This window comes from Panthera pardus, unplaced genomic scaffold, assembly GCF_024362965.1.
Source record: "Panthera pardus isolate Hobbes unplaced genomic scaffold, ASM2436296v1 HiC_scaffold_10, whole genome shotgun sequence".
In the NCBI taxonomy this organism is placed as follows: Eukaryota; Metazoa; Chordata; class Mammalia; order Carnivora; family Felidae; genus Panthera; species Panthera pardus.
This window is the reverse complement of record NW_026526655.1, coordinates 40,374,358-40,446,446: the sequence shown is the minus strand read 5'-3', so window position 1 is coordinate 40,446,446 and position 72,089 is coordinate 40,374,358. Positions and strand designations below refer to the sequence as shown.

The following is a 72,089-nucleotide window of genomic DNA, read 5'->3' as shown; positions in this document are numbered from 1 at the left end:
TCTATAAAAGAAGCTGTAAGATCCTTGCTCGGGACCTCTTAGCATCACCGGCAACGATGTGCGCGGAGGTCCGGGTTCGAACCTGCAATAAACGACCCTTGCCACTTGGCTTTGACTCTGGACTCTGGTGGTTTGTTCTTGGGGGTCTTTCGAATTTGGGCATATCACAACATGCAGAAGAATGATAGTGGACCACTCTCTTACACCATACATAAAAATAAATTCAAAATGAATGAAAGACCTAAAAGTGAGATGGAAACCATCAAAACGCTAGAAGAGAAAACAGGCAACAACCTCTGATCTCGGCCACAGCAACTTCTTCCTTGACATGTCTCTGAAGGCAAGGGAAATAAAAGCAAAATGAACTATTGGGACCTCATCAAGGTTAAACCCTTCTTCACAGCAAAGGAAACAATCAACAAAACTAAAAGGCAACCAAAGAAATTGGAGAAAATATTTGTAAATGGCATATTGGGTTAGTATCCACAATCTATAAAGAACTTACTAAACTCAACACCCAAAAACCAAATAATCCAGTGAAGAAATGGGCAGAAGACATGGAGAGACATTTTTCCAAAGAAGACATCCAGATGGCAAACAGACACATGGAAATATGCTCAACATCACTCATCATCAGGGAAATACAAATCAAAGCTACATTCATATACCACCTCACACGGTCAGAGTGACTAAAATTAACAACTGAGGAAACAACAGATGTTGGTGGGGATGTGGAGAAAGGGAAACCCTCTTGCATTGTTGGTGGGAATGCAAACTGGTGCAGCCACTCTGGAAAACAGTGTGGAGGTTCCTCAAAAAATTAAAAATAGAACTACCCTATGATCCAGCAATAGCATTATTAGGAATTTATCCAATAGATATAAAGATGCTGATTCATAGGGGCACATGCATCCCAATGTTTATAGCAGTGCTATCAACAATAGCCAAATTATGGAAAGAGCCCAAATGTCCATCAACTGATGAATGGATAAAGAACATGTGGTTTATTTAGAATTTTTTTAAATGTTTTTATTTTAGAAAGAGAGAGAGAGACCGAGTGTGAGTTGGGGAGGGAAAGAGAGAGAGGGAGACATCTGAGGCAGGCTCCAGCCTCTGAGCTGTCAGCACAGAGCCCAACGTGGGGCTAGAACTCACAAGCCATGAGATCTGATCTGAGCTCAAGTTGGATGCCTAACTAACTGAGCCACCCATGTGCCCCAAAGATGTGGTAAATATATACAATGGAATACTCTTCGGCAATGAAAAAATGAAATCTTGCCATTTGCAACAATGTGGATGGAATTAGAGGGTATTATGTGAAGTGAAATAAGTCAGTCAAAGGAAAGATAGATATCATATGTTTTCACTCACATGTGGAAGTTGAGAAACATAACAGAAGACCATGGGGGAAGGGAAAGAAAAATAAGTTACAGAGAGGGATGCATAAGAGACTCTATATACAGAGAACAATCTGAGAGTGCAAAGACTGAGTGGGGAGGGGCAGGGAATATGGATGATGGGCTTTGAGGAGGGCACTTGTTGGGATGAGCATTGGGTGTTTTATGTAAGTGATGAATCATGGGAATCTACTCCCGAAGCCAAGAGCACACTGTATATGCTGTATGTTAGCTAACGTGAAAATAATTTATATAAAAATAAATCAATAAAAATAAAATTGTTCCAGAACTTCAAAGAGAAAAAAAAAAAAAAGACATATTCTCCCTATTCTTGACTCTTCCCCAATATAGTATTCAGTACTTACTATGTTGGACCAGACTAGAGATCTGCTTCTAACACATGGCCTGGACGTATTAATTTTTAAAGAGTATGATTACATTTTTGTTTTAACAATGAGAACAATAATTTTCCAATGACTTGCATTCTCCCCTCTACTTAGCACACTACTTTCCCTAGTATCAAAGTTCTGATATATCAATTATCACAAACATGGTTGGGCATCATGATCTATTGGGATTTTTACTAGATATGGCTGAGACCCATAAAGCTCTACATAGACTACCTAAAATTATCAGTAGTCAACTTGTAGAGATATTGCCGTATATTATTTGTAAAGCAAAAACAACAAATTTGCTATTGGCCCACATGTTCCCAACACACAGCATAAACTATTGCAGTGCTCTTGAGCTGAAATTTCTGCAATGACAGAATTGTTCTATCATTGCTGTGGTAGCCACTAACTACATGTGGCTATTGAATACTTGATATGTGGCTAGTACAGCTAAACTGAATTTTTTATTTTATTTAATTTTAACTAATTTTATTAAAAATAGAAAAAGCCGCATGTGGCTAGTGGCTATCAAAGTAAACAGCAGAGTCTACAGATTCAACTACAGCTAATAATATGGTATAATAAGTTAATCCCACATATCATGTTGTCTCAAAAATATAAGATATTTTATAAGATACCTTCAGTAAATGTGTAAGAGAAGGAATTTAAGTGAAAATATAAGCCATAATGTTTACAAAAGGAATAAGAGTGCAAATCATTTAGGAACTATTGTCAATTTTATATTAATCACCATATGGAGTAAAACATATTAAACAAATATTAAAATATATACATAAATAGCAATAGCATCTTTTACTTGAGGAGTTCACAATCTAAAAGAGAAGCATTTTTTTAGAAACAAATACTGATTTTGAGGTCTTCTATATATTTAAATACACTATCCCCAATTACTCTCAGAGCACTTTCTTAATTTCTGCCCCAATTTTTTCTAAAAGGAGACTCTCTTCATCAAATCGTCATTAAAAAACATTATTTGGAAAAGAAAACTCAGATTATTCACTAGTATACTGATAAATTATTCAATGAGGGATGTTCTGAACTGTGTCATAAATGCTAACAAAAGAAGAAAAATGATTGTTCTCTTGCTAGTGTTACTACATCTGAACATTTAGACTGAATCATCTATTTTGATATATCAGAGATCACGTAGAATAACTTAGTGGTGAATTTTCTAACAGTTAATCTAAACATTTAATTTTTTAAGAAATTTTCTCTGGAATGTAAACATGTAAACATATTTGAGTATGGGTATTTTCTAAAATATGTAACAATAACTTAAACAAAATGTAATTTATTAATATTTTAATTTATGCATAATAGAATCATGCATAACATTTTCAATGAATACAGTTTTTTTAACTTAAAAATCCAGAGTAAATACTTTTCTATATAATTACACACTTCTAAGCTTCCTTTGATGAAAGTGTATTCATTTGGTATTTGGATTTTTTTTTCCCAAATCTATTTTATAGTCTGCTAGATAAATCCTCTTATTCATTTGTTTCAATGGAGCTTAAATAAAGGTCATTTAAACTGGCTCACCTTTCTTATCCCCTTGTGCTTTCCTATAATCTCTACATCCATTGTAAAAGGATCACAGCTTCCTTCTCAATATACCTTTTCGGTATGAGGAGAAATATTAACATTTCATTAAATAAACCTGAGCCTATTAGACTTTAAATCCACACTCTTGTGTGGTTTTTTTTTTTGCGTGTGAAAATTATTGAGTGCCTTTGTATACTCTAAGCAATCTTACTGAACTTGCTTCCTATCGATTATTTTGCAATTTTTATATGCAGTTAATACAGTACATAAATGTTTAAGTTCAATATTATGAAGGAAAATTCTTCCAAAGGTAATGCTTTTAATATCATAAACTGAGATCTTCAAGTCATGTCCCCAACCCCTGTTGAGTTCCCTGACTTCCTCCTTTACAAGGATAATTCTTGGTTATATTATTGTTTCCCAAAATACAAGGCTGAGTTGTTAATAATTAAATGTAATGTCACTGGGACACAATAAATAACGAAATCCATTTTTTTCACTTTAGTACAAGAAAGCAATATAATGCTTTTACTTGTGATACTTATAATGAAATTCTAACTTGCTATTATAGGAACCAATATATGCTCTTACTCAGTGTTATAAGAACCAATATAGGTACAACCCAATTAGTACAGAAAATTTATTGATCAACCATAGTGTGTGCAATACTGCAATAAACTTTAATGAGGAATTTAAGCAGGACCAGAACAAGTCATTTAGTCCCATCTCCTCACATGCAATTTCTGAGACTTGTGGGGAATAGGCTTAGGAATTCCCTGAGTTTCCACAGATGGCTTAACAAGTCTTAAAGAAAAAGAAGGCCACAGGATGAATGCATCCAAGATTAGGTAAACAAGATTAGGTAAACAGGGCAAAGTCCCCCAGTATAGGACAAAGGTATTGGAAGAGGAAATCTCAGGATGAAAACATCCAAGATTAGGTAAACAAAATTAGGTGTTCAGGGTGGAAGCACCCCCAAACTTAGGACAATAGCAGAAAGCTACTTACCCTGGTAGGAAGGACAAAAACAGGAAAACAGGACTTTAGACCACAGCAGGGCAAAGTTGCCCAGAGTGGAGTTAATTAGCAAGAGAAAGGTGCCTTGTTGACCCAGAGGTAGCTTGCTCTGTCTTTCTTATCCCCTAGGCAAGTTTAGGTAAACAGAGGTGGGGCCTCGCATCTGCTGTAAACAACCATCTACCTGGCACCAGGACTTTGTTTTGTATTGACCCAAATCCTTAACAACTCATGTCTTCAAAACCCCCTTTCCCTCATGTCCATGAGTTAATGTTCACGATTTCATTGTCTTTGTGCAGGTCCATTATGCTTGTAAGCCTTCTGATCCTAATAAAAGCGGAGGGAGGACCCTTACTCGGGGCTCTTGTCTCCTCCAGGACATTAGCCTCTCTCACATTTCAATCCTGTGTCTGCTCTCTTACTGGACAAGAGAGAACTACAGACCTAGAGTGCATGACAAGACTGGCCTACAAATTCTGTGCTGCTTTTGCCAAAAGAAAAACTCGCCTTTTAGCTGAACTGTATATAAAATTCCCATGATATTTGAACCTTAATCAAAACTATCAGTGTCAGCTCACTTGTTATCCCCCAGTCTTTGAATGCTGTCTAGTTACAAGTTTTCTGAATACAAAATCTTGTTCAAATGTCTTGTTCTTAGCTATGCTAATTGATATCAGATAATCCATTGTCACCTACTCAATAGTCATCTCACTCCTCATCTATGCTAACAAAAGCTCTGTTTGTTCACTCTCCTCTGAATAGACATGTCCCTCAAGGATGAATATTATCCCCAGAGAATGAAATGTGAATGGTCTAAGCTAAGGTAGTTGGTTTTATAACTCTTATCAAGTTCAGGCATATGGAATAGTTCTGGCCAATGATACACACAGAAAAGATGTTCGGGCAGCTTCCTCTTTAACTGTCTTTGTTAATTACTGTCAGAATGTGGGATCTTCAGAGTTACGGAAGCATCTTTTGATCCTGAGTAACTAAAACTAACATGATAAGAATGGCAGAACAGAAAGATGGAAAGAAATAAACTGTCATTTATGACTTTGTTAAGTTTATGAATCATGTAAAATAGTACATATCCTTTATGTTTAAGGCATAGTTAATTGGCTTTAGTTTTATGCAGTCAACTGATATGCCCCGATTCGAGAGACCCCCCCGAAAACAAACCACCAGAGTCCAGAGTCAAAGCCAAAGCCAAGCGGCAAGGGTCGTTTATTGCAGGTTCGAACACGGTCCTCCGCGCACTCGTTGCCGGTGACGCTAAGAGGCCCCGAGCGAGGATCTTACGGCTTCTTTTATAGACAGGCACAAACAAGTTAGGGATTTTTTTGCAGTTACAGAGCTGTTATTGGTTGACATTTAAATCTGAACACTCAGCAGAACTTGATTGGTTCCCTCCTTTTTTTTCAGACCACTCAGCAGAAGTTGATTGGTTCCCGCCTTTAGGTCAGACCACAACCGGGCACGCCCTGGCTGGTTCTGGGAACGGGGGCGGGGGCGGGGGCGGGGGGGGGGGGGTCTTTTCTTTGCAGTTGTGAGTACACCTGGTAATTTTTCTCTTAGTCTCTCACAACAACATTCTGATTTATACAAGTACCTGTCTGTTGTCCAGGGTCTGTATGCTCTGGACAGCTGGTCTAGTAACTCATCCACTTTCTAACATAGAATGTTGATCATTTGAACCAAATACCTTTGAATTTGGTTTGTTTACCAGAAATTATACCCTACTAGAAAATGGCTACCACAGTATTAAAATACCGACTAAGTAACTGTCCATTTTTAAAGACATTTTAGGAGTACCTGGGTGGCTTAGTGGTTTAAGTGTCCGACTTCAGCTCAGGACATGATCTCACGGTTCCTAAATTCAAGCCCTGTGTCAGGCTCTGTGCTGACAGCTCAGAGCCTGGAGCCCGCTTCAGATTCTGTGTCTCTGTCTCTCTTTTCCCCTCCCTTGCTTGCATGCTATCTCTCTCAAAAAAAAAAAAAAAAAAAAAAAAAAAAAAAAAAAAAAATCAATCAATAAACATTACAAAATAAAGACATGTTAAAATATTTTCAGATAGGATAAGACTTTTATCTGTAATGCTAGCACTGTCTTGAGCACCTGGTAACAGTGCACAACCAACTTTAAATTCAGCTAAATTTCTCTTTACCCACACCTTGTACACTCTAACATTGTGTGCATTTTATTTCAGTCTTAACATAAATGGCTACTCTTTATCCCACATACATTAGTTACTATAGATCTAATGTATTATAATGAAAGGTATAAAATAAAATCTACTTTTATACATCAATTTATATATTTTTAGGAAGAAAATTAAGAAAGTCAGTGAGTCTAAAAATGATTTCTTAAGTATACTTAAAAGCACAAAGAAATTTCAGGCAGAAAACATTTAATAGCTAAAGCATCCCAATGGATGCAACATCTGGCATGGTGATTCCCCTTCATGACTTGTGGCAAAAATTTTTCTGTTGTATTTATCATACATGTATGAATTGGAAATTCCAATTAAGAAAATTTAGCTTTGGTATCTGGATTATAAAATGTTACTTAGGTAATTTTGATGTAAATTTCATTTGAAAACTACCTAATGAGCCCTTGTGAACATTGAGGGATACTCTGTAAGCCAGAAGTACCGAATATCAAAAATAATTATTCAAAATAAACAAAAAGGGAATGATGACATTCTCTGAATAGGTCCCTGAAACTAAATTCAGGGAGGCCAGCTGTGTTATTTTGCTGCTTATTTGTCTTTTGTTTTGTTTTGTTTCTTTTATCAATAGTATATACATTTCCATTTTGTTGGATATAGTACTTCTGTCTCATTATTCTTGTTCTTTGCTTCTTGGGAGAGAAATGATTGAAAATATCCACGAATAAAATCCATAGTGTCCCAAGACCAAATATATATATTTTCACTGATAGCTCTATTGACTGCAGGTTTGTTTTGTTTTATTTTGTTTTGTCTTACTTTGTTTTTGGTGAGAGATAACAAATAAAGATGTAATTTACATTTTGGGTTTAAGTAAAATGACAAAAGTGTTTAGATTCGAGCCACACTTTTAGAAAAAGACACATTAAAGGAGCTCCTGGGTGTCTCAGTTGGTTAAGCATCCGACTTTGGCTCAGGTCATGATCTCGCAGTTTGTGAGTTCAAACCCCGCGTTGGGCTCTGTGCTGACAGCTCAGAGCATGGAGCCTGCTTTGGATTGGGTCGCCTTCTCTCTCTCTGCCCCTCCCCAGCTCACACTCTGTCTCTCTCTCTCAAAAATAAACGTTAAAAAAGTAAAAAAAAAAAAGAAAAGAAAAAAGAAAAGGAAACATTATCTTGGAAAATAGATCTTACAGAGGGTCCAGCCAACATCCTGTCTTAGAATAATCTTTGTTGCTGAGTGGACAAGTAGCCCCATGCTGTTTCCAGATTGCTGATAGGGCTTGCCAAAAGAAGAGAGACATTCAGTTGTTTTTAAAATATACCAAAATCTGTAACTAATCACTTAATTCCAAAAATACGTCCTCAAAATAGTGAGAAATAGAAAATAAATCCAATGTCTAAGCTTCCAATTGCAATGAGAAATGCAATGAAGGAAAAACACTAAGTGCCATGAGCAAATGTTCTAGAAACAATTAATACAATTGAAGGAAGGCATTGTTAGTGAGTATTCTATCAGGAACTGATATTTCAGCTGAGATCTGAAGGATGAACAACAAATAAGGTAAAGAAAGGGGGTGGGAGTGGGAAGAGCTTCTCAAGGCAACAGAAAGTATAAAGGCTCTGAGTTAGCAAAAATCATTATTTATTTGAGAATATGAAAAGTTGGAAAAAAACATAAATATGATATAAATATATGGGATAGAGCAATGGGGATGGATTTCAAAAAGTAAATTTTGAAAACTGTTTATTCCGACAGTTTTTGGAATTCATATTGGCTGAGAGAACCATTTGGACAGGGAGAGTAGATGTGAGAAGACCAGATTGTAAGCTATTGAACAGTATGAACTATGGTATTAGCAATGGAGAGAGAAGAACATACAACTTAAAATCAACAACAGTGTATTTAGATTGGATGTGAAGTGCGGGAGAAGATTTCCTCCTTCTGTAATTAGACAAATGTGTGTGCCTTTCACTGAAACAGTGAATACAGTAAAAGGACATATTTAGAAGCAAATTTTTTTGGACACATTTGCTTCTGAGAGTCCTTTGAAACATCCAAGTGGAAATGTCAGGCCAACTTTTGGATATATATGTTTAGAATTCAGAAAAGACAAAGATCTGTCTAGGACTGGCATATCAATAGGAAGTGAGGAAATGGCATTAGTGAAATTGATAGAGTGCCTAGAAGAGGTCAAGGATCAAGGCTTGATGCAAGACTTAAACTTATTAAGGAAAATTTGTAAAGGCAAGAAATGGGGTGCCTGGGTGGCTCAGTCGGTTGAGCGTCTGACTCGTTATTTGGGCTCAGGTCATGATTTCAGGGTTTATGAGATCAAGCCCCTTGTCAGGCTCTGTGCTGAGATTCTCTCTCTCCTTCTCTGCCCCTCCACTGCTTGCATGCTCTCTCTCTCTTTCAAAATAAATATATATACATTAAAAAAAAATAAAGCCAAAAGTTATTATTTAAGAAGACTCACTTATTTTACATGCCAAATTCAAAGTAGATTACTGTATGGTTAAACTAAACAAAATTACCAACCAATTGTCAAAATATCTGTTCATAAATAAAAGGTGGATATAGTATTAAATACCAATATTTTCTTATTGCATTATTGGTAACTACTGAGCAAGAAGTAGGCTACAAACTATTTTCATCATTTTTATCAGATCCACTAATTTTTCCCAAATTTAACATACCTAATCTGTTTCTTTGCCGTATATGCAGTTATGTCTGCCTCTGTCAAAAAGGTAACTTCACTTTACAGGAGATGGTATGCTGTTGGAAGATACATATCATTCTAACGGTTATCAAATGCTCTACATTCAAGTTTTTAACTGAATGATATTCTTATTGCTTTAGCTATTTCTTTAAAAAAAATTAATTTTTATTTTTGAAAGAGAGAGAGACAGAGCACAAGTTGGGGAGGAGCAGAGGGAGAGGGAGACAGAGAATCAAAAGCAGGTTCCAGGCTCTGAGCTGTCAGCACAGAGCCTGATGCAGGGCTCAAACCAACAAACTGTGAGATCGCGACCTGAGCCGAAGTCAGGTGCTTAACTGACTGAGCCACCCAGGCAGCCCTAGCTATTTCTATTTCAATGTGCAAATTCATAAATTTATGAACTACTGTACATTTTGGAGGTGTGATTCTCCATCTATGTCTTCTACTTGAAAGTGACTATGAATATCACTTTAAGAATATCTTGAACCCAGTGCTACCAAAGTTTCACTGATTTTAGGTGGGTATGAGTTTATTATTTAGATTAAAAATTATGAAAAAGACTTCCTCATTATTCAGAAACTTATCTCTCTATCCAAATATCATAATGTTGTATGTCTGAAACTAATATAATGCTATATGTTGATGACATTTCAATAACAAAAGGAAATAACCTATCTCTCAGATGGCTTCCTTTCTCATACACCAAATGACCCTCAAGTTAACTGCAATCTTCTGTTTGCTTATAGCAAACCGACTGTGGGGATGTTTTCCTACATGAGTAGAACAATATGTGTGACTTGTGCTAAGTGCTGGATAACGGTTGGAGAAGTAAGTGAATAAATACTTTTCAGGCATTTTGGAATTAGCTGTTGCATCACGGCCATCACTGTTAGATATAGATAAAATACAAAAACTGCACTGTGCCACGAGAGCAGGATTTTTCTGTACACATGCCAATCAGCATATTGACTTCTTAGGCAACATACATCTTAATGTCCAAAATGAGTCATAAAACTTTGAGTCTGATTTTGGTTACTGTGATTCCTAAGAGAAGGCATTAGAGATTTTATAACAAATTGAAAACTACTCGTACCCACTGCCTCTTCACAAATATGTGGATATTTATCTATCACCTCCAATTGTCTAGTTGTTAAACTATCTTTTCATCCTAGCACAGTTGAATCATTCTATAAAATCGTCATGAACACTGAATTAGCAAATACCGATCCATTGCTCCTAGGACATCCATAGGGTTAGGTTTTGTGATCCTCTGGTCACAATATTTTGCTCATCGATCAATATATAACCTTGTTTTAGGTATATTTCTTATTACATGTGTAGTGTTGATTCATTCACGTTGAACTCATAGCTATCAACACCAGTAATGCATGTCTAAATGAAGCTTACAGAACACATGAACTTTCTCTGCAGGCACAACACAGTCTTCTTACACTTAGGAATACTAGTCAGGACTTCGGCACTACACTTGGAGGATATCTTAAACAGTGAATTATCGAAAAAAAGCACAGAAAAGGTTTAAACATCACACTGAAAAACCACCAGAAAGAAACTCATTTATAGTATAAAAGCTAAAACAAGAAGTCATGCTTGTCTGACCTCAACTGGGAACGTACACGTGAGGCAACTCAACTTTTTCATTGCCTTGCACATGTCCACACATGTCTGCAAATGACCTCAAAAGTATTATGAGTATTGACTTTGGGGTTGCAAATTAATTTCATGTCACTTTCTGTTTTAAAGTTTATTATTTATTTTGAGAGAGAGAGACAGAATGTGAGCAGGGGAAGGGCAGAGGGAGGGGAAGAGAGAGAGAATCCTAAGCGGGCTCCACACTGTCAGTGCAGAGCTTGATGTGGGGCTTGAAACCACAAACTGTGAGATCATGATCGTAGCTGAAAGCAGGAGTGGAACCTTTCCCCGGCTGAGACACCAAGGTTCCCCGCAAATAAATTTCAGCAAGCAGGCTAATTCCCAAATATGGAAACCACAAGTGATGGGATGCAACATATTTCAGTGGATCACAAAAGGTGTAACCTTCTCAAAAATATTCATTGGTGGCCACATTATTCAAAGACAGGAAAGTAGTGACTAACGATGCGTTTCTCATGTAACAGTGAAAAAAGATATTTATTAAAAATGGCAGAGTTGGGGCGCCTGGTGGCTCAGTCAGTTAAGCATCTGCTTCGGCTCAGGTCATGATCTCACAGTTCGTGAGTTCGAGCCCTGCATCAGGCTCTTGCTGACAGCTCGGAGCCTAGAGACTTCTTCGGATTCTGTGTCTCCCTCTTTCTCTGAGCCTTCCCTGCTCACACCCTGTGTCTCTCTCTCCCTCAAAATAAATAAACATTAAAATTTTTTTTTTTAATGGCAGAGTAAAACCCCCATGAAATTTAATTGTATGTTGACTCTGCGTAGCTTTATATCAAATTGAGTAAAAATCAATTACAACTTTAAGGTTTTTTCTGAAATAGCAAATACATGGCAAAGAAAATTGCTGATTCCCTCCCAGTAGGCTTTCTACCAACTAAATGACTTCAGATTTCTGCCTTTGTACCTGGATTTACTTTCCAGTCTTTTAATATTAAATTATAATGTTTCTAATATTTTAGGAGATTCGTCTGCTATGTTCCTAGAAAACAGGGATTATGTACCTTACATTATCCCTTTTGTGTATATTTAAACATCAGGCATAATATTGCATCCAGAAGGGGGTTGACAGGTCAACTAATCCTACTCTACAATTACATCTGAGAAAACTGAGGTCAAGAAAAGTTAAGTGATGAACATTTCCACACAGAACTTTAAAACTTCCTGACTAGATTAAATATGTGGTAACTTGACAATAATACATCTTATCTTACACTGAATTTTTGGAAGTTTTGTTTCTAGAATAGACTCAATTACCCTTGGTTTAGAAGCAACACCCAAATAATTAAGAAACCAGAAATAACTAAACCTATTATTTGGCTTTTGAGGATACACTATGATTCAAATAATTCCCATGATATTTGTTCTTGTTTCCAGGTTCTCCACCTGACATTTCTGGGTTTTTTGTTTTTTGTTTTTTTTCCTTTTCAATGCACATTTCTCTCAGTCGTGTATTTTTAATGCTGAGCTTTTGCTTTGAAAAAGCACAAACTGGAACAAAGCAAGTTCATACTCCCTAAAAGATTGGATGTGAAAAATAATCATGGGTGACTGCTTGGTTTACCTTGAAAATATACTGAGAATAGAGTTCTACTTTCTGTTCATTATTAGTTGCAAGGTGACTCTGAAATAAATACAGGTCTGTTACTTTCTCATACGGTCTGGTGGTGTTGCAAAGAAGTTTTTTTGACCTTCTGATGAATAATAGTAAGTTGCAGACACATAGGAGTTATTAAAAAAAGTTATAAAAAATGTTTGCTAAATGATTGTTAAATGGCTGAATGGTGGCATTGATTTAAATAAGACCTTGAAATACTTTTATAGGCACATCTGGTTTTCCTTCTCCATCAGCTTTTTAATTCAAATTAATCACTTGAGCCACAACCTGCCCATATTAGCAGCACATCTAGTTTCCCATTCTTGAGACCTAAAATTAACAAATAGTGTTGAAGTTTTAATCAACCCAAAGCCAATTTTGTTTCCAAACACCAGGAAGAGATCTGCTTTGAGAACCTTAATAATCCAAATGCATATACCAATGTTTAGTTGTTCTTGTATCTTTCACTGCCACAGAGGTCACATTTAATACTAGTACTACTCCTTTTGATATGTATCTATTCCTCAATAAAGCTCTTACTAAGCCATATCCCCTGGGAGGCACAGTAGTTACTGAATAATGTGATCCTACTCTCTTGTTTGTCTGAATCTTCTTTGATGGGAGTTAAAGTAAGAATAATCCAGTGGATAGTTCAACATCCTGCCATTGCTCCTAGATATGGCCTCACAGTGAGGATGTCTAAACCAGCCAAGAGGAACACTCAGATGTCAGGCACAGTCTGGGACAAACCCAGCTCTCCAGTGCTGCCTATCAGACCTTGATATTAAGCTGAGGACACCATGCAGATTCCCCTTTCCTTCACGACGAGTTCCCTATCACAGAACTGGGTATACTTACAGTCAGCCAACTGAAGTTAGGATCATCTCTGTTTGTCAGAGAGATCATAAAAACACTGAGCCTCATAAGGTACTAGGCAGATTCTATCTCCTTTCCTTCCAAGGAAGTTCCTTTGCACCAATACAAAAATAACTAAAAAGACCATCACAAATCATAAAAGGTCTATCACTAAGGACCCCTAGGGCAACAGGATTGATTGTCCTGAGACTTACACAACAAATGGGAACATTCAAAATTGTTCTTCACTGAACCAGAGATCTGTCCTCTGGATGATTTCTTGCATCCAGCTGATAGAAAACAATGCAGAAAAAATTTGTGACAATCTCTTGAAGCCCTGTCTACCTCAGTGCCCTTCTTCATAAATATTATGACACAGGTACTCAGTTGTTCCAAATCTGACTTTTCTTTATAATATTCTCTTTTGTTCTCCTCCTCTATTTTTCCCCTATCTTCACCCTAAACTAAGTCCTTATTAGCCTGCATCAAAATGTGTTCCTCATATTTGCAATACGATTCATGGTTAACAAAGCATTTTCAAATATCTTATCTCACCATAGTCTTCACCACTAAATTGAGAAAATAGAAACAATGACACTAACAATGTTTCTACTTCCATAGAAAACCTGCACTCCTACCTATACCTGCAGACACATTTTCTAAGTTCCTTATATGTAAAATATATAAAACCAAATGTCTAATGAAGTTCGCCTAGAAATTGAGAAATATAAGTAAATTATGCATTAACCATAACCTGGAATGGAAGGTGACACAGATTACTCTGATGATGAAGGAAAAAGCTAGATTTTAATTAAAAAATAAATAACATTTGAATATTTATAATGCTATATTATTCTCTCATTTGATACTCACAAGTAACACTAAGAGGTGTATGTTATTATATCTATATACAAATCAGAAAACACAGATTTAAGAGTCAAGCCTAAAATAAGGCTTTCCTTAAGGTCAGAGAGATTTGCCTGCTCTCCTTGAAAAAGTAAGCACCAATGAAATCTACCCAGCAAGGAAATGAATTTTGCCAGTAAGCATGTGAGCTAATAAAAGATCCTGAGCACAGCAGGAATGAATCCCCAACCCTACAGCATCCTTGAGACCTGAACAGGGGACCAAGATAGGCTGTGTCTGTACACCTGATATAATATATATCTATGTATATAATATATATGTTTTTTTAAACTGTTAAATTTGTAGCAATTTGCTTTGCAACAATAGAATTAATACATCTTCCAAAGTTCACGGAGTTAGATGGTGTGGAAATCAGAACTTGAAGCCAGGCCTGTCAGATCCCAAAAACCAACTAAATGAATAATTTCTATCATTTATGTTTGTAGAAGAATAAAAACATATAGATAGATAGATAGATAGATAGATAGATAGATAGACACAAAAAACAGTTGGATAGATAGAGAAGATAGATATTTTTTATCAAACTGTAAAAATATGGGGATTCAGGGGTGTCTGGGTTGCTCAGTAGTTAAGCATCTGGCTTCAGCTCAGGCCATGATCTCATGGTAAGTGGGTTCCAGCCCTGCATCAGGCTCTGTGCTGACAGCTTGGGGCCTGGAGCCTACTTTGTATTCTGTGTCTTTTGTGCTCTGTCTCTCTCTCTCTCAAAAATGAATAAACATTAAAAAAATTAAAAAAATACGGGGCTTCCTGTAGTATACAAAAAAAAAAAAAAAAATGTCTTAAGTCACTAAAGCCAGAGATGTAAAAGCAACCAAGGATGTTTTTATTACTGACATAAGTTCTAAAGGGGGCATTTAAACTCTAGGATATAAAAAAGAATGCAGAATTACAAGTAATGGATAATGCCTGTGAGAACATTATATAATAAAGTTTAAAAATGAAGTAAAAGATAAGCGAGAATCCCTTTCATTTGGCATTCTTAAAGTAATGCTTTGAAATCCTAAGCTAATTTTCCTCTAAACAAACCTGACTTGACATTTTAATTTTGAAAGTTTTATTTTTCCTAGGCTGCTCTGATATACTGCTCCTCTTTCCCTGAAAAGCCATTAATTCTTGGCTAGTGGCCCTACCACAGTGCTTATGGATGTGGGTATGGAATTTGGAATCAGACAATACAGGTTCAAGAAATGCTAACACTTATTGGCATAGGAACTTAGAGTACCCTTTAACTACCAAAGTCTAACTTTCTTATTCATACAGTGCAAATGAGTGTAACAGTTCCCACCTGTCAATGTTGCTATAATTATCAAATGCCATGACGTGTTTCAATTGTTTAGGATACTTCTATTGAATGCTCATAAAGAAGATTCCTTTTGGTATTATTTTTACCATTGGTGGCTAATGTTCAGGCACAAGGACTGAGAGCCATTGGCATGTGCAAAAAGCTGTTATAACGATAACAGCTTAAGTCATAATGATTTCAGTATCAGAAATTATCACACTCCTTAGGTAGATTTTAAAGATCTCAAGAGCAGATTTATGTTTAACAAACATCTGCTATGTGCTAGGAACAGTGGCAGACATTCATATCTTACGAGTCATTTTCTTAATCTCCAACCAAACTCTAAAGGGTGTGTATTAATACTTCATTTTCGCATGTGGGAAACACCTCATGATAAAGAGCTCCCAAAGATCTAGGACAGAAAAAGTACAAAAGTAGATTTTTATTTGTTTCTGTTGTTTGCACACAGTGAACAGCAAAGCCCTAAACTAAAATTAAGATTTCTTTTCAGCAACACTGCTAAAGCAGTGCTTCTCAAACTTGTAACACAAGCAAAGCAATTGAAGCTATTGGTAGGTTGCTGTGAAAAATGTGTCGGATCACTCCTCTGCTGGCAAAGCTGAGGTAGAGCTGCTAAGCACTCAGTTTGCACAAAGGTGCAAACTAGAACGTGCTGAATCAGGGCGAGGTTCCCAGGGCCTTTAGGTGGGTCCCACAGTAGTGTGTTTGGAAAAATATGCAAATCAGCCAAAAAGATGGCATGGACAGTTGGTATAAAAGAAAGGCAACTTGAGATACAGAATTACCCAAATGAGTGGTATATAATACCCTCACCCATCAAGCAAGAATGAAAAATTGAAATTCAAGTTCATGTCACTGGTGGTTAGAATGTCCAAATTTATATTACCAATATGTCCATAAATGCAAAGGTAGACAATGAATGGTTCAAGACTAATGGAATAACTGGAACCAGTGAACAATAATGGAATGAGTGAATAAGAAAGTGTTTTAGGAACATATTTGAACCGATCTTTATTATCACTGAGAACGACAGATAAAAATGTTTATACCTGATTATACCAGGTACCATACCTTAGTAATAGTGTGTTTCATATAATTCTGAAATTGGTGGGACTCATGCAAAATGGCCTATAACACATACCCAGGCAAAACTACATGCCAGTTTATCCAAGACATATATAAAAACAGTTATATTCATTTCAAAATGCCTGATAAGACCCTCACTCAGAAGTCACCATTTGGAACTGTGTTCCCACTGCTGAGGCCTATGGGCTAGAAATATCTTATGTCCCAGACACAACGTTCATTCTCTCTCTATATCTTGATTATAGATAGTAACCTACTTCAACATTTGGATGAGCAAATATTATTTGATGTATTCAAATACTGCCTATGTCTGCTCTTTCTATCCATATATCCATACTATTGACATTTGTCAAGAGAATCTTTGTTCAGACATAATCACCATTGAAGTGGTTAATATTCTAATATCTCCTGTTAATCTACAAGGGAGAATCACTGCATACTTTCATACATAAATATATTAATATTTAATACACACAGATACATATATATATATGTATATATATATATATATATATATACACACATGCATTTTATATACATAAATTTACAAAGATACAGATACACAGAAATTTATTTTTCATCGAGTATCTTAAGGAGCTTCAGTTTCAGAGAAGAAATGTACATAACATTGGCTTAAGCTAATGATGTTCCAACTCTAGCTGAACTCCATTCAGCTCAGTGTCAATTATAATTACCTTTTTTCCCCCCAAATGTTAGGATTTTATTTTCAAAGTTCCTTTGTTGTACAGAAAGTAAAAATGCTGTTACAGTCTTGGTGTAACTGGTAGCCACAGATGACTCACCAATCACCACTATCCATGCTACAGCAAGAGTCTTAACACAAAGCTAACAATGCTTACAATTTTGTTGGAATGAAGACCCCAGGTTCAGTGGTCAACTTCCAAGAGGGACTAAATGGAGGAAGGTGTAATGTCACAAGAACTATTCTTTGCCTCTTTGGGTGGGTGGGTGTCCTGGGTTTGTTATCACAGCTACCTTTTTCTTAAAACAGCTACCAAATCCATATGAGCAGTTCAACCAATAATGAATAGTTGTTCATTTGTTTTGGGGTTTTTCAGAGGTTATTTGGGGTCTTAACCGTCTTCTCCTTCACCATCTTTTTTCTTCCCTCCTCTTCTCAACTTTCCCACTTTCTTCCTCATCTTATCTTCATCTTCATCCTCATCGTCTTCATCCAACAACTTCTCCAGCATGTCCAAATTCTTCTTCCTCCCTGACTTCTTCCTACTCATCCTCTTCATCATCTAACTCCTCTTCTTCACCATCCTCATCCTCCGCATCTTCTCCTTCTTCTTCCTCCTCTTCTTCAACCACACCATCCACTTTGGCATCTGAGTCACGGACCTGCCGATCCTCTTGGTCATGGTCAAGAGCTATTTCAATTTCAGTAGTTTGGGGAGATTTGAAATTGAAACCAAGCCTCCAATTATTAAACCAAGGAACTCTAAGTTCACACTTTCATCAGTTAAGACCTCAATTCTCCTATCATTTGATTTGCAATTGTTCAAGACAAGTTCGCAAACAGCTGCCCAGGTTTGGTTCCTCAGCTCCAGCTAGATTCTCCTCTTCATGTCCACGTTTCCTTCTTTTCTTCTGCAAAGTTAACTTTCTTTGGCAAAGGCCAGAACAGGGAGAGGCATCCTGGCCTGCACAGCAAAGGCCTTTTTAAGGGTTCGGCTGGCAGCAGAGGCCAGCTGCATAGTCACAGGTGGTGGGTGGCATGTAGGCAGGTGAGAGGAGCCCCAGGAACCCCAATTCACTTTTTTATGTGGATTTTCTATCATATTATATTGTGGGAATTACATTGTGGTTGTCTCAAAAATGGCATATTTAATTTTTTCAAATGCTAATAGATTGGATATATGTATCTTTTTTGTTTTTGCTTTTAAAGTTTTTAATTAAATTCATGAGTTAATATACAGGTATAATACTAGTTTCAGGTGTAGAATTTAGTGATTCATCACTTACATACATCACCCTGTGCTCATCACAAGTGCCCTCCTTAATCCCCATTGCTTATTTCACCCATCCACCCCACCCACCTCCCCTCTGGTAACCATTGGTTTGCTCTTTATAGTTAAGAGTCTGTTTTTTGGTTTGCCTCTCTCTCTCTCTTCTCTCTTTCCTTGTTTGTTTCTTAAATTCTACATATAAATGAAATCATAAGATATTTGCCTTTTTATGACTGACTTATTTCACTTAACATATTATTCTCTATCTTCCTCCATGTCTTTGTAAATAGCAAGATTTCATTCCTTTTTATGGATGAATATTATTCCATATATATATATACATATATGTGTGTATATATATATATATTTATTCCATATATATATTCATTCCATATATATATATATTCATTCCATATATATATTCATTCCATATGTGTGTATATATATATATATATATATATATATATACACACATATGTGTATATATATATGCGTATATATATATGTGTGTGTGTATATATGTGTATATATATGTGTATATATATACACACATATGCACACATACACACACCATTTCTTCTCTATCCATTCATGGATAGTCAATGGACACTTGAGCTGTTTCCATAATTTGGCTATTATAGATAATGTTGCTATAAACAATGGTATGTATGTGCCTCTTTGAATAAGTATTTTTGTATTCTTAAGTATACTGTAGTGCAATTGCTGGATGATGGAGTAGTTATATTTATAACTTTTTGAGGAACATCCATACTGTTTTCCAGAGTTGGATGCATCAGTTTGCATTCCCACCAACAGTGTGAGAGGGTTCTCCTTTCTCCACATCCTTGCCAACACCTGTTCTTTCTTGTGTTGTTAGTTTTAGCTATCCTGTTAATACAAAACTAGTGTAGTTTTAATTTGCATTTCCCTGATGATGAGTGATGTTGGACATCGTTTCATGCGTCTATTGGTCATCTATATGTCTTCTTTGGAAAAATGTCTATTTATGTCTCTGCCCATTTTTTAAAATATAGTTTATTGTGAAGTTAACTAACATACAGTGTATACAGTGTGCTCTTGCCTTCAGGAGTAGATTCCTATGATTCATCACTTACATACAGCATCCAGTGCTCATCCCAACAAATGCCCTTCTCAAAGCCCATCACCCATTTTCCTCACCCCCCTAGCCCCCCACCCCCTTCCACCCTCATTTTGTTGTCTGTATTTAAAAGTCCCTTATGGTTTTCCTCCCTCTCTGTAACTAATTTTTTTCTTTCCCTTCCCTCATGGTCTTCTGTTAAGTTTCTCAACTTCTACACATGAGTGAAAACATATGATATCTTTCTCTGACTGACTTATTTCACTTGGCATAATATCATCTACTTCCATTCAGGTTGTTGCAAATGGCAAGATTCCATTCTTCTTCATTGCCAAGTAGCATTCCATTACACACACACACACACACACACACACACACACACACACACACACACACATTTATACATATACCACATCTTCTTTATCCATTCATCAGTTGATGGACATTTTGGCTCTTTCAATAATTGGGCTATTGTTGATAGCGCTGCTATAAACATTGGCGTACATGTGCCCCTACGAATCAGCACTCCTGTCTTGTTTTTCAAATTTACATCTAAAAAAGTATGTGAAATTCTTAATTTTAACTGGGTATTTCAGATATTTCTTTTGGTATTTAATATTTTCTGCTAAACAAATGGATTTGAGATCATAAGGAGTTGAGCACTATTTTTTTAACGTTTAGTTTTGAAAGAGAGAGAGCACACACGAGCAGGGGAGGAGCATAGAGAGAGGGAGGCAGAGGATCCCAAGTGGGCTCCGTGCTGCCAGCAGAGAGCCCAACAGGGTTTCAAACCATGACCTGTGAGATCATGTCCTGAGTCGAAGTCCAAGGCTTTAACCAATTGAGCCACCCAGGCACCACAGTACTATTATTTAACAAAATTGAGAACTACTTTAATGATGAATACTACTAAAATGAATGAATACATATCATCTTCAGTATAAGGCAAAATAAATTTAAAATAGTTAACATGCAAAACTTGTAGAGTACCAAGCAAATACCTAATTCATTTTCTAACATAATAAATATTTTTATCTTTGGGAAAAAAATGGTGACAAATCTTTAAACATTATGTATAAAAATTAAAAAATCAATTTAAGTATGATAAAACCATTATCAATAAAAGAAAAAATATATGCTCAGCGTTACTGTCGGGTTTTATGAAATTTAAATTTGCTTTCGAATTAGACTGGATTTAAGACTATGCCAAATGGATCACTACGATACAGTTGTAATGAACATTACCTTGTCCTGTACAGTAAGGAAATAGAGCTTAGCTCACCAAAATAGCATTCTTGGAAGCTCTGCCATTGCAAAAAATGGCTTCCTTCCCTGGGTATAATATTCAGAGGTTTTAAAATTCTTCAGAGAATTATTAGAAGTTACTTGACAAAAGAAGCAAGCAATTGTGAGTTTAAAACTGCATCACGCTGCTTGTTCTCCATCTCAGAACCCTTCTGCTGATGGCTGTTTGTCACTTTGCATGGTCATTCAGGAACTATATTGTGACCATCTGCCACTTATCTCTTTGGCCACAATCTTCTCTTCTCTGATCACTATTGATTTTCCAAATGGACCCACCATAAACTAAATGTAGCAATTATGACATTTAGGTTAGAAACAGCCTTTGCCTCTGTAGGTTGTATCTGGATTACTAAAGAATCAGTCATAAAAACCAACAAAATATAAGCATTTGCTGAAGGCAGAGATTTTTAAATTGCTACAATTAAGTTTAAGTTGATATTATCATCATTAGTCCATATTTTCTATTTTTTAAATAAATTAGCCGCACAAATTCCTACATTTAACTCCTAAGCAAATGCTAACACAGCTGGTCCTCCCAAATGCACTCATCATATACTTTTTGAACTATGTGCCATTTCTATTCAAAACTGAAATATCCTTCAGGAAAAAGAACCATTTAACATAAAAAGGTATTTGAATTAGAATCTTTTCTCTGGAAAGGAAAAATTGTTGAGGCAATAAAATTATCTGTGGTTGCCAGGAGCTGGGGGTCATGGAGAAGGGATGAATAGATGGAGGACAATGGATTTTTAGTGCAGTGAAACTTTTCTGTAGGATAACATAATGGGAGATATATAACTTTATACATTTGGCAAAATCCCTAAATATGTACAACACAAAGAGTGAACCCTAGTGCAAACAATAGACTTTGGTAGTAATATATCAGAATAATAATTCATCAACTATAACAAAGGTACCGCACCAATGCAAGATGTCAATAATAGAGGAAATTAGATGGGGGTAGTGAGGGGATGTGGCAGAGTAAGGAGAGGCTATAAATGGAAACTCTGTACTTTCTATTCCATTTTTGTCCAAACCTAAAGTGTTCTAATAAATAAAGTCTAATTATTTAAAAACAAAATAAAATCCTCTCACTTGCCTCTTTGTACTTCATTATGATTTTGTGTATCTGTCCTTAAATTAATGTAGATGTATGTGGAGAAGAAAGTTTTGAAAGTCTGTTGTGAAATAAAATGACCCAAACTAAAATCTCATGAGAAACTCAAGCATAATTTCTGTCAACACATATTGTAACATATATTGTGTTGGCCTGCCTGTTTAATTTCACTGGGGGTAAAGCAGGGACGGTGGAGCAGAAATTCCCATTTATAATTCCCTGAGGGAAACCAATCAATTGATGACCAGACAGGTGTTTAAAAGCCATCTTGCACTTGATTGATACAGTTGATGTTTACAGACTACCAGTCCTCCAACATGTCCCCAGGCTGTATACGACCAGGGACCCATTATGGATTTTTTTTTTTTGCTTTTGGTAATTTTTGTTGTTGTTGTTTTTAGTTCTTTTGTATGTCGAATCTGTATGTTTCAACTTTCAATACACATCATGGTGTTAGCCCTGTCTTTTGGGGTTATTAGAAGGAAAAGGATAAGGGTCCATGAATGAATGTATCGATAAAGGAGACATGGTACACACAGACACACATACAGACACACACAGTACAATACTATTCAGCCACAAAACAGGACTGAATCTTGCCATTGTGACAACCTAGACATACCTTGAGGATATTATGTTAAGTAGGTCAGACAGAAAAAATACCACATGATCTCACTTATATGTGGCAGCTAAAACAAAGAAACAAAACAAGCTCATACAGAAAAAAGACTGCTGGCTGCCAGAAGCAAGATGGGAGCGGGCAAAATGACTGAAGGGTATCAAGAGATACAAACTTCCAGTTACAAAATAAATAAATCATGCAGATGTAATACATAGCTTGGCGACTTGTAATGATAATGTATTGCATATGTGAAAGTTGCTGAGAGTAAATCTTAAAAGTCCTCATCAGAAGGAAAAGAAAAGAAAAAAAGGAGAGGTGATATAAAAAAGAGAATAAAGGAAGGAGTGAAGTGGAAATGGTGATTAGGGCTTCCTAATGCTGGTAGGCTATGTTGCTACTGATAGCACCTGTATGAGCCCTCAGTTATTGTTCTTAAGTAAATGTGTAAATCGAGAAAATCCACTAGTAGTATTTTTTCCTGCCCATTGACATCTAAGTGAGTATAATTCAGTTGGTATCATACAATGCAAATAACACATATTTAATAATCTAATCAAATAGCATGTTTACAAATAGTGATCAGTAGAAGAAAAAATTCTTCTACTCTTAAATACTCAGATATTTGTTTTTTTTTAATTTTTTTTTAACATTTATTTATTTTTGAGACAGAGAGAGACAGAGCATGAACGGGGGAGGGTCAGAGAGAGGGGGAGACACAGAATCGGAAGCAGGCTCCAGGCTCTGAGCTGTCAGCACAGAGCCCGACGCGGGGCTCGAACCCACAGACCCTGAGATCATGACCCAAGCCGAAGTCGGCCGCTTAACCGACTGAGCCACCCAGGCGCCCCTAAATACTCAGATATTTGAAGGGAGTTTGCTAACAATTTAGTTCACTGTGCTTTAAATGGTGAAAGCAAGACTAGGAGGTAAATGAGAAAAAAAGGTGAAAAAAATCAATCCATATCCACCGACACTTCTAGGCTAACATGTACTATGCTGACATTTGAAAGAGACTTACTTACAACACATTCATGAGAGATGCTACCGAACATTGGAAATCACAGAAATGTGCCCTATATATGTTCCTAACTCAAACCAAAATCCCCCCATATTTGGAATAGCTACATTAACTCAAGGTTCACACTATTATCTCATTTTCCAAATCTTATTATTTTCTCTGATAAAGAATGTCTCCATTAAATAAGTGGTAGAGAATAATTTAATGTTTCCTTAACATTAAATTTTTGGAATGAAAGAAAAATACGTTTAGTTTAACTAGGGACATGATGTGCAAATAGGAATGAACAAATCTATTATCTCTAACCCAAGGACATTAAAAAATCCTGCTATAGTAAGAGTCTCCCACATATTCATCATTCTCAAGTTGAACTGTGAAACTTGCTAAAGAATAGATAAGAAAAGCATTGCCAATATGTCAACCACCTTAATACCATCCAAACTCCTTGCAATTGCTGCATTTTCTTCTGTAAGAAATGTCAAGATTTCATCAAAAAGTCTTTTAATTTGGATAGTCTCCATACAGTTGTCTGGCTATTTTCACTCTCTGGTTTGTAACTTCTCTTATACCAGTTGTCATTTCTGTAACCTTTCCAACAGCAACTGTGCAGTCTTGGGACCACGATGCAGAATATCTCACTCAACAATCCTCCCACAAACCATCTGTTTCTAGAGACATCAACAACTGTTGGCATTGACTCTATGCAAAATGGGGAAGAAATTGTTCAAAATGATAAAGTGGAACTTTCTCAGAGATCTTAAATCCCTAACATAATAGGCAAATAATTGACATATAAAAAACAATATTATTTGAGTAAAAGATTTCAAGTCTGGAAAAAGAAAATAAAACAAATCCAAAAAGACCGAAGCCCCTCACTTACCGTTCCATCACGTTTTATAAAAAGTTGCATATCAAAAATTTTTAATTATAGTAATGAATCTCAATAAAATTATGTAATATGCAAACAAAACATCTACCAAAGATGTGAAAACATTCACAAGACATTCACCGGACTGACTTCACCAAACATGGCTACATATACATCTATTCTTTCTTTATAAAATGACACACATCAATCCTTATTCAAAAGCATAAATGGAACTTTATTACCTTCCTGCATCTTGATTTGGAAATTCTACCGTCCTTGAGATGTGAATGATCACCAATAATTACTTTTAATTCACTTTCATGGGGCAAATAAACTGTTCTGGACAGATTCTGTAAGAAGTAAATGTCCTAAAGAGATGAATTAGTTTTATAGTTGGCAATGTGATTTCTTATACATCTAGTGTGATTTCCAAAATAACCTTATGAAATAGTGGGACAAGTATTATCACTGATTTACAGAAAAGTACTTGGTGAGTCATTCAAAGTCACATACCTTAACAGTAACAGAGGCATAACTTAGAAGCTATTTTTACAATTCATAGTTAAATTCTATTCAAAAATTATTGTTTGGATTGAATTTTTAAAATCAAATGTGCTTGGGGCTCCTGAGTGGCTCAGTCAGTTAAGCGACTCATTCTTGATCTCACCTCAGGTCATGATCTCGGCTCACGTCATGATCTCATGGTTTGCATGGTCAAGTTTTGTGTCGGGCTCTGTGCTGACAGTGTGGAACCTGCTTAGGATATTCTCTCTCCCTCTCTCTCTCTCTCTCAAAATAAATAAATAAATAAATAAATAAATAAATAAATAACTTTTAAAAATAAAATAAAATGTACTTTTATTCCTTAATTTTCTAAGATTACTTACCATCATACCATCTGGGTACAGAGATGATAACTGATTTGAATATAGCATATTATTTTTAAAAAGATTTCAAATGTCTACTACAAATACCAAGATCTTAAAAACTACAGGGTTTTACAGGTTAGGAACCACATCTGTTTAGTCTTACATAGAATTTAATAACATAATATTATAATGTTTGTCTTATTTTAAAGACTGTTCCTAAAGATCTAAGTTGCCACACAATATAAATTAATTCTGAAAAATAACTCATAGGCAACATGCCTTTCATATTCACTGCCCTCTTTTTTAATGGATTATTTTGTTACTTTTTGTTAGCTCCCAGGCTGTTAACTTTCATGTCATTAATGCCTAATAGTTAATGTTTTGGTCTATTTAAGGCCTAAAGCTTAAATGATTTGAGTTTGATTATTAGCAAGTCTGTAATAGGGCTCTGCCTCATTTTGGATCTCAGGTCTGTGAACCAGAGTCAGACCATGTTTCATCTTGTATGTATTATTCATCACTCTCATACTCAGAGGGAATTTTCCCAGACATGAAAGCACTTTAATTTTTCTTTTTCTGAGGACATATTCATGTCCAATTGGACCAATTACCACAGCCAGTTAACTCTCAATTATGTGGGCAAAACAAATTGTATCATTTAAAAAGGTGTTACTGTCACAACAAGTGATCTTTTTGTAAATGGGTGACTATGTCAGACTTAAAGAGTTTCTGTCAAAAGGCTGAGTAATTACAAATCTCCCAGATGTTAGCAAACAAACGTCACCAGACTGATGTCAAATATGGGCATTCCATTCCAGTATTTAAAAAAAATTTTTTTTAATGTTTATTTATTTTTGACAGAGAGAGAGAGAGAGAGAGAGAGAGCGAGCATGAGTGGGGGAGGGGCAGAGAGAGAGGGAGACACAGAATCCGAAGCAGGCTCTAGGCTCTGAGCTGTCAGCACAGAGTCCGACAGGGGGCTGGAACTCACAGGCTGCAAGATAATGACCTGAGCCAAAGTTGGATGCTCAACCGACTGAGCCACCCAGGCGCCCCAACTGTTCCAGTATTTTAGATCATTGGTTCTCAGAGGCAATTTTGCCTCTTCATGTAATACTCAGCAATGTCTGAAGACATTTTTGGATGTCACATTGGGGAAGAATAGCTATTGGTGTGAAAATGTCAATAATGTCATGGTTGAGAAACCCTGGCCTAGATGGGATCGCACATGTAATGGCTATTAAAAATAAAATTTGGCTAATCATAATCCTGATCAGTTTGTTTTAAATTTAAAAACTGAAGAAATTAGCTCAAGTCAGTACCTCTCTTCCTGTAATATCTGATTATTTTAATTCTATTTTCCCTATTGATTTCCGTATTACATATGGTTCTAAACTTTAACTTGAGTTCCTCTTCTGCAGTTTCCAGTGCACAATGAATTAGAGAAATGACAGATTGTCATTTCTTTCTTTCACATTGGGAGAGGAGATCCATAAAGACCTAGTTCTAAATTCGGGTTATGAGAATTTCAGCAAACTGTTCTACCACTGCTCTCCACTTAAGTCGGTTTGCATGAAGAAAGAAAGACAGAGATGTGGATAAGGGTGGGGTAGATACATGATACATGGATGAATGGAAGGATGGAAAGATGGATAGATAGATAGAAATAATAGAATAGATATGAGCTTGAACCCTAGAGAAAGACTCCTTATGTGTACATCTTGACTTCACTACTTACTAGCTGTGGGTCCTTTGACAAATAATATATTAGGAGCCTATGATTTTAATCTATAAAATTGGCACAATATAACATTGCCTACTTCATTAGGGTTGTCCATAGGATGAAACAACAAAGCCCTTAGAACAGTTCCTTACATCTAATAAATGTTTGAAATTATCAGCCCTCCATATATTTATTTATACAGATGCTTTTAAACCTCCAATAATAGTGCTTTAAAAATAATAAAGAATTGTATTACTTAAAATAATTTTACTTCTTCTGAAACAGTAAAACTTCTGAAAATTATGCAAGTGCTTTCAAGAGCTTCAAATGAGAAACAGATGTATACAACCCTGCTCCTCGGTAAAATTAATCTCATGCTCAATGTATTTTTGATCACTGGAAATGAGGAATAAAAATGAAATTACTGTGGCACTAGAAAATAAATAGATTTACCAATTCTGCTTTTTTATTGATATTGATTAAAGTACTTTTTGATCACCATTTCAAATGTAGAGTGAAGATAAAATGTTTGCATCATCAGAAAATAACTGGATTGACCAATGCTGCTTTTTCATTTATATCTATTAATACTTTCATGCCTTCAGATTCGAATTGCCCAGGCTTCAGTAATTTATTTTTCCAGGCTTATAAAGTGCTTTGGGTGTTTTTGATTGAAGTTACTCATTTTTCATCACTATCATTGATCAAAGTCTTCCTACACTTTTCTTTTTCTCCACAGTGACTTAAATATGTATCCTTGTCTTCGACTTTCTGCTTTAATCTTTATCTTACAATGTCTTATCTCACCATGTTTGTGCTGGTTTGTTCCAAATGACTCTTACTTGAGGATTGCCTTCTGTTATACACTCCTAAGTGATTCAATTCAACAGGTACAGAGAAATTACAGATAGATTGATTGATTGATTGATAGATTGATAGATGATAGATTGATTTTATATATTTGCATGTATAATATATAGCTATAACAATATATATTTATGTATGTATATATGTATAATTGTATTTTATTTTTAGCAGTATTTTTTAATGTTTATATATTTACTTTGAGAGAGAGAGAGAGAAAGAGCACAAGCAGAGGAGGGGTAAAGAGAGAGGAAAGAGACAGAATCCTAAGTAGGATCCATGCTGTCAGCACAAAGCCCAATGCAGATGCAGGGCTTGAACCCACAGACCATGAGATCATGACCTGAACCAAAATCAAGAGTCAGACACTTAACCAAATAAGTCACCTAGGCACCCTAGTATAGTTGCATTTTAAATATATAGCTGTGAATGGTGAAAGAAATGGTTGGGTAAATCTTTAGTTTTGCCTTATATCAATTTTGGTGTTTAACACAAAGGATATGAAATCCACATTGTAGGTTTATACAAAGGAAGATTTGGAGTTGTCCTCCATTTAAAGGACATATCCTCCTGGGGTGCCTGGGTGGCTATCAGTTAAGCCTCTGACTTTGGCTCAGGTCATGATCTCATGGTTTGCTCGTGATTTTAAGCCCCTCATCGGGCTCTGTGCTGACAGCTCAGAGCCTGGAGCCTGCTTTGGATTCTGTGTCTCCCTCTGTCTCTGCCCCTCCCCCACTCATGCTCTATCTCCATCTCTGTCAAAAATAAATAAACATTAAACAAGATAGTCTCCAAACCATGTTGGTGATTTAGTTCAATGGTGAAATCATCAATTATCTGGATATTGCCTTCAATAACCTCAGCCTCTAAAATGGGATTAACTTTAAGTTGGAAGCTGGGGACAAAAAAAGTCCTTGGTGTCCCAGAGAAGGCATCTGGAGTAGTGAGAACTGGTAGTTCTATCCTATGTGAATTTACAATCATACAATTAATTTTGCTGGGCTTCATGATGTCAGTTTTTCAACATAATATCTACAAGGAAATAGAACAGTATTTCTCAAATGCTCAGATTTGCAGGGAAATAACCAGACACAAGAGAGATAATATAGCCAGTAAGCAAGGGAATATGAGACATATTGATATTTTTATATATCAGTACCAAAACAATATGTTTTTTGGAAAGCTTTCTAAAAACAGAACTTTCTATACCACATGCTAAGTAAATAAGGAAGTTTCATAAACCTTTCTTGAAATACCAGATGCAATATTTTACAAAATAAGAAGGCTGATCTTGACCCTGTTTAATCACACACCTAGTTCTAAAGTGACAGAACCTTATAATAATATTGAATATCAATTCAGAGCTGAAAAATGTGCGAAACATTTTGCTTAATTAATGTGAACTTCTCTCCTCTCCTCTCTCCTCTCCTCTCCTCTCCTCTCCTCTCCCCTCCCCTCCCCTCCCCTCCCCTCCCTTCCTCTCCTCTCTTCTCTTTTCTCCTGGTTACTATCACTTCTGCTAGATGCCCCATATTCTTAAGCAATGGCTACTCCTAGGCTCTGGATTAACTTTAAATGGTTTAACTACACGTCTGAAAAAGAGCAGCCTGGCGCTTCTGGAAAAAGTGTCATTGGACCTTGAAATGAAAACTTGCTTTTTTTCTTCATTTTCCTGTCCTGCTATTTCCATAGAATCAGCTCAAGTGAATACAGCACAGGAAACAGATCAAGGTAGTCTTTTCTTCTCCAACATTAATACATTAGTTGGCCTTAAGTAAGTAAATCACTTAGCTGTGTGTTTGTCCTTTTCTTCTCCAAATTGTATACTACTTGGAAAGTAACACTATTCTCTCTCAGACTTAAGTTTTTCAGGATCCATAAATTGATGGTTTTTTTAAATACTTTGAGATATTTTTTAGGAGACTAAACAAACCACATTCATGACAGCTTCCTTAAGGTTCACCTTGTGTGGGAGATGCAGGAGAGAAGCATCAAAGAAAAAGTCTTCAAAAGGGAAGGGCTGGAGAAGGTGCAAGGCCTTAGGACATGTTTATACAGCTGAACATGGCTGTGGCAGTAAGGAACCCCTAGAGCCATTAACATTGTCCAGGGCGGATCCTCCTTCACACCTGACCCTTCCTAGTGTTATAGAAACCAATTAACTCAAAATTCAACCTTGTAAAGCTAAACAATCAGATTGATGAACACACTTGCTTAGCTGACTTTATGCACATAGTCTTTAGCAATTATCCTAATAAAAAGAATCTTCATCCTGGAGTCAAGGCCTCATCCGACTGGATTATGAGGACCTTCACTTAACTGCACTTTGCGGACTCATCTTTTGAGACTCTGGCCATACTCCCTGCAACAACCTTGGTCAGGCATATGCAAAATTTTGAATCGGAACATGCACACCTAGGATTGTGTATGGGTTTTTTCCTGCATTTTCAGCAGCAACAACTATAACAAATGTCCAGTGACTCACACAGATAATATTTCTGCTAAATTATTGAATCAATAATATAAATGCTATGAGAAGTATTATTTGAATACCCAATTAAATTAATAGCAAACTATTCTAAATTTAAGAGCATGGATTAATATTCATTTGACATATCTTACACAAGGGGTGTAGGACATTATGATTTTTGTGAGGCCAACAGAGACCAAAGTAAGAACTACATCAAGAATCTCAACACTAACCTTGTTGGGAGATGAACGTCATTGCTCTTAAGAAGTTTCCAGTTTTTTTCTCTTCCTTTGGTGTTTGAGCTCTAACATGATTTTGGTACCATACAAACACAAAATATTCTAAATATTTAAAATATTTAATGTATATAACAAATTCAAATTTTACATAGAAAATTAATCTTATTTATATAGAAAGTTTATTTTTTAACGTAGCGCCAAAAGCTATTATATTACAGGTATTTCAGACTGTGAAGTTTACCTGAAAATGAATACAAGTGATTCTACTATGTAAAGCTTTTATATCTCACCACAGTGCCAAGAACTTAGTTTTTCACACCTGACTAAATGCTCCATCTTGCCCATACCTGTCTATTTTTTCTCAGTCTATTTTCTTTCTTCAGCTCATTCCATGCCTTTCCATCTCTACTTTTCCAAGTTACATTTGAGGGGATCCTAAAAATGACACTTCTCTGCCCATTTCAGAATCTATTTAGAAACAAATGTAAAAGTGTGATAGAGGGATTTCAGATTAAATATCAGGGAATTATAGAGAAAGTTTTGCAAATTATCCTTTTCACAATATCAAGCAAAAACAAAATCTGAGCAAAATATAGACCAACAAATAAGCAAATTTATTTGAAGCCATCAGAGAGATACCAAGGAAGGCAGGACTTGATGAGCCTGTATCCTGAGGAGAAAGAAGCTCTTTTAGGTAGGTCCAACACTACTTTTCCCTTGTAGGATAATTCTTAAGAGGCAACAGGTGGGAGGATAAGAAAATGGAGTAGAGAATGGCAGCTGAACCGGAGGTGCTCTGAGTTTAACATTAGGCACCATCAGGGGGCTCCATCTCAAGAGTTATGACTCTGAATCACAGAATATATGATGTCTTCCTTCCTCTTGTATATAAATATTGATGGTATACAAAACTTTAGTTGGGTTTTAGATCTTCCTCTTTATGCTAGATGCCTCTAGGGTCATCCATGTACCAATTCTTTTGACTTCCACCTTCTGACCCACATACGTCTGGACACTCCAACTAAAACCTCAACATAGGTATAAAATTGAGTAAATGTCAAAACCTTAGGCTTACTTACTTTTCTTAGTTTTCTAATTTATAGCACATAAGAGATGGATGTTTTGCCACACTCTTCTCCACTTTATTCAGATTATAATAAACTCAAAATAAACAATAGAAATGATCCCTGAAAGTATAGTCTTTAATAAACTGAAAATAAAAAGAGAATTCTGTTCAGGTATTTTTCATTTTTATTAATATATTTAATCCAAGGGAATTTACTTTTATGTCAATATAAACCTCTTTCTCCTATGCAGATTCCATGAGTATAAATCTCCTTAAATGCTAAAAGTTTTTCCCATATCTTCTAAGCTATCTCCAAATCTTATCACTTCTAACTGCAGAATTCAGGTCAGCTTAGTATTTATGTAGGGTGACTAATTTGTCAACTTGTGCAGATAATGTCAGTCAAAATTACTGAAAAATAGCAAAACTGAGTTCTAGGAGCAAGAAATTGTTTATTAAAAGGCCCAGGCTTCTTATAGGCACATTCATATATATTATGGCTTTAGACATTTTCTTGTATTGAACCCTTTAATAATAAATATAAGTTTTGTAATGGAACCTTTCACTTACAGTTTTTATTTTTCAAGTTTTATTTATGGAAATAATATAATTATCTTCTATTTTATAAGCAATTTCTATATGAACTAAGTAGAATACTAAATAGGATACTAAAACTTATATTTACATTTATTTTCACCGAAAAGTGAATAAAGAAATTTAGATTTGCTAATATTTAACATGTAAACAAACATCAGGGTTCTTAGTCAAAAATAATATGCTAAATGGAATAATATCAAAATAATTTAAAAAGTCATAATTGCTAAAGGATTCATACTGCCAGAGAAATGTACAGTAAGTACACTTAGAGTTAAAGTTTGAAAAAGACTAAGAATTTAAAATAAATCCAGGTGTAATCTTCAAAAATTTGAGTATTTTTCCTCACTTGATCAGCCTTTGCAGAAATGAAGTGCATAGTTTCTGTATACATACATAAATACCTGCATTACTATTTCAGTTTCCAGAAATGGGATGAAACCAGAGAAATCTGCAGAGCGTCTGATTAGTGCTTAACACAATTAATTGGATGGCTAGTAGATTGGAATTTAGTCATTTCAGGAATTAAATCCTGTGGGACACAGCTGCCAAAAGTGTCCTATATTTCACAGATTAGACAATGTTTAATTAATAGATTAAAGGTAAGCCAAGCAAATCATAAGCAATAATCAGATTTATATTTTGACTAGTCAGATATAATATATAGCAGAAACTTATTATGCTTATTTAACAGGGAATCACTCAATTTCAAGCTAAAAAGCATTCACTGGTTTGGGTCATAAATCATTCTATTTGAGTCACAATCAGCTTGTTGTTTTTTTTTTCCATTATTTATTTAGCTCATTATGTAATACTATTCATGATACATAACAGAGGCCATTACTTTGTGCAAAAGTATTCTGCCATGGGATTTCTAGAATATTCATTCAAAAATATTTCCCAAATGAAAATTGCAGAAGGTATATTTATGGGTATTTGCAAAGAAACACGTACAAAATTATACCTTTTTCCTGTCTTAGCTAATAAATGATTCCTTTTTGACAGGCAAATGCTACAGTTTCATATGCTTGCATCCTATTTATTGGAGAATACTGAGAAGTTCTGAAGATGAAAATTACATTGTAGAAGGAACCATATATATGCATCCCTAGTCTAATGAATCATAAATGTGTCACTGTCAACTCTTTATATACTAGTCAAAACTTGCTGTGCCCCACAATGAGTCAGTTCTGTTACTTACACTTAAGGGTAGTGACCAAGCACAGTATGTAAAAAAGCCTTAAAATGGGGGGATTTAGTGCTAAAAGCCACAATCTCAAAGTCACAGTTAATATTCATTACTTTTCTTTTCCACCGCCTTTTCTAGATTTCCCCTTACCTCAGCTAACATTTCCACAGGTCTACATCTCTTTCTGGGGAGTGTCATCAAAACATTATCAGTGAGGGGCTCCTGGATGGCTCATCTGGTTAAGCGTCCAACTTCAGCTCAGGCCATGATCTCACGGTCAGCGGGTTGGAGCCTGTATTGGGCTCTGTGCTGACAGCTCAGAGCCTGGAGTCTGCTTCAGATTCTGGGTCTCCCTCTCTCTCTGCCCCTACACCACTCATGCTCTGTCTCTCTCTCTCTCTCCCTTTCTCTCTCTCTCTTTCAAAAATAAATAAACATTTAAAAAAAATTATCAGGGAGGTGTGAGTCCCTAAATACTTTACCCTTACTAGGATATAGCTGATGCAATAGCTTACGTATCTTTATTAACACATATGGGAGCACCAAGAATTCCCTTCATAAATCTCTTGAGTTTCAGGCATATTCTTTTTGGACCCCATTATGTCACAAGAACTCTAGCTTCTCAGGATGATTATTTTCCCACCCTACTATAGTAACTCCTTTTTTGCCTGTTTGTCTATTAGAATGAAGAACCAAAAATTACAAGGTGAAAATTATAGCTCTAAGTTCATCAGAATTTTACTGAGGCCCTGATGGAATCGTGCCCCCTTGAAGACCAGAATTTTAATCCTTTAAACCCCAAATTCTGGGGATAAGAACTACACAAATTACATAGTTCCCAAGAGGGTGACTTGGCTAAGCAAGGAGAAGTTCTACTTCTCTTTCTACCTCTTGTTTCCTAGACTCACCTAATCTGTCAGAAACATAGCATATACAACAGTTAATGGTTCAAAGTATATAAGATATCTTAAATAATAGGACACCGACCTTGCAAAGTGTCATTCTCAAGATAGTGCCTTAGGTGTGTTTTAAAAAAGAAATTGCCATTCTTTCAGGAGAGCAGCTACTCAGTGATACATGATAGAATCCAAAGATCCTACAGTCATGTGCTCATTTTCAAACTCTCTTTGATTTAAAAGCATCCCTTGTCTCTACCAGATACTCTTACCTGCTTTGTCAAAGATTAGTTGGCCACACCTTTGTGGGTCCAATTCTGGGGTCTCTATTCTATTCTATTGGTCTATGTGTCTGTTTTGTGCCAATACCATACTGTCTTGATGACTACAACTTTGTAGTAGAGGCTAAAGTCCGGGATTGTGATGCCTCCCACTTTGGTTTTTTTTTTTTTTCAATATTACTTTGGCTATGCAGGGTCTTTTCTGGTTCCATACAAATTTTAGGATCGCTTTTTCTAGCTTTGAGAATGCTGGTGCAACTTTGATTGGGATTGCATTGAATGTGTCGATTGCTTTGGGTAGTTTGACATTTTAACAATATTTATTCTTCCAATCCATAAGCATGGAATGTTTTTCCATTTCTTTGTATCTCCTTCAATTTCCTTCATAAACTTTCTTTGGTTAGGTTTATTCCTAGGTATTTTATGCTTCTTGGTATAATTGTGAATGGGATCAGATTCTTTATTTCTCTTTCTGTTGCTTCATTCTTGGTATGTAAAAATGCAACCGATTTCTGTACATTAATTTTGTATACTGCGACTTTGCTGAATTCATGTATCAATTCTAGCAGACTTTTGGTGGAGTCTGTCGAGTTTTCCACGTAGAGTATCATGTCATCTGCAAAAAGTGAAAGTTTGACTTCATCTTTGCCAATTTTGATGCCTTTGATTTCATCTGCTGTCTGATTGCTGAAGCTAGGACATCCAACACTATGTTAAACAACAGCAGTGAGAGTGGATATCCCTGTCCTGTTCATGATCTCAGGGGGAAATTTCTCATTTTTTCCCCATTGAGGATGATATTAGCTGTGGGCTTTTTGTAAATGGTTTTTATGATGTTTAAGTATGTTCCTTCTATCCAAGACAATCTCTTTAACAAATGGTGCTGGGAGAACTGGACAGCAACATGCAGAAGAATGAACCTGGACCACTTTATTACACCATTCACAAAAATAAACTCAAAATGGATGAAGGACCTGAATGTGAGACAGGAAACCATCAAAACCCTAGAGGAGAAAGTAGGAAAAGACCTCTCTGACCTCAGCCACAGCAATTTCTTACTTGACACATCCCCAAAGGCAAGAGAATTAAAAGCAAAAATGAACTATTGGGACCTCATCAAGATAAAAGCCTTCTGCACTGAAAAGGAAACAATCAACAAAACTAAAAGGCAACCAATGGAACGGGAAAAGATATTTGCAAATGGCATATCACATAAAGGGCTAGTATCCAAAATCTCTAAAGAACTCACCAAACTCCACACCTGAAAAAATAAATAATCCAGTGAAGAAATGGGCAGAAGACATGTCTTCTTTCTAAAGAAGACATTCAGATGGCCAACAGACACATGAAATGATGCTCAACGTCACTCCTCATCAGGGAAATACAAATCAAAACCACACTGAGATACCACCTCACGCCGGTCAGAGTGGCTAAAATGAACAAATCAGGAGACTATAGATGCTGGAGAAGACGTGGAGAAATGGAACCCTCTTGCATTGTTGGTGGGAATGAAAAATGGTGCAACCTCTCTGGAAAACAGTGTGGAGGTTCCTCAAAAAAAAAAAAAAAAAAAAAATAGGTCTACCCTATGACCCAGCAATAGCACTGCTAGGAATTTACCTAAGGGATACAGGAGTGCTGATGCATAGGGGCACTTGTACCCCAATGTTTATAGCAGCACTTTTGACAAGAGCCAAATTATGGAAAGAGCCTAAATGTCCGTCAACTGACAAATGGATAAAGACGATGTGGTTTATATATACAATGGAATACTACTTGGCAATGAGAAAGAATGAAATGTGGCCATTTGTAGCAATGTGGATGGAACTGGAGGATATTATGCTAAGTGAAGTAAGTCAGACAGAGAAAGACAGATACCATATGTTTTCATTCACATGTGGATCCTGAGAAACTTAACAGAGAACCATGGGGGAGGGGAAGGCGGAAAAAAAAAGTTACAGAGAGGGAGGGAGGCAAACCATAAGAGACTCTTGGATACAGAGAACAAACTGAGGGTTGATGGGGGGGTGGGGCAGACAGGAAAGTGGATGATGAGCATTGAGGAGGGCACCTATTGGGATGAGCACTGGGTGTTGTAGGGAAAACAATTTGACACTAAATTATATTTAATATAAAAAAATAGAAGCATCCCTTGATCCAATACAATTCTAGCAGGAACCCACGTAAGTAAATCAGAAACTATGAAAGTCCTAGGATAGAGATGCCAAAAAGGCACCAAGGGCACAGATAACAAACACACAGCTAGAATACAATTCAAATCTTGGGGGTGACATATCATTGTTCCCTCCATGGGAGAGGAACTTAGGCAATCAACTTGCTACTGACTGATACCATATTAAAAACTCAACTTCCATCAGGCATTGAGCAATGGCAGTAGATAAACCAGTCTCAGTAAAAGGGGCTGCATGTTATTGGGATCATGCTTAGACTCTACTTGGCTATCACCATGTCTACTCCATTCATGGCCCCATTGTACAAGTACTGGGATGGCTGAGGACAGAGTTTGTCTGACCTATCTGAGTCATCTTGTTAACCTAGTCATGAAGTGTCTCTTTTGATTAAGTTTTTAATATATTAAAACAACAACAAAAAGAATCTGCATGTGTGCCCACTAACCACTATCCGTCCATCAATACACCTCCAGATGTTTTAGTTTCTGATCTTTCCTACTCCTTCCAGACTTCTGACCAATAAACCAATTTACCACTTCTCAAGATTTGAGTATACCCTTATGTCTAATAACTTCTCTCGTGATATTAAGGGGACAAACACGTGTACTACTCACAGTTTAGCCTGTTGGGAAGATTCCCCAACTATCCTTATGGCTATACATGAATGTAGCTATGGTTCATTGGCAGTCCATTTTCAACTTGCATCAATATATAGAGCTGACCCATCTGTGAGCCAGATTCTAATCTTTTCCCAAAACATAGCTATAGGAAATATTTTCCCTTACCCACAAAGACATAGATATGAACCTTTCTGTTCTGTTGGAACAGAAACAAGGTGACCTGTTCATAAAACTTAATTGTTCTCTGGACTTAATCCAATCAGTTTCTGAATAACCCATTTCCATGGTATGTGGGATCAGTGCCATGCCTGCCCAACTTTGTGACTTAGTAGATCTAATAATACCCATGCCTTGATAATTAGGACCACTTACCTAGCCTTATTGTCCCATGATTGGTCAAATAAGCTCTACTAAAGTCCAATGTAGGTTTAGAAGTTACTTTTGACAAAGAGTGATTTTCTGCTGCAGAAGACACTGCCTTCCTCCAGAATATTAAGGATCTATTATGTCTCAGGGGGTCTAAATAGTGCATGTGACTATTTTATTGAAAGATTTCAAGAGACTTCAAAGCATTGTATCTACTGGGTCATATAGCCTGAACAGAAAAGAAAAAGTAATATGCAAAAACTTGATATGCAGAACTGTCTACTACAACTGTATATGCGCTCAGAAGACCAAAAGGATATGGAATGGGTCAGCGACAGTTAGCATTTATCTATGTATGCATTGTTCTAGCATTTATCTACGTATGCATTGATTTATTGTGCATATGTTTTTTTCTTACATAAAATACAGCCAAATAAAATATAATTTGAATGAAATGTAGAACATAGAGTAAAAGAAAAAAAATAGCCAAAAGTAAAGGCCAGGAATAAAATTTTATGCATAAAATCACAATGTGAAGTTTGCTGTGATGAAAAAATATAGAAATTGAATTTTACTGCTGGGTTGATGGAACACATTTCATGGATCTTCTTTGTAAAATATGGATTATCGTCAGTAACAATAATCTTGTGAAACATCCCTTAGCTTTCATTATATAATCAAAAGATACAACAAGAAAAGAGTGAAAGATAGAAAATTAAAGATAATAAAAAAGCTAGTAGAAGTTTGTGAAAAATGAAAGTAAGAGCAAGCACTAAAGCTGGTCCTTCGCAGAGACATAGAAAATTCATAAAACACTAGCCAGGCTAACAAACAAACTTAATGGGCATACTTAAATGGGCAGAGATTTAATGCTTTCCCACTAAGATCCTTGGAAAGTGGAAAAGACAAGGATGTCTTATTGTGCCCCTCCTATTCAACTATCCAACAGTGTACCAGTAGACAAACCTAAGTACAATAAGATAGCTTGACAGTTTTTTTACAAAGCTAAACATAGTCTTACCAGATGATCCAGCAATCATGCTCTAATAGATTTGTATGTATAGATATATACATCTATATATATATGTGTATAGATAGATAGATAGATATAGATGTACACACACACACACACACACAAACAAGTACATATATTTACTTTCTCAACTCAGACAACCTAGAAGTAATGGCAGACCATTGGCAACAACTATACCCAAAATCCAGATTTTAGTTTCTAATGTTCTCAATAAAAGGATTCAAGGTTCCTTGGGAAAATGACCCTTTATCGGGCTCTGGCAGGAAACATGCAAGATGTTCTTGAAGCATCGAACAGTGCCAGAAAGGAGCCAAGTAATAAAACAAACAAACAGAAACACCAACAAAAAACCAGTATTGGAAGTGTGTCATAAGGGACACAGGAACCAACTGAAAAAACTACTAATGCCCATATCTGAAACAATTTGAGCAACAGAAAAGTGGCATTGGATTATAATACAAAGGATAAAATAATAAATATCCAATATTGATATCCATATTAATAAAAATAAATGTCCATATTAATGCAAATTATTGAATAAAAATATGTTTAAGAAAACAGATAAATATCCTATGTAGTTAAATTTCAAATAATTTATGTAGATAAGAACGGAAAGAAAAACTCTCCAGGTCTTTGGTGTGGACTGACATAGCGACTTCCTTCTGAAGTGTACAGTACAGGATGGGGCTAGGGGAAGAGTAGCTGTACAGTGAAGAAACTTAAAAACCACTACCTCAGCCAGGTGATCAAGGTCAACATCAATAATGATAAACAGTGTTGACATCATGTACCCTTGATATGATGTGATGAGGACAGCAATTTACCTGCGTGGCTTCCTCCCAAAAACCTTAACAAAGTCTAATAATAAGAAAAATATTAGATAAATCCCAGTTGAAGGATGTTCTACAAACTAGCCCACCAGTAATACTCACAACTGTTAAGGTTATCAAAATCAAGCATCGTCTAAGTGTCACAGTCAAGAGGAGCCTAAGGAGACACGACAAAGTATTATCCTGAATGTGCTCTTGGAATAGAAAAAGGATATTAGATAAAAACTAACGAATTCTGAATAAAGAAAGGACTTTAGTTAATAACTATGTGTCAATACTACTTCATTAATTGTGACAACTGTACCATTCTAGTGGAAGCTGTCAATAATAGGGTAAACAGGGGCGCATGGGTGGCTCAGTTGGTTACGTGTCTGACTTTGGCTCAGGTCATGATCTCATAGTTCGTGAGTTTGAGCCCCCCATTGGGCTCCGTGCTGACACTTTAGAGCCTGGAGCCTACTTCAAAGTCTACGTCTCCCCTTCTCTCTGCTCCTCCCCCACTCATGCTCTGTCTCCCTCTCCTTCAAAAATAAATAAAAATATTTTTAAAAAATTTAAAAAAATAACAGGGAAAATAAGGCACAAAGTCTTTGCAAATTCTTTGTACTAGTTTCACAATCCTCTAAATCCAAAACTATTTCAAAATAAACAGTATTAAAAATTAAGCATCTTAGTTCAAAGATTAAAAGGTACATTAAAAATCCATTAAAGATAAGGTAAAATTTCAGAATAATGAGGGATAACACAAGATATTAAGAATGAGTAAAGAAGTAATTGACCTATGTAAAGTATGAGGGAAAAGCTTGAAAATAAAAAGCTACAAGATAAAAGCAAGAAAATAATAGAAACTCTAGAGAGACAAGATCTATGTGGGAAGCTCAGAAGCGGGAAGCTAAAGCTTAATGAGGTAGAGGCTATACTTAAGGAGACACAGAAATTAAATGAAAGAGAGGGTTGGATGAATGGAGAAGCGAAACAATCCATGTAGAAACAAACCATTTTCCAGTAATATCCTCTATGTAAGAAGATTGCTGTGGATTATGCATTATGTGGATATGGATTATGTGGATATAAACACCACCCTGGGTAAGAACCCTAGAACAAAGGACTGTCTTTATATTTTTCTCTCTGCCTTTTTGTTTATGCCTGTTCTCAAATCTCTAGAAATGAGCTAACCTTTCCAAAGTCCTATGCATTTATACCTCAGATAAAGTTGAATGGTAACAAGGGTTGTGTGTCCAAAGAATTTATGCATTTGCTTGTGCTGTTAAACTTAAAAGTAAACTTGAAAAAGGAAAGGAAAGAATAAGAACCTTAATGTGTGAATATATATTTAAAAGTTTAGATTTGGCATTTCTTGAAAACAATATTATATAAAAAAGTAGAAGACCATATATCGTTTTCAATCACAGATGTTATATACCATCTTGAAGATAATTAACTAGAAACATTAAAGGTATACCTATCTTTATTTATTCTAAATAATATTCTAAATGAGTATGTATCAGTTCACACACATTTCTGCATGGTCTTACAATTAAAAATAGTCAGAGAGACGTCTTTATCATTTTGTATAATTTGATTTACTTCTCAGAAATGCTTTTTTTTGGTCTTTATGTTTCTTCTATACTATCTTCAACATGTTCTAATAAACTTGTAGAAAGGCCAAATTTTTATGAAATATGTACATCTCTTTCTGAGCTTACCGTCAATATACCCCTTTTCTCAGCAAATGCTTTCAAGTCATTATACCCCCAGAGGCAAAGGTCTAAAAAAGGCAAATGGGAATCAGGGTATCTGTTACATATCTAAGTACTTTAATAATTCATTAACTTAGAATTCTTTTACCCTTTTCTTCATCATGTAAAATAGCATTTGTTTGGGGGAGAGAAAGAACTAAATATTTTATGTAATAATATTTTAAAATAAATGTGATATTTGTTAATATAAAAATACAGTCAAGAGTGAATAATGGAAATTCTTGAAAGCAAATTATTCATTTGTGCGTATTTCAAAAAGCATACAAATACTGTCACTTGGCCAACTTAAATTGCCCCAATCTTTTTCACATATACCACTTTTTATTGATATTGACTACAGTTAGCATTTCAGGTAGAACTTATGACTGAGAATAGTTTGAGAAATTAAGTAAATTAAAATTTATAAAGAAATATGTCAGGCATTTTTATATATGAGAAATTTCTTCATTATAGTTACATTAAAATTTGCAATAATTGACTAACAGAAATAACCACAAAAATTGTCTTGAAGTGAACATTTTTGTTATTGAACACACTTAAAAGAACTGTGGTTTTCTACAACCATCTTATAATTCCTTTTACTACCACATACATAGAGAATTTTTTCACTTTTAACTAGATTCTATTTGAATCTGATGGCATATTAAAGAATGTATTAAGTCACAAATTTGTACTATTTTGGAGCTGTAAGAAAGACTCCAGTGTTCATATAAATTCCTCTTTGTACAGAAGAAAATAAGTTCAGTTCAACAAAGTTAGCTATTAGCAGAATTAGAACCACATTATCTACACGAGCTATCTTTTAATGACATCAAAAGAGATATATATCTATATGCCATCTGATGGATGAATATTCTAGCTTATAAAGGTGCACACTCCACTAGAATTTTTAAATAACTACAAAGAATTTCTATTTATGACTTATGTAGAAAATATAATTTTGTTTCTTGATGGTTTTCTAATGCGGCACATAAAAAGGAAAGACAATTATTGCCTATGTCACTAGTTGGCATCATCCTAGACCCCTCAAGTAGGAAGTGGCATTTTTTTATACAAAAAATTATTTTAAGTTTATTTACTTATTTTGAGAAGAAAGAGAGAGAGAGAGAGAGAGGCAAAGAGAGGGAGAGAGAGAACGTGATGCAGTCTCTGTGGTGTCAGTGCAGAGCCTGATGCACGGCTCAAACCCAGGAACCATGAGATTTTGACCAGAGCCAGAATCAAGACAGAAGTCAGAAGCCTAAATGACTGAGCCATCCAAGTGCCCTTCAATGACCACATTTATTACCCAAAGATTTAAAACATTAAGTGCACACACATACAGACATCCACAAGTACATAAAATGTACATATAAAGTACATTAAAAATTTAAAGTATAATTTTTTATATAAATAGATACTAAAGGTATACAGAAAATAGGAAATAGAAATATGTGGATGAAATGGTTAAATGTTTATTAAAAGAAAATGTGTAGTTTTAAGCTCCTTTTCGTTTTTCCTTAAACTTATCTATATTTTCTAATTTTTCTACAATAAACATGTTTACCTAGTGAAACCTTTTAAAAACAAAAAAATATTAAAAAAAAATGAACCCATGTTTATAAGCATATTTAAATATTTCTTTATGAAAGTAAATTTAATTCATATATTTTTCAAAAGTAAAGTGTGCTAATAGCTAATGGTATATTTTATATATGTATTTTTCAGAATAATAGAAAAAACAGTAAAGGATTATTTATAAGTACCTAGGTTTCAATTTGTAGTGTTTAGTTTATCAAACTCTAAATATAAAGTTTCATGGAAACCAATTTGACAATAAATTTCATATATTGGAAAAAAACCAAAAATAAACATAAAACAATAAATATAAAGTGTCAAAGCATAGTTCCTTCCAAAATGCTTTCTTAAACTTCTATGACATACATTTTTTATTATATACATATGTCTTTTTAATTCCAGTATAGTTAAAATGCAGAGTTATCTTGGTTTCGGGTGTACAATATAGCGATTCGACAGTTCCATACATTACTCTGTGCTCACCACAACAAATGCACTCCTTAATCCCCTTTACCTGCTTCACCCATCCCCCCACCCCTCTCCTCTCTGTTTATTTTTTTTCTATAATTCATTAGCAGCTAGATACTTGAAAATTGGAATAGGTTAAAACAAACAAACAAAAAACTATTTCCCAAATGAAAACAACTCATCACATGATTGTAATTTCTATTTAGAATCTTTCCAACTTCAGATGCTTTTAAAATCAGTTCACAAAATTCCTTGACCAAGAAAATATTTAGTCATGTGGAGATAAATAGCTTTTTTCTTGTTTTTAATTAAAATCACACCAACAATAAGAAAATGGAGGAATAAGGGAGTGGGAGAAAATAAAGAAGATCTCGTAAGAGGGTTACAGGATATTGCAAAATAGTATATGAAAAATACATGGAGGGTGTTGGGGCGCCTGGGTGGCCCAGTCAGTTGAGCATCTGACTTCAGCTAAGGTCATGATCTCCCAGTTGTGAGTTTGAGACCCACTTCGGGCTCTGTGCTGACAGCATAGAGCCTGGAGCCTGCTTCGGATTCTGTGTCTCCCTCTCTCTGTCCCTTACCTGCTCATGCTCTGTCTCTCTCTGTCTCTTGAAAATGAATAAACGTTAAAAAATTTAAAAAAATACATGGAGGGTGTAAATTGTATGATAAATCATATAGAAATGGCTAATTGCCATTTTTATGCCTCACATGTCTGTTCAAGTGAGTTTCTCATTTGTCATGGTGTTAAAATTAAAGGAAAAAAATTCAATCATCATTTTTGGTTTTATCCCATGTGACTTTGGTTCAGTTTTTGAGCATCTCCAAACCACATTTTCTCTAAGTCTAGAATAAGGGAAAGAAGAAATAATAAGTCCATTCTGAAGGCTGGTCACAAGGATCAACTCTTTGAGCTTATTACTTGAATCTTTGAGGGCAGGCACTCCACCCTCTTTGCCTATCTATTCCCAGCACCTAGCCCAGAGCTGGTGCATAGTACAAAATAATTGATAAATACCATTTCCTTTCTATATGAATAAAGTTTTTCCAAGCAGATCCTTGATTTTTAGGCGTATTAGAGTGAACATATTTTAGAATCCTACAGACAGAAGTCTGAATTCCCGCTATACACTTTCAAGTTATATAACATTAAGCACATCATTTGATCCTCATTTTCATCACTTATCAGATGAAAAAAAAAAAAAAACAGAGACAAAAGATCTGTCTACCTTACAGCACTGTTGGACAGATGAATAATGTTTATTGTGTGCCCGGCTTTTCCTTTTTACTTGATCATGTCAGATTTTGATATGTGTTCTTTTGAATCTGATTCCCATGCTGACCAGGTTCCAGTGAAAAAGCAGCCCATTCCCTCCCCTGGCAGACCATGGAAGGTACTTTGGTTAAAATAAGTGAATAGAGCTAACACACAATTCACACCTCTCTAAATCCTCTCCTGGCTTTTGAAATAGGCCACAGACTCAAAGTTAGAAGAAGCAAAGCCTGTGGTTTAAGAAAAAGTAAAATAGCCACAACAAAACTGTTCATTTCCTCCTACAAGAGCTATATCACGGGATGTGGCTGTGCTCTCCATCTAAAATTAGTCTTCGTATAGCTTCTTGCACCTTTAAAAAACTGACCTCAAAAAATGGCTTTCTTCCTCCTTCTCCCTAAATTCTTTGATATGGAATAGAAGCTTAAAAGTTGAATTTCTTGTCTCTGGTTTCTTCACTGCTTATGACAAATCTGTGTCAGTCTTTCAGACAGCCCTACCAAAATGTACTGGAAAACAGAGACTCATTGAAAGTTACTTGGCAATTTTAGTTTGATCAAATCCAAGTCACCTAACACTTTCCTTCTCATTTGAGCAAGTCTGTCCTGCTAGGAACAAAGGGAACCATGTGCTCAGGTTTGTGAGCCTTGAAATGCTAGCTGGCTATTTGTATGAGCCCAAAAGATGTATTTATGAGTGGGATTTTCTTTTCCTTTTAATTTATAGCTTTACTGCTTTTGCATATTTGATCCAAAGGGGAAGATACATTCATCCTCCTAATGCCCCTGTCTGGGGAATAGAGTGGGAATGATAAATGCTGAATGGTTCTGCCATCTAGTGTAGAGAGGAAACAGAGACAATGTGATAAAGAAAAGAGGTCCTGCACTGAATGTCCTATTTGAATGCCTTGTAGTCACTTGTCCATTAGCTCATAGCAAGGATCAAATGTAAGGGATTTGGAGATGTTTACCAAAAAAAGTAGGAAATAAAGCCACGAAACAAGGCAAATTAATGTAGGAAAATACTATGCTAAATCCATTCTCAGAGTAGGAAAGCAGATTAAAATTAGTGGGTAAGATAAATGTATATAAGAAAATATGATTCCATAAAATTTCAGAATAAGCATATGAGCAGAAACCATATTAGTAGCTGTGATGTTTCCAATATTATTACCATGATCACATTATGGCCATAAAGTGGACCATAATATGACTTCTTATTATTACCATGTCCTTCTAACAATGAATTTTATAGTATTACCTTTTTATAGTGGCAATCTTGCTTATTATCCAGATGGGATAAATATTTCTGTTTCTCTCCTGTGTTTGAGGTAAAAGAAAATGACAGCACATTCCCTACTAAGTGTCAAAGTTAGCTATGCACTTATTGCCTTTCAATCTCAAAGTATACACAACATATTGAGGTAGAAAACATTACAGCCTTTAAAAGAAACACAGAGATTTCTTAAGTAAGAAAGAAATTAAGATTAATGAGGTAATAATGCTTGGTTTAGTGTGTAGAAAATAGTTCCCTATGGGCACGTATGCCTCATTTTTGTAGTTTATTTTAAGAATAAATATTACTTACCATAGAATCATTTTCCACACTGTTATTGTCACCTACAGACGACTGGTAGCCTATCACCATGTGTTTTGTTTTGTTTTTTACTCAAATAAATGAACCTAATATGTATATGATCCTACTTTCTTCCTCTGGTTTAGTCTTAAATCAAGGGAAGTAAACACAAATGTACTCAACATAAAAAAAAAAAAAAAAAAAGAATACTAGATATACAGGCTTTTTAAATTCTACCCAATCTCAGGTTTAAAATGTTATTTGGAACAGTCACAATTCTAGATAAGATTATGGAAAAATAATCAGATTTAAGAAACAATAGTTAATGGTGTTGGGAAAACTGTACAGCGACATGCAGAAAAATGAACCTGGATCACTTTCTTACACAATATACAAAAAGAAACTCAAAATGGATGAAAGACCTAAACATGAAACAGGAAGCCATCAAAATCTTAGAGGAGAAAACAGACAACAACCTCTTTGACTTCTTACTTGACACATCTCCAGACACAAGGGAAACAAAAGCAAAAATGAACTATTGGGACCTCATTGAGATAAAAAGCTTCTGCATAGAGAAGGAAACAATCAGCAAAACTAAAAGGCAATTGATGGAGTGGGAAAAGATATTTGCAAATGTCATATCAGATAAAGGGTTAGTATCCAAGATCTATAAAGAACTTATCAAACTCAACACCCAAGAACCAAATAATCCACTGAAGAAATGGGCAAAGACATGAATAGACCCTTTTCCAAAGAAGACATCCAGATGGCTAAGAGACACATGAAAAGATACTCAACATCACTCAACGGAAATACAAATCAAACATGATGAGATACCACCTCACACCTGTCAGGATGGCTAAAATTAACAACTGTGGCAACAACAAATATCAACAAGAATGCAGAGAAAGAGGAACCTTTTTGCATTTCTGGTAGGAAAGAAAACTTGTGTAGCCACTCTGGAACAGTATGGAGGTTCCTCAAAAAATTAAAAATAGAACTACCCTATGGCCCAGCATACACTACTAAGTATTTTTCCAAAGTATACAAAAATGCTAATTCGAAGGGGCACATGCACTCCAATGTTTACAGAAGCACTATATACAATAGCCAAAGTATGGAAAGAGCCCAACTGTTCATCAATTGATGAATGGATGAAGATGTCATATATATAAACAATGGAATATTACTCAGATATCAAAAAGAATGAAATCTTGCCATTTGCAACAACGTGGATGGAACTAGAGGGTATTATGCTAAGTGAAATAAGCCAGAGAAAGACAAATATCATATGATTTCACTCATATGCAGAATTTAAGAAACAAAACTGATGAACATAAGGAAAGGGAAGAAAAAATAAGATAAAAACAGAGAAGGAGACAAACCATAAGAGACTCTTAAATACAGAGAACAAACTGAGGGTTGCTGGAAGGGTGTTGGGTGGGGGGGTGTTGGGTGGGTGGGGCTAAATAGGTGATGGGCATTAAGGAGGGCACTTGTTGGGAGAGCACTGGGTGTTACATGTGAGCGACGAATCACTAAATGCTATCCCTGAAATCATTAAAAAGAAAAAAAAAGAAATAATGGCTTTCCTAGAATATGGCTATATAATCATGGCTTGGTCATTCTTAGCTGCATTGTTGAAATTGTTTTATTTTTAAAGAATGAAGCAAGTGGGGTAAAATGTACTAAATGTTTGCATGCTGGAAAGAGTGGAGGAGTCAGTGATTCTCAAAAATATGTCAAAACTGAGAATATTTGCAGTTGGAGATTTTACTGAAAAATGAATCTGTTTCACTTCTTTATGCCATTTGGGCTTAGGAAATGAAGGAATTCTCAAAATTTCAGGGCATTGATATCATGCTTTCATAAGTTGGCTAAAATTACAGGTGTATACATAAATCTGATACAAGTTTCAAGTATATTTTTTCCTTAAAACTTTAGATGTCTGCAGTAAATTAGAATGAATCATTTCAAAACTAACTAGCATGATATAAAAAGTATCATGAGTACATGATTCAAAGTGGTGACTCTTACCGTAAAATACTAAAGAAGAGAGTCCTTAATTTCATGGAGCGGTAGGAAGGCACTGTTTTTCTTGGGCTAGTGCACTCAAAAGTGAAAATACATCTTTATTGTTGTTTTATGATTATTTTGCAGTGGTAGAAGTGTGTTTGGAAAGCAAGAGGAGACCACAAATGACCACCATTTCCTTCCTCAGTCTCTCAAATATTTACTTATATATAATTATATAATGTATATGTTTATATTTTTCTAGATATATACACATATATCTTGTTGGTTTACACCATACCCTCCCATCCAATCTCTATTACAGGTATAAAGGGTGATGAATGTGCATGTGTCTTCCTTTCTTTCCACTTCGGGAAAATCAACTAGCTCTTGTGTGTGTGTGTGTGTAAGTCTGTGTGTGTTTGTATTTTGTTAGCTTATGTTTAGAAATTAGAAAAGTAATCAAATGCATGTCTTCTACAGAAGTATTACCATTCATGTTATTTTCTCTCCGTTCACAATTCAAATGGATTGCTGAAGCTCAAGTACAGTCTAATCACTATTGCACATCTACACTTTGTTATTCCACCTTTTCTCCCTTTACTCCCCAAAGTAACTTCTTCCCATTCCAGGTTAATGTCTCTCTCAAAGTTGTATGAAAACCCATGCATACTACTTCTTTTGTCCATTTTCACATTCTATTCACTAGCAGTTCTATCACTCTTGTTCTACTCTGATCACTATTTAATTCACTTTTGTTTTTCCTTCCTTCAAGATGTCACACAAGTCTAACTTTCTTACCATTCTACTGATATGTCCAGCATTAATTACTGAATTCCCACAGGTCATTTATTTAACATACTACTTTGCATTTTTCTCCTTCTTTTTGTGAACATGCTAATCTCTACAAAATTTATTTGAATATGCATTAGAAGTGGACATCATGTCTTCAACAAATAAACTCCTGAGTCGGAAGACACTTGGATTTAAACCTGGCTCTGCTGCTTAATGGTTGAGATAGACAGCAATTACATTCTCTTAGCTTCAGTTTTCCCACAGGAAAAATGCAAACAATGAAACCCACCCATGGTGAGATAAAGTAACTCATGTAAATTGTACAGTCCATTTGTGGCTTGTAGAAAGTTACCAATACATATAGGTTTCCTTCCACCTCTTAAGTACCCAAGGAGTGCCTAGTGGAATTACTTCTACATAACCTTGTTGGGAAAGTCTTGGTAATAATTGAAATACTGATGTTCTCATATTGAAAAAAAAAATTTTTACATTTATTTATTTTTGAGAGAGAGAGAGAGAGAGAGAGAGGCAGACAGCAAGTAGAGGAGGGGCAGAGAGAGAAGGAGATACAGAATCTGAAGCAGGTTCCAGGCTCTGAGCTGTCAGCACAGAGCCTGATGTGGGGCTCAAACTCACAAACAATGAGATCATGACCTGAGCCGAAGTCGGACACTTAACCGACTGAGCCACCCAGGTGCCCCATGATGTTCTCATATTAGACTGATATTTTACATTCACTATTTTGCTCACCTATCTTAAGAAACACAATTTAATTAATTCTAGACTATCTTAAGATAGTGAAATCATGTTGAAGATGTCAGTGGTATTAGAAAGGCAGCAATCCTATAAACTTCAGTCTACCTCTTAATTCTTTTCTAAACCCAAATTTCATATTAGAAATAAATAATACTGTATCTCATTCTGAAAGAGGGTATCTTTTTGTTTTTCTTACGTTTGTTGTATAGCTGGTATAATCCTGCAAAAGGAAATCTTTAATTATATTCCCCTAGAATAGAGAAATACTGTATTTAGTTACATGAACAAAGAAATTTCTTAAACAGAGTAAGGTGAAAATGAAAAAGAAAGACATAAACCTTTAATCTTGAAAATCATTTGGTCTTGTTCCTAAGAAATGTAGTAATTCTAAGCAAGGCTGTAATAATGTGATTTAATTTATGATGTATGGCTCTAACATAACTATATTCATGCTATCAACTTATAAACCTTTTGTAAACCAGGTTTTTTTTATCCCTTCTGAATACCTATCTCATGAGAAACCATCTCTAATATGTGAGTACTGATTTCTTGGATATAAGGTTGGTAGGTAGAGGATTCTTTGATCAAAACAACTGAGGATGTCAAGGAGCAGGACCCGGTATAGGATTAAATGCAGATAATGTAAGACTTCTAAAATCCAAAATGCTCAAAGAAGATGGTAAAGTGTATCAAGAGGCGTTGGGCCTAGCATACAAATAAGCGTATGGGACCAAGGCTCTTTGTATTATACATGCAAATAGTCAGTACAAGCAAGTAAAGAGTAATAACTTAAAACAACTCTGACAAAAAACTGGTTGGTTGAATCCTTGAGCTAGTTTGAGTTAGCTCTTTTTCTTTGTTCAACAATATTCAGGGGTTTATCCATTAGTTCTGAAATTAAAATGTTTATCTTCACAGAAGGAATTTTTAATTTAATAGGGATGATAAGCAACTAAGAATACTAAACTTAAATTAGGGAGTATGAACTATAATTACAACAATGATATTCGGAACTCCTGAATGTTATCTCTATTGTCTATTTAGAAAACTCCTATTCATCCTATACAGTCCTACTCAAACAATATGATTACATTGTTGCTTCTGTGAGCCTTAATCACTTCTCCAGAACAATTCACTCTCTTCTTTCAATCATTTGTCTCCCTTGCATATCATACTAATACCACACTTACCAGAGGACATACATTTTAAAAATTATTATCTCCTTTCAGTTTCCTACTCTATACTTAGATCCAACAAAATAGTGTAATTTTTCATCATTATGATCTCAGTTTCAAGTAGAGTTTGCTAAATGGTATGTGTTCGATAACTCGTATTTTCACTGTACTGAAAATGATAACGAATCAAGTTATTTATTATAAAGTAATAAGGTGCATTTTAATGTGTAATAAGTAAGCTTTTCCTAAAGAATTTGAAAAAATATATACCAAAAGATTTTAAGAAAAATTTGTTAATATCATTGAAAACAAACTACTAGTCAGGAGGACTACTTCGGAATAAAACATTCACATGGAGGTGCAAACTCTCATTTCCTTTCAGCTTTCAATATGTAGTCCTCTCCTTGCTCAAAAATCTTGGTGACTCCTTTATTTAGAATTCACATCTAATGGTGCTCACATTTTATAAGTCATCATCTTCCTTCTGCAATGTGTTATCATGAATCTCTCAAGAAAGCAAAAACTGTATTCTGGGGGCTAGGTCTGTTCAGCTGTTATATTTTGATTGGTTTAAGGAGAATATGAAAATGTTTGGATTAGTTACTGGGGTGTGAACAGGGAGACGTTTTCATACAAATCTGGATGTTGTATCTCTCTGGAACTGTGAGATTTGGCTACAATGAATCCACTTCCCTACAGGTCAACAATTTGTTGGAGCTACTTCATTCAAATGGGTACATTTCATTGGTTTGCTACAGCCCCTATCTGATTCCTTTTCCCTCTTTTCTGTTCCTGCCTGTCCCTTGTAGGTATTTGAATTTATAATCCTTGGACCACACCTTCTCTTTTTTTATTGTTTACCTCCCCAAATATTACTCCATCCCAAATACAAACATATCACATATACTTCAGTCAAGAGAAATAGCCTGGGTTTGAAATCTGGATCCTCTATTTATAAACTGTATAACCTTGGGTTGGTTATTTAACCTCTCTGTGCTTCACTTTTTTTTTTTTATTAAATTTTTTTAACGTTTATTTATTATCAAGAGACAGAGAAACAGAGCATGAGCATGGGAGGGGCAGAGAGAGGGGAAGACACAGAATCTGAGGCGGGGTCCAGGCTCTGAGCTGTCAGTACAGAGCCCGACATGGGGCTCGAACTCAAAAACCACAAGATCATGGGACGTTCAACCCACTGAGCCACCCAGTCATCCCTCTGTGCTTCAATTTTAACATCTGCAAAAGGAAGATAAAAGTAGTACCAAACTCCTTGGACATAGAATTTGATGAGTAATGTATGCAAAATACCCCTAAAGTCTCTGTGAAGTTTTGGTTTTTTAAAACTTTACTTCCGTGTAGTATGGAGCAATGGACAAAATGCAACAGAGGAAGAATCTACTCAAATGTAAATAAAATTATTAATAATTTATTTGTTCTAATTGTGTTTATTTTCTAGATAACACATTCACTTTATGATAATTATATTAAAATGTATCCAAAATTATAATGACTATTTTAAAATCTAAATATCTGCAATTAAATGTTGAGTAATAGTTCCTACTCATCTCAGCCAAATATAGAAGGCTGGCAATGGCTTTAATTCAGGTAATAAAGCTGGGGAGGAGAAAAGTAAGTAAAAGTGCATTTTTCAGAGTATTCCCTATAGAAGTAAATTATATGAGGATGCTATATGACAAAGACACTATATAATATAATACATATCAATATGTTTGCATTAAAACAGTTCTTTATAAGAATTAGAATAAGAGCTTTTGATAAACTTTTTAAAAAGTATTTGAGTTTCTATTTCATGTAAAGTTATATTACGGTTTATATATGTTAGCATGATTTCAAGACCCTGAAGGTAAATGTAAAATGTAGATAATTTATTTTGTTGGTATCTTTCTTTCTCATAATTTTTTGGTTAGATGTTGATATTATATGAATATTTAAATTTCATGATAGCAACTATATTTATAGATAATTGAAGCCTGCACATTTTCAATAAAATAAAGATATTTCTTTGGGCACTCTTTTAGCAAACAAAACTACAGTTCATTGGTTATTTCTTCACTGAAGATTGTCACAAATAAATTCCAAATAGTCATTAATGATCTAGCAGGACAAAAGAAACCAAAAACTACATTATAGTTTACAGCGAAAGATGGGACAATTATTCATGATCAAGTAGGGTTTTCTAGAGAATGAGCTCATCTCCATAGTACATAAAAAGCAATCCATTCCACTATAACACAATAAATAGGCTAACCCCTATTAAAATCTTGGAACTTGTTATCCTTTCCAGAAAACGAAAGACACACTTCACAGAAAACTGGTAAAAGAAAAGAAGTAATCAGGGATTTCTTTCTAAAATTTGGCTTAATTATTTCTTTTGGTCAATTATTTCTTTTGCGTTTGCATGTGTGTGTGTGTGTGTGTGTGTGTGTGTGTGTGTGTGTGTGTGTCTACAATAAGGCAGACACAATTCTAGATGCTGGAAATAAAACAATGAATTGGATACCATTCCCACACTCAAGGCACAGACACTGGATGAGGCAAGAAAATAGGCTGTCAAGCTTACATTGGTGTGATAATTGTTGGGTGAATGACTTAAGAAGGGTCACTGTGGCCATGAAAGGGACAAAAATGGGTCTCAGGATTTCAGGAAACAGGACTTAGAATCAGGTAAATGTTGAAGTGAGCTATAGATAGATTGATTGATAGATTTATGTGTTTATGGAAATTATATCTGACATAACTGAGGAATAATAAGTAGACATTAAGTGAATAAAGAGGCTGTCCACATTAATGACCCTTCCTTCTATACGTCATATATTACACCTGCCTTTGGCCTCTGTTTATGCTGCCAAATAACAGACAACTCTAAGTAAGTCCTTTTGCAATCTAAGAAATGAAGATTCTCTGAGATAGAAAGTATACTTCTAAGAGCATGGTAGAGTACTACAAAGAGCTCTGAAATGTTTGTCTAAAAACTTCAGTTCTAATCAAGATTCTAGTATGATTAACTGGGTGAGCTAAAGCAAGTTAGGTAATCCCTATGTGCCTTAATTTGCTGACCTAAAAGTATAAGAATTGAGTTTGATGGTACTTAGTACCTCAACCAAGTCTAACATTCTTTGATAACATGTACATTTTTGACAAACTCATGAAGGTGGTCATCTTTCCTACTGGAAAAGTTCCTAAGTTATAACTCATATATTAAATTGTTTTTCATTCTTTATATTCAATTTGGACCAACAGATGTTTGATAGAATTCAAAAGAACAAGGACTGAACCATATGTGAATTTTAATATCACCTTCTTCTACAGCTCTTTCATTTGTGTTCAATGAGTTTTACTTAGAGTTATTATGGGGAAATTATGAAATATAGATTAATGGTTGCATTTTTATGCTTTTGATGTGTTGTTTAATGAGGTATGTGCTGTTTTATACCTTACATCAAAGAGACATCTGCTAGAAACCTTCTTATCACACACATCAAGTGACTTTTGCACTAATAAGCATAATCATCTGAATAATGGAATATGGTATCTCTTTTTTTATACCAATGAACTTACCTTATAAATTTAGTTCCCATTTTGAAACATAGCTTTTAATTTTGGAATTTAAATTTCACTTATTATTGGACATGCCTTTCCTGAAATCAACTTAAATGGTATGTAAGATTAGAAAAACAACCGAAAGATACAAACATTTAATAGTCCTAAAGGTCACATAATAGAGTGCATGAAATTGCCATAATGACCTGCATCATTAAAAGTTTCCTTTCTATAGAAGTTATCAATTACCTTGGATTTATGATATGCATTTCCAGTCACTGAAAAATCATTAATTTGATGAAATAGTCATTATATTCTAAAGTTAAAATGAGACATCGGTTCAAGTTATATAATAGTTTAAACAAAATCACCGTATTGATGATCGGATTCCCTTAAGTTCACCTACTCCATGCATTTTGAAACACATGCCTGCATGATTTAAAATCAAATTGCCCTTTCAGTGAATTATGAAGTATGTCAATATTTTCTGCATTGCTAAAGTAAATCAGTAAGATGTCTTTGTAAGACATAAGACCATAGAATAAACTATAAAATCAAAGAAACCAGACAAATACTATACAATTTATCATTCTATTTTTCTTTGTCTTTCTTTTTTTTTGCATGTAAACATAAAATTTTTACATAAACCAATCAGAAACAGACAAGGACCCTGGTGTGCAAATTCATACTATCACTTAGTAAGCAATATGGAATGTAGTTACTAGAAAACTTATTTGAAAATGTTAAGGTTGAAATACCAAGTATTAATAATTTCTCAGGGCAGATAAATAACCTGTTACTAGCATGGCAATTACAGACAGTCCCCAACTTAATGATTTTTTGACTTTACGATGGTGTGAAAGCAACACGTTCAGTGGAAATTATGCTTCGAATTTTGAATTTTGATTTTTTTCCTGGACTAGTGATATGAGCAGCCACACCATCACAAAGGCAAGCAACCAACACACTTAAAACTATTCTATAACCATATAACCACTTTGTTTTCACTTAAAACTTTTTTTTTAATGTTTACTTATTTTTGAGAGAGAGAAAGAGAGAGAGAGAGAGACAGAGAGAGAGAGCACAAGTTGAGAGGAACAGAGAGAGAGGGAGACACAGAATCCGAAGCAGGCTCCAGGCTCTGAGCTGTCAGCACAGAGCCCGACAAGGGGCTTGAACCCACAAACTGTGAGATCATGTCTTGAGCCGAAGTCGGTCACTCAACTGACTGAGTCACCCAGGAGCCCCTTTTTTGTTTTCACTTTAAATACAGTATTCAGTAAATTATATCATAAGATATTTAACACTTTATAAAACAGACCTTGTGTTAGATGATTTTGTCCAACTGTAGGCTAATGAGGTAGTCTAGGCTAAGCTGTGACATTTGGTAGGTTAGGCAAATTAAATGCATTTTTGACTTAGGATATTTTCAATTCATGATGAGTTTGTCATGATGTAACTCCATAGTAAGTACAGGAAGATCTGTACTGCATTATCCCTGTCATTCCCAAGTGTGAAAACCTAAGTAAAGTATGTAGGGAGATTTTCACCTAAAAGTGAGACTAAAACATCAATTTGTTTTAGTATGTGAAATAAATGGCTATATTTAAAGAATGAAAAGCACAAAAATTGTCCTTTAAAAAGTTTGGTTTTACGTATATATCATAAACTTGATGTATTAATTGGTGTTTATAAAACTAGACTATACACTAAATTAATGGAAATATTATATATAGAGAAGAACCTTTTCCAGAAAATGAAAATCAAGTCAGTGACTGAAGTGCTATCAAAAAACAAACAACAATAAACCCACATACAATAGCAGTTGCACCATTAAACCTAGGTTCAAGTTTCAAGTTTCAGTCCTTCATTTAACTTGCTTACTGAGCTTGCGCAAACCATAGGTTCTTTGGGCTTTGTCTTTGTCTTTAAAATAGAAGAAATTTAGTGAAAGGACCCTAAGGTCATGGTAAAATAATAAATCTTTCGTCCTTTAACAATACATTTCACTGTTTACTCACAGCAATTATAAAGATACAGCTTCCAAAATATTATTGTAATATACAATAGCTCTTATTTTTCTGTGTTTTTAAAATGTTGCACAAGCCTGCTCTGTATCACACTTCTAGATAAAACTACACACTGTAAATAACATATTGTTTTTAATTCCAACCAGGCAAATACAGCTGTCACCATTAATAGGTAAGTGATGTTTAGGTATGAGATAGTTCTATCAATTGCCTGTAGTTTGCTGCATTACTTTAACTTTGTTGATCTTTTTCTGTACCTCAGCATTTCAGATAAATTACTAAGTCTCAGTTGACATTTGAATTAAAATTTCTCTGTGTCTCATTCCTACGTATTTTTTGGGAAACGCTTTGAGAATCCAGGGCACAACCATTTAATCTTACTTCTGTTTGACCTTGGTGACCTCAGCTCGGAGCAATATACAACATGTCATCCATCTCAATTCCTAAATTTTATGCCCTTTATCTCATTTCGTATGTAATAAATTGCCTTTTATATGTATAAGTCTGAAAAATGACTCGAGAAGAGAAAGATTAGGTTTTAAGACCAAGGATGGGGGCAGAAAATCTACTTTTAAGCAAAAAGTAAATGTCTTCCTAAACATAAGGGGGTGTGGTGAAGATGCTTTTGATAAAGCAGAATATAGAAAGCGTATAAAGTGAAAATTTTCAAGGCTTTTTTAAATGGAAGACTATCACTGAAAGAGGTCACTGAGCTATCAAATAATATGTGTGCATCTTCATTAAGGAAGATGATTCCCCAAATATGTGTGTATATATATGATTGTGTGAATATACTGTCACATTTTAAAGCGATTCACTTTAGATGTTGAGTAAAACACTCATTTTGGAAATCATCTATAACTTTGAAATACTCATAAAATGTTCTTAAAAACAATCAAACTTAAGTCAGAAGAAGCTTCCAGATTAATTAGTAAAAATGCATGGGCAGAGTGACAATTTTTAAAATGTATTACAAGTATACAATCAAAACAATTTATAATGTAGGGAAGTTTAATGGGAAAAAGCTCAGTTCATCCATAAAATTATAAGGAGGAAAAGGCAATCAATAAAGTAGAATTAAAGGAGAAGTCAACTAAATTCAATGTATGGATTTTATCTGGATTATGATTCAAATAAACCAACCACAAGTCTTTCTCTCTCTCTCCCCTCCATATGTATATATATATATATATATATATATATATATACACACACACACACACACACACACACACACACACACATATATATGAAACTTGAAAATTCACTGAAACTTGAACAGAAACTTGAAAATTCACTGAATATTTAATAATACCATAGAATTATTGTTGTTTCCTTAGGGGGAAAAAAATCTGTGAGTCTGACATGTTTCACTGGTCACTAATTCAGGACAAGTCATCTAAATATTGGTATATCGCCTAATAAAGTAGTCACACAATAAACTTGCTAAGTGTTGTCATTATTGTTTTATTCCTTAATATTTTAATATGTGGAATAGAAGCAAACAGTTCAAAGTCATAAGCTGCAAGTATATAAAATTTTAAAAAATCATATGCAGTCTAAGAGTCATGACAGAGTTCAGGACACATTAATTTATTCAAATTTGTATGCTACATCAAAATAGTTTAATTTCTCTCTCAGACCTTGTTCTTTATGGTGAAGGTCAAAGGTTTAAATTTACATGCTCATATCTCTTTTTGGATTCCAACATAGTCCTAATTGAAATTTGACGTATATGCCTATTAGTTGAAATTATTCCTTTTCCATGCTTCATTAACAATGCACTTTACTATACTACAACGATAATGTTCATAATAAAAGTCTTCTATGCAATGTGGATTACATTGAAACATGATTGATTATCTCAAATGTAACATGGAATTCGTATTATAAAATTTCATATGGTGAAATTGAGTCTGTGACTAGAATTTAAATATATACTGAAACAAGCAAAAACAGTTTTTCATTGCATAAAAATGAAAAAAAATTTGAGAAACAATTATTTTTTTACTTGGCCATGTACCAATTAAAGATAGATACTACATTCAGGACGTCAAGACATTTTATTTTCCTGTATTATTTAGAGAGTGACATCACCAAAATGGCAACATAGGTCATTCCCAACTTTGCTCCCCCCTCACAAGAAGAACAAGTAACATCTATTCAAAAGAGGATACCATTGAAAGAATCCTAGAATATGGGGTTGAGCTTGAAGTACCCCCTCAATCTGAGAGACATGACAGACCACATTAGACGGATAAAAGAATCAGCTAAACATTGAGCACATTCCCCATCCTCCAGGCCAGCAGAACTCCACCCACACAGATCTCCTGAGCCTTCAGCTCCTCCCTTGGGAAAAGAGAACATAGGTGACAACCAGCCTTTTGTGGGTCACCTTGGGGTACACTTTGTGGGTCATTTTGGGGGGCTCTTACTCTGATCTTACACCGTGGTGATTGCCAGGAAATCTTCAGTTCCCACCCATTGGGAATCTGACTACTGGTAGGTGCGGGCGATAGGAGTGCTTCCAAAAACCAGCACTAGGATCTTGGCAGACCAAGTTTATACCTATAGGGCCTCAGTAGTAATTCCAACAGTGGCTTCAGCCACCAACAGGACCAATTTGGGGCATACTCTGACCAGGGAACTTGGCAGAGTACAGATCTGCCTCATTTGGATTCTCAAATACAGAGTTGTGCCAGCCCAAGAGTCTGGTTTGCTCACATCCAGGCAAGGTGCTAAGTCACGGCACCACTCATTGTAGAAAGTGCCTTTCGCCTATTTCACCTGGTGAGCAGGTGACAACTCCGGGAAGTTATACAACTCAGTGGCCCTTGAGCCAAGAGGTGGGCAGACAGAACTGATTTGCTCCAAAGCAAAGCTAGTACTTGACATGGAGGCTCCTGGCTATGCACAGGCAGGGGGATTAATTCAGTGCCTAGGCTGAGGGTAGCTCCTAGTCCTTCTCACTCGGAGAGAGCCTGTTTGGAAAACTAAGAGTAGCCTGGAGTATTATCTCCCCCTGATTCCCAGGCAAGGGGGCTGAGACATAGCCCCACCCTGTGTGGTGAAAGTCTTCTCACTCTATCTGATTAGAAGGCCTGTGACAACTCCTGGAAGCTGAGCAGCTCAGTGGCACTTGAGCCAAGAGTCAGCAAAACAGAGCCGATCGCCCCCAGGGCAAAGTCAGTGGCCCTATTTAGCCAAAACACTTGAGGTGCTGGTTGACTTAAGACAACAAACTAAGAAGAGCTAGTAAAGTTTTAGAGCTGCTTCTCTCACTGTGTCCAAGCAGGAAATCTAATTTAATCCCTTCTTATCACAGAATACAGCATTCAGCTTTTCTGACCAGGGAATCTAACACAGGACACTGGATAGTCAATTCAGTAGCCCAAAGTACAGTGGCACTTGAACTGAGACCACAGACCATGGCTTTCCTTGTCTGCAGAGCAAAGCCAGGGGCCTCACCTGACCAGGGAATTCACTACACACTGACACCTGATTCCAGCTCCCACATGTTGTGCTGTACAGGCCCTGGGCCTGTAGGATAGCAGGCCAGGGCACTGAAGCTAATTCATAGCCCTATCTATTACCTAACACAGTATTTAGTGTCAATCATCTAGTAAGTCTGACCAAAGAATTCAAGGAACTGCAGAGCCATCCTACAGCCTCACATGGGTAGGGAACCAAGTCAGCAGTCTTAGCCAACTGTTCTCAACCTGCCCCCACCTCATCACTATCTTCAGAACTCAAACAGTTGCCTCCCCCCAAAATAAACCATAATAGCATGCCCACTTGTACAAAGACAATACCAGCAGTAACACCAAGAAACCCGAACTGAGCTGACTGGTGAAGAAGAACTGTCTCTCCATAGCAAACCTGTAAAGTCTGGAAGAGGAGCCAAACTACTCAAATGCACAAATACCAACGTAAAGAATCAAGGATCATTAAAAATCAGGTAAATATGACAACACCAAAGAAACTAATAGAGGTCTAATAACAGACCTAACAAAAATGAAAATCTATGAACTTTCAGACAAAGAATTTAGACAATCCTCTTAAGGAAGTTCAGTGAACTATAAGGAAACATAGATAGGCAACTAACAAAATTAGGAAAACAATGCATGAATCAAACAGTTTGCCCGCATGTAAGCACCTCAGGTACAACATTGTAAATAATAAACAATTCTCCATTCCCACCACGCACCTGCCTTTGGTTATATGCTGGCCCATGCTATGGAACCACTGGAAAAGAAGATCTTTAAAGGAGTTTTAGTAGTTGAACTTGTGGGTGTTTTTGGAGCATATTTTTTTTGTTTAATAAGATGAACACAATCCAAGATTTTAGGCAAACAATGAGCCAGAAATTTCCCTTCATCCTCGAAGTTTATTACAAATCTGTTGAACGGTCTGGAATGCATGGAGTCAGAGAGAAGATCAAGAAAAATGGCTGAATAACAAAAATTAGGACAAGTCATTGCATTCAACCTCCCATCCAAGCTGTTTGACACCGCTGTGGGGGAGAAGATGAGCACACCATATTGTAGACTCCTGGCCACACAAAACAAAACAGGAAATTCTGGTCTGCCATGGCTTAGTCATTTCCTATATACTATGCAAATCCCCTGCTTTTGTTTGTTGCTTTTCTTCAGCATTTATTATAAAAGATTATCGTTTAACAAATAAAAGACTAGGACATGAAAGGAAAAAAAATAGTTTGACAAGGAAAATGTAAGAAACAAAAATTCTAGAGTTGAAAAATGGAAAGTAACACTCTTCTGAACAGCCCATGGATTAAGAGGAAATTAAAGACGGAAAAAAAAGGTTTCTGAGATGGAACAGGAAACACAACATACCAGAATTTATGGGACGTGAGAAAAAGCAGGTCTATGAGGGAAGTTCATAGCAATAAATACCAACATCAATAAGCAAAAAAAGATCCCAAATAAACAACCTAACTCTATGCCTTAAGAAATTAGAAAAAAAAAAAGCACAAACTGAGTCCAAAGTTAGCAAAAGAAAGGAAATAATAAAGGTTAGAGCAGAAATAAATAATATAGGGGTGCCTGGGTGGCTCAGTTGGTTAAGCATCCAACTTTCAGGTTATGATCTTACAGTTCATGTGTTCGAGCCCCATGTCAGGCTCTGTCCTGACAGCTTGGAGCCTGGAGCCTGCTTTAGATTCTGTCTCTCTCTCTCTCTCTCTCTCTCTCTCTGCCCTTCCCCCATGAGCTCTGACTCTTTCAAAAATAAATAAACATTAATTTTTTTTAAATAAATAACATACAGAAAACAGAAAAAAATAGAAAAAAGTAACTAAACTAAAAGTTGGTTTTTTGAAAAGATAAAATTGACAAACCTTTAGCTAAACTAACCAAGAAAAAAGAGAAAGAATCCAAACCAACAAAATTATAAATGAAAAAGGACATTATAACTGATACCAAAGAAATTCAAAGGATCGTGAGGCTGCTATGATTAACTATATGCAAACAAACTGTACAAGCTAAAAAAAATGAAAAAAATGTCTTAGAAATATACAACTCTCCAAGCCTGAATCAGGAAGAAATAGAAAATCTATATAGACCAATAACTAGTAATTAAACCCTCTCAACAACAATAAAAAAAAAAAAAGCCCAAAACAAAACGGCTTCACTGATGATTTTTACCAAACACTTAAAGAAGAATTAACACCAATCCTTCTCAAAAGTATTCAAAAAATTGAAAAGGAGGGAACACTCCCAAACTCATTTTATGATACCAGCATTATCCTGACACCAAAACCAAATAAGGACACTAGAAAACTATAGGCCAGTGTCCCTGATGAATATGAATGCAAAAATTCTCAGCAAAATACTAGCAAACCAAATTCAACAGCACACTAAAGGGATCATTCACCATAATCAAGTGGGATTAATACCTGGGATGCAAGAATGGTTCAACATATGGAAATCAATCAGTGAGATACATTATATTAATAGAATAAAAGAAAATAATCATATTATCACCTCAGTAGATGCAGAAAACTCATTCAACAAATTTAACCCCCACTCATGATAAAAATTCAACAAGAGTAGTCATGGAAGAAACATATCTCAAGGTAATAAAGGCCATATATGACGAGCCCACAATTAATATCATACTCAGTTGTGAAAGATGTTAAAGTTTTCTTTAAGATCAGAAACAAGACAAGGGTGCCGACTCTCACCACTGCTATTCACCATAGTGCTGGGAGTCCTAGCTAGAACAATCAGGCAAGAATAAATAAATAAATAAATAAATAGTATCAGAATTGGAAAGGAAAAAGTTAAAATTTTTCTTTTCCATATAAAAATTTATCTTTTCCACACAACATGACTTTACATATAGAAAATCTTAAAGACTCAAACAAAAAAACCTGTTAGTCTAATCAATGAGTTCAGTCAAATTGCAGGATACAACATTAATATAGAAAAGTTAGGGAGTGCCTGGATGACTCAGTCAGTTAAGCGTCCAACTTAGGCTCAGGTCATGATCTTACAGCTCATGAGTTCAAGCCCTGTGTCAGGGCTCTGTGCTGACAGCTCACAGCCCGGAGCCTGCTTCAGATTCTGTGTCCCTCTCTTGCTCTGTCCCTCCCCCACTCATGCTCACTCTCTCTCTCTCTCTTTCTCAAGAATAAATAAACATTAATATTTTTTAAAGGTTAATAGCATTTCTATACACTAACAGCAAATTTTCTGAAAAAGAAAGATTTCAATCCCATGTACAATAGCATCAAAAACAACACTTAGAATAAATTTAACTAAGGAGCTTCAAGGTCTCTACTCTGAATACTATAAGATACTGGTAAAAGAAATTGAAGACACACCAGTAAATGGAAAGGCATCCCAATTTGGGATTGGAAGAATTAATATTGTTAAAATAGCAATATTATAAAAGCCATCTAGAGACTGACTGCAGTCTCTATCAAGATTCTAATAGCATAGGGGCGCCTGGGTGGCTCAGTCGGTTGAGTGTCTGACTTCAGCTCAGGTCATATTCCCACCATTTGTGGGTTCAAACCCTGCATGGGGCTCTGTGATGACAGCTCAGAGCCTGGAGCCTGCTTCAAATTCTGTGTCTCCCTCTGTCTCTGCCCCTTCCCTGCTCATACTCTGTGTGTGTCTCTCTCTCAAAAATTAAAAAAATAAAAAATAAAATAAAAAAAAAAAAGATTCTAATGGCATATTTTATAGGGATGAAAAAAAACCCCTAAATTTTATATAAAACCACAAAAGACCCCGAATAGTTACAGAAATCCTGAGAGAGAACAAAGCAACAGGAGGTACCACACTTCCTGATTTCAAATTATATTATATAAAGTTGTGGTCATGAAAACAGTATGGTACCAGCATAAAAACACATAGGGATAGACCGATGGAATAGAATCAAGAATTCCAAAAGAAACCTAAACATATGTGGTCAACTACTATTTGACCAGGGAGCCAAAATACTCACTGGAGAAAAGACAGTCTCTTCAATACATAGCACTGGGATAATTCAATATTCACATGTAGAGGAATGAAACTGGGCCCATATCTTACACCACTTACAAAAGTTGACTAGTAATGGATTAAAGACTTACATGCAATGTAAGACCTGAAACCATGAAACTCTTAAACAAGATTATAAGAACAAATCTCCTTCACATGGGTCTTGGTAATACGTTTTCAAACATGGCACTTGAGGCCCAAGCAACAAAATGAAAAATAAAAAAGTGAAACTGCATCAAACTAAAAAGCTTCTGCACAGTGAAAGAAACCATCAACGAAGTGAAAAGATAACCTATGGATTGGGAAAAAAATATTTGGAAACCACATATCTGATAAGGGGTTAATATCCAAAATATATAAAGAACTCACAACTCAAACATAGCAAGAAAAAAAAAACAAAAAAAAAAAAAAACCCAAAAAACAAAAAACCTCAAATAACCCAATTAAAAAAATGAACAAAGGACCTGAACAGATATATCTTCAAAAGAAGATATACAAAAGACCAACAAGCACATGAAACAATGCTGAGCGTAATTAGTCATTAAGAAAATGCAAATTAAAAGCACAATGAGATATCACCTCATGCCTGTTAGAATGGCCTTGATAAAAAAGACAAATGATAACAATGTTTATACATGGATGCAGAGAAAAAGAATCCTTACGCACTGCTGGTGGGCAAGCAAATTGGTATTTGCACCTATAGAAAACAGTATAAAGGATCTTGAAAAAATCAAAATTAGAACTTCCAAATGATGCAGCAACTCCTCTTCTGTGAATATGTCCACATATAATGGAAAATGCTAACTCAAAAAGATGTGTGTTCCCTCATGTTTATAGCAGTATTATGTACAAGAGCGAAGACAGAAATAACCTAAGTGTCCATCGATGGATGAATAGATAAAGAAGTGTGGGATGTGTGTGTGTGTGTGTGTGTGTGTGTGTGTGTGTGTGTGTGTGTGTGTGTGATGGAATATTATTCAGTCATAAAAAATGAGGAATTTCTGCCATTTGTAATGACACGGATAGACCTTGAAAGTTAAGTGAAATAAATTAGACATTTAAAGACAAATACTATAACACTTACATGTGAAACCAAATCAAACCAAACCAAACAAAAAATCTAGAGAAAAAGATATCAGACTTCTGTTTACTAGAGGTGAGGGTTAGGGGAAGAAGGAATTGGAGGAAGGTGGTCAAAAGGAACAAACTTCCAACTGATCTGGGGCACCTGGATGGCTCAGTCAGTTAAGCTTCTAACTTTGGCTCAGGTCATGATCTCTCAGTTCCTGAGTATGAGCCCCACGTGGGGCTCTGTGCCAACAGCTCAGAGCCTGGAGCCTACTTTGGATTCTGTGTCTCCCTCTCTCTCTGTTCCTTCCCCGCTTGCATTCTGTCTCTGTCTCAAAAATAAATAAAGATTAAAAAAAATTTTTAAAGGAACAAACTTCCAGTTATAAGACAATTAAGTACTAGGGATGTAATGTACAGCACGATGACTATAGCTAATAGTGCTGTATGATATGTAGAAAAGCTGTTAAGAGTGTAATTCCTAAGAGTTCTTATCACAAGGAGAATTTTTTCCCTTTATTCTTTTCTTCTTTCTTTTCTTTTTATCTTATCTATATGAGAAGATGGAAGTTAGCTGAACCTACTGTGGTAATCAAACACTTCATAATATATGTATGTAAGTCAAACCATCTTGCTGTATGCCTTAAATTTAAATAGTAAAGCATTTTAATTATTTCTCAAAAAACTGGAGAAAAAGATTATTTATTATTACAAATTAAAAAGTTTGTAATTTTTTTCCAGAGTGCATATTTCTGTTATGTAAACTTTTTACTGAATCCAAAGTATTGTATTTCGAAAATACATAGCTATTTACAAAGTCTAATTCTTCAAAGTACATTTAACAAAACACCTCTAGAATAAATATCCGCTGGCTTCTTCTCCAGGATAGAGTTCCTTTCTCTTCATCCAGGTACCCTGGTTTTCCTTTGGTAGATTTCACCTTTACCATGTGTTATAGCAGTCCTGAAGTCCCCCGTGGGCTTAAGCTAAGTAGCAAATGACTTGGTTGCAATGGTTAGCTTACAAACAAGTATGAAAGATATATTCATTAAGACTTTCTGGGAAAGTTTCTTTACTCTTCTTACAAAAACAAACAAACAAAAACCTCTAGTCAGTGTGATATGAGAAAATGAGTGACCTCTGTAATTATTAAAGGCATTTTTCTACCCAAGGGTGAATTGATGCTGGCGAAGTCAAAGTTGAAAGAATTGTAAAAAAAAAAAAAAAAAAAAAAAGGCACGTAACCTTAATTAAATATGTCTGGAGACATTCTTACCTACCTATATTATTTCTATTCCATATACATCTAGAAAACGTTGTAATTGTTTTAGGTAATTGTGTGAAAGGTCAGAAAATTTTATAACAGCTTTAATAAGGCCATTGTTTTATTGTGGACTGTAGGATGATAGTCTGGGGACTTCCAAACATATCTTGGAGAAAGATCCAGGAACGTGCATTTACACAGGCATACTTAGATAATGCTGATGTTATCAGAATTAAATTTCTCTTTGCGTCAAAATCCCCTGGGATCTTTTAAAAAATGTAGATGCTTACCCCATCCTCCACCCCCCCAAACCTCATCCAAGTATTCTCTTTCAGTGATGGGGTTCAGGTGATGCTATCTACGCAAACTCTATAAGCACATTAATGTACAGCCATGGCAGATCACCAATGCTCCAAGGCTTCCCAAGCTTTAATGTGCAGACAAATCATCCAGATACCCTGAGATAATACAGATTCTGATTCAGTAAGTCCGGGGTAGGACCTAAGATCCTGCATTCTTAACACGCTTTCGGGTGGTGTCCAGGCTACTGGTTCACATACTACACAGTGAGTAGCAATGACCTGTACATTTTTAATGGTAAATCAAGCTTGACACAGCCAGATATGTCACAGATGAAGTAGATAAGAAACTGGCACTAGTAACTATTCAATGTGTTAGGGCAGGCGTTAAGACCACAGATCCTGTTAGGCATTTTAGGAAAAGTCCAGTCTACCAGCCAAAGATGATATTGAAGTTTATGACTTCTTTCTTTTTTTTTTTTTAATTTTTTTTTAGCGTTTATTTATTTTTGAGACAGAGAGAGACAGAGCATGAATGGGGGAGGGTCAGAGAGAGGGAGACACAGAATCTGAAACAGGCTCCAGGCTCTGAGCTGTCAGCACAGAGCCCGACGCGGGGCTCGAACTCACGGAGTGCGAGATCATGACCTGAGCCGAAGTCGGCCGCTTAACAGACTGAGCCACCCAGGCACCCCAGTTTATGACTTATTTCTGAATTATGATGTAGTAATATACTACCGTATATATACTGTAGTAATATACTACATCGAGAAAAAGCAAATGCACTGTAGTGAAAGGGGACAACATTAATTTTGTAGCTATTAAGTCTGCAGTAGTAGGAAATGCATAATGTTTGAATTTATTTTATAAGGCACATACAATGGAACTCGAACAATTTAATAGTTTCTTTTTGGAACACTTTTTTTTTTAAACAGGAAAGTCCATTTTGATGTTATGCATTTAAAAGACAAACTAGGTATTAGAGAAATTAACATTTAGCTTTTGGAAAACATTGACTTGGTAGCAGGGAGTCTGTTCTCCTTGCTGTTACCCTGAACATTTCAATTTCAGAAAGTTGCATGACTTTCGAATCTCCTCCATGTAAGACATTCTACTTGACATAAGGATTTATTTCTGGCTTTCCATCAGTTTCTAATTAATAGCACCACTGTGTGTTACATGATGTGAGAATTGAAAATCTCTAAACAGTACCACAGGAACACCACATTGCACTTCTACTTGAAAAAACACCTGATCAGTTACCCAGCTGTTTCCTCCAGATGTTGTCTGTAAACTCAAAGGTCATAGTTTCACTAAAACTAAGATTAATTTGACTTTATCTTACCATTAAAAAAAACACAGCTATTAAAATCAAGTTTTAAATAGCCACAAGTATACGCAATCAAAACATGCAGAACTTACAAAATATATATATTTTAAAGAATTTCTGTACACTTTTACAAATCTAAGTGCAAAAAATAGTTTGTATGATTTATAAATAAAGCATAGAGTGATATAATTTTACTGTTTTTAAGAAAAAAGCATTATCTTCCCTCTGAATGAACTCTCATGAAGTAAAAAAGCATATCATTATTTGTGCAGAATAATGACAGAATTTAGTTTAAGAGGAAAAACTCAGCAAATGGTGAATGCTTTTGAGATGGGAAATAAAATATAATATCAGTAGATTCCCTTTCTAGTCCTTATTTGGAAAACACAATTGATTCAATGTAAAAGATTGTGTGTGTGTGTGTGTGTGTGTGTGTGTGTGTGTGTGTGTGTTTTACTTTACAGACTTTTTGCTTAACAACATGATTCTACTGCATTGCATATGATCCTATAATAACAGGATATTATTAGAGACTTAGGCATTAAAATTTGTCCTTCATAAATGGTGTTATGGCATTTAATTATAAGTATACTATTTTATAATAAAATCATAATGCAAATATAAATCCCACACTAACTTTGCATTTGATTAACCAACTATCTGTGTAATTCTATAATTTTTATGTTTTATGTAGATTCAAAATTGTAAAATGAGATTTAAACTTGGATTATTCTATCGATGGGAATATAATTTATCTTCATTAATTGTATGTTTCATCTATTACTCACCAGAATAAAATAAAAGTCTTATGGGAAACTATAGCAATAGTATTTATTAAATGAGTATTTACCAAGTCTGATTGTGAATATGGCCTTGGGTATGTACTCTTCTCTAAACTATGGTTCTCTATGTAATACTAAGAGCATGACATGTATGCATCAATATTTATTTCTAAGATCCATGTCCCCTATGACCAAGCATAATTTGGTTTATAAATAAATATTCCTTTCTTGTTTTCAAAAATTATCGTGCATTAAATTAGTAGTCCTTCCTTTAAAAGGAAAAAAAAAAACCTTTGAACTAGAAAGTGAAGTTTTGCATATACCAATTTCACAACCAGATTAAAATGACCAAACCAATAACCAAAAAACACAAAACAGTGGATGCGAAATTGAAAAACACAATTGTTGATTTAAATAGATGATAGCTAGCTAGCTAGCTAGCTAGCTAGATAAGTGAATAAAGAAAGAAGAAATGAAGGCATTTAGGTCTGTTTGAGAACGACAACTACAGCAATAGCAGTAGTATCTAGTGTTTGCTACATACCAGGCACCATGGTAAATGCTATATATTTGTTATTTAACTCTATGAATCTTATGATATGGGTAACTGTTATTCTCACTTTACATGTGAGGGAACTGAAGGTTGAAAAAGTCTAATTAATTCGTTGAATGTCAGATCACTCCTAAGTGGAACCACTGGTACTCGAACCTATATCAGACTTCAAAGCCTATCACCTTATCCAAGCTATACTGGGCAGCCAGGAAGCAGTAAACCTAAAGACACAGAAAATGTATGTTTACCATTATTTTGAAATAACTCTCCAGTCAAAATACATCTTTCAGATATACCATTGTTATTTATCAAGAACGTCTCAGTAAAGCTGAAGGAAAAAAACAGTTCAGTTGATACAGGCAATAAAACAGCTGATGAATCGTTTATCGATACAGCACACAATTTATAAGCACTTTTATCGGGTACAAATAAAAATAAATTGCAAATAAAATATTTTAAATATTAAGATGCTCAACATCACTAATCATCAGAGAAATGCATATCAAAACCACAGTGAAGTATCACGTCACACCAGTCAGAATGGCTAGTATCCAAAAGACAAGAAATAACCAGTGTTTTCAAGTGTGTGGAGTAAAGAAAAGCCCTGTGCACAGTTTAGGAATGTAAATTGATACAACTACTGTGGAAGAGAGTATGGGGGTTCCTCAAAAAATTAGAAATAGAGTTACCATATGTTCTAGTAATTCCACTACAGAAAATGAAAACAGTGATTCAAAAAGACATGTGCAACCCTATGTTCATTGCAGCATTATTTACAACAGGCAAGATATGGAAGTAACATAAGTGTCCATCAATAGATGAATGGATAAAGGAGATGCAGTCTATATATACAATGGAATATCACTTAGCCATGAAAAAAGGAATGAGATCTTGGTCTTTGAAACAACATAGAAGGGCCTAGAGGATATCATGCTAAGTGAAATAATCAGAGAAAGAAAAATACCATATGATTTCATTTATATGTGGGATCTAAAAAAAAAACGAAACAAAGCAAAACAAAGCAAATAAATAAGTAAACAAAAAACAGAAATAGACTCACAAATGCAGAGAACAGCCTGGTAGTTGCCAAAGGAAGGGGAGATTGGAGGATGGGAAAAATAGGTAAAGGAGATTAAAGGGTACAAACTTCCAATTATAAATAAATGAAATAAGTCACAGAGATGAAAAGTACAGGATAGGGAATAATATGGTTAATAATATTGTAATAGCATTCTATGGTGACAGATGGTAACTATACTCATCATGGTGAGCATTGCACAATGTACAGAATTGTCAAACCACTATGTGGTGCACCTAAAAATATCAATGTATATACCCTTGTTCAAATAATAAAACTTTAAAAAATAAATAATATATAGCCACATTCTAACACAAAGCAAAACATCTCTCTTAATGAGAAACAGAACAAGAAACAGAGTGAAGGGGCGCCTAGGTGGCTCAGGTTGGTTAAGCATCCGACTTTGGCTCAGATCATGATCTTGGGGTTTGTGAGTTCGAGCCCTGCATTGAGCTCTCTGATGTTGGCCCAGAGCCTGTTTCAGATCCCCTTCTCTCTATCTCTCCACTTCTCTCCATGCCCTCCTTTGCTCATTCTCTCTCTCTCTCTCTCTCTCTCTCTCTCTCTCTCTGTGTCAAAATAAATAAAGAAACTTAAAAAAAGAAAAAAAGAGGGGCGCCTGGGTGGCGCAGTCGGTTAAGCGTCCGACTTCAGCCAGGTCACGATCTCGCGGTCCGTGAGTTCGAGCCCCGCGTCAGGCTCTGGGCTGATGGCTCGGAGCCTGGAGCCTGCTTCCAATTCTGTGTCTCCCTCTCTCTCTGCCCCTCCCCCGTTCATGCTCTGTCTCTCTCTGTCCCAAAAATAAATGAAAAACGTTGAAAAAAAAAAATTAAAAAAAAAAAAAAAGAAAAGAAAGAAAAAAAGAAACTCAGAGTGAAGCTGTGACTTAGGTAGTAAGGGTGCGACGGAAGGATCCAGAGCCCAAAAGCAAGCAGTGGACGCACAAAGTTTACTCCTATGTAAAAATGAAACTGATTACACCTCATGTGAAAGAAGACCTAGAACCAACTTTTCTATGTGAAGCCAATAATTAGAATCCCGCTCACCCTCTCATCAATGAATACAGAAAAACGAGCAACTGCTGACAGAGTTTTCTTGCTGTGAGACAGTAACTGGGAACTAGGAAGTGGATTGTTGCCTATGTGGGCTTGAAGGGTTTACAGGACAATAGTATCATGGAGTGAAAGTCGAGCTACTAGACTAATGGCTTGGAAATCTGGAGGTCATTGTATGAGATAATCATGGAATCACAAAACAGCAAAGGGAAAAAGAAGTTGAGAGAAAATGGAAGCTCCCTCAAGA

General features: G+C 35.5%; 2 pseudogenes; one reads left to right on the top strand and one right to left on the bottom strand.

Annotated features, from left to right (window-relative positions):
* Positions 1–17,796: 17,796 nt before the first annotated feature.
* LOC128776724 (acidic leucine-rich nuclear phosphoprotein 32 family member B-like) lies at positions 17,797–46,644 on the bottom strand (annotated as a pseudogene).
* A 14,479-nt stretch (positions 46,645–61,123) lies between these two features.
* On the top strand, positions 61,124–61,370 carry LOC109261141 (protein CEBPZOS-like; annotated as a pseudogene).
* Positions 61,371–72,089: the final 10,719 nt, after the last annotated feature.